The 60,948-nt window shown below is 34.5% G+C and overlaps 2 protein-coding genes and 1 long non-coding RNA gene across 3 annotated transcripts; all 3 read left to right on the plus strand.

Annotated features, from left to right (window-relative positions):
* The first annotated feature begins 6,618 nt into the window (after positions 1 to 6,618).
* Positions 6,619 to 7,017, plus strand: LOC130015231 (uncharacterized). Its single transcript, XR_008790313.1, has 3 exons — positions 6,619 to 6,709; positions 6,784 to 6,848; positions 6,926 to 7,017. It is a non-coding gene; the product is annotated as an uncharacterized LOC130015231 (long non-coding RNA).
* A 33,015-nt stretch (positions 7,018 to 40,032) lies between these two features.
* On the plus strand, positions 40,033 to 41,235 carry LOC126672363 (uncharacterized). Its single transcript, XM_050366313.1, has 2 exons — positions 40,033 to 40,792; positions 41,108 to 41,235. Exons 1-2 carry the CDS (start codon positions 40,033 to 40,035, stop codon positions 41,233 to 41,235), a joined length of 888 nt encoding a protein of 295 aa, XP_050222270.1.
* A 9,908-nt stretch (positions 41,236 to 51,143) lies between these two features.
* On the plus strand, positions 51,144 to 54,102 carry LOC126674897 (alkane hydroxylase MAH1-like). The gene is made up of 2 exons (XM_050369437.1): positions 51,144 to 52,012; positions 53,391 to 54,102. Exons 1-2 carry the CDS (start codon positions 51,159 to 51,161, stop codon positions 54,100 to 54,102), a joined length of 1,566 nt encoding a protein of 521 aa, XP_050225394.1. The 5' UTR covers positions 51,144 to 51,158.
* The last annotated feature ends 6,846 nt before the right edge of the window (positions 54,103 to 60,948 follow it).

Genomic DNA, 60,948 nt, shown 5'->3' on the forward strand with positions numbered 1-60,948 from the left:
ATTAAAATTATATTAAAAATATTAACGTAAAAAGGCATAATCCCCATAGTAGTTAATCTTTTTTTTTTGTTGAAATTCAAATAGATTTGATAGTCGAAATCTATCTATATATTATATAATTGAGATGACCAACAGAGGTTTCTTTGATTCTCACCAAAATACTTATTTTAATTTTAGTTTTTTACATAATTTAATTAATATAATTTTAATTCATATAGACTACTACATGTTTCCACCATTTTAAATTAAATGAGTTCCCCTTTTTAAAAACACTTAGTTTAATTTTATTTTTTCATATAATTTAATTAAAAGAATTTTAATCTATTTAAACTACTACAAGTTTCCACCATTTTAAATTGAATACTTATTTTAGTTAAAAGAATTGTAATCGATTTAGACTACTATTTTTTTAATTTTTTGATATAATAAATGAAAATAAAATGGATGTTAAAAACAATCAACAAGCATGTTATTAACAAACAAATTTCCTACTCAAGCCAACTTCCAGGATTAAGTTTACGGTGAGCATTTCATGCAAACTCCAAATTCACATTCCGTTGTTTCTCGGATACTGATAGAATGAGTTCAGATCAATAATTCAAAGTTTTTAAACCGACTTAGACTACTATAAGTTTCCATTTTTTCTAAAACTCATTTAAAATTAATTATTTTATTTTCAGGCTATTATGAACTATAAATTTATTTTTAATAGAACTTAAATAACTATCAACCTCTCTCCTCCATATTTCAATTCGTGTGACCTGCAATTCAGTTTCAGAACTATTCAAAGGAATATCAATATCATCATAATATTCATTCTTTAGAATTATTTTTTTTATTTTTTGCGTTCACTTTTCTATTTCATAACCAATTACAGCTTGTTATCTTTTTATTTTTTTATAGAGAAACTGTTCAGAGAAAGCAAATGAAAGGTAAGCTCAATTTTTTTACGGATTTATTGATGCTTTAATATGCTTTTGAATGATTTGATGAATTGTGATTAACTCTTGTATATTTTTGTTAACAAAGATATTTTTTTGTATTTATTTCTTGACCTGTCTTTGTTCAGATTTAGCTGTCGTATGCATATGTATTTCATATTTATTGTATGATAGCTTTATTATCTTAATCATCCATATTTAATAATAAGAGTTGTATTCGACATTTGTATTATTTTTGTCAATAAACTTTGCCTTAGTACAAGTATTCTATATGTTTCTATGCGAAAAGAAAATTAAAATTTTAGGTTAGCTTGATTGTTTGTGTGTTGCATTTAGTCATGCAAGTAGCTGATTTATGTTGAGAAAACCATAAAAATATTACTATTTAAATAAGAGTTTACAAAAATACACACCAAATTAAAAATTTAAAATACAGAGAAACTTTACATTTTCTACCCAACCACTATACAAGAGACACATGGCACACTCAAAACCAAAAAAGAGTCAAAAACATGTTAAAAATAGTAAAAAACGCGTTAGAACCGCGTCTGACGTGCATCAGTCACGCGTCTAACACGCGCGTCAGTCACGCGTCAGCATGTAAAAAAAATAAAAAAATGTATCATCTATGTATCTGATATGTATCTGCTATGTATCTGAAATGTGTCACTGATTCATTTTCTCATATTTTTAAAACAAAAATAAATAAATAATTTTATGTACTATTTATGTGTATCTGAAGTGTATGTATAATATATTTTAAATTCAAAGATATATGTATCACATGTTTTAAAAATACATAAATTACGTTACAAAAAAGTATATATATATTATATATTATGTATTAAAAATATATGTATCTATCATATATAATTATTAAAAAATGTGTCTTCCTACTAAATATTTGATGCTTGCTTCGTCCTTTTATTTTTCCATGTTGCACGAGATTTTGCTTTTTAGCTCAATTTATTGTTTATATTTATAATGTATTTATGATGTATCGGCCATGTATTTACAGTGTATTGTAAGATATAGATGATACACCGGTAATGTATTAAAATTTTATTATTAATTTTTCACCTCTATATTTTTGATGTACCGATGGTGTATTTATGATGTATCAATAATGTATCGACAAATTAAATTATTTTATTAATATAATCCAAAAAAATTAAACATGTATCATCTATGTATCTGCTATGTATCGGAAATGTATCACCTATGTATCACTAATACACACATGTATCGGTCATTTTGAAATTTATTTTGTTGAAAATAATCGTTCTGAATTGGAGATAGATTCTAAAAATTGTAATTAATGGTGTATCTACGAAATTCATTTTGTTGAAATAGTAGTAAAAAAGAACATGTATCTACAATGTATAATGGTGTATTTTCTGATGTGTCGACGATTTATCTACAATATATCAGTGGTGTATATATATGATGTATACATCATGAATGTATCTAATATGTATACTAATGTATACATAATAAATTAAACCAATAACTATATAATGCTTTCACTAAGTTTATCAGCAGTTTAAGTTAATCTCAAAAACAGTCTAGATATGTCTCAAAACAACAGTAGCCGACATGAAATATATTAAAAATTCAAAATATAGAAGAAAATTTACAATTTTTATTTTGCATAAAATCAGATTTTTAAAATTGTCCAATTACATCTCGAAAACATATCACATACATCTCTGATATATTTTTGATACATCTCTGAAACAGTTGAAACCTTGAATGTGCAAATCATGCATCAATGATCGGCAAAGACGGAACCTTCCAAGCTTAGCTGAAGCTTTACTAACGAGGAATCCATTAACTGAAGCTTTATTAAACAGGGATTCAAAAAGCACAAAGAAAGCAATAACTCTATAGACCAACAACCATATGGGGTGAATTTGATCAAGACATGATCTCCAAGCTCTTTGTTCATGCAAACAATGGTATGGAATTTCTTGCTAAGTTTTCCCTCTGCAAAATCTGAAATTATCCAAACTTTCATATTTCCAAAGAATGAATAAAGCTACAATCATAGGGGTCAATACCCAGATTGCACGTATATTTGTCTTAGGATTAAACAACATCTGCAACCTGATGAAAGAAAATGAGAATTAATAATTTGTTAATTATTGATCAATTATTCAATAAAGATTCTTGCTTTGAAGATTCTTTCAAAGCACTTGAACACAACCCATGTCATTAATTTTGCTAATTTACATTAAAAGAATGACAAAAGAGTACTTGCATAGGAAAATGGTCAAAAAATGCTTAATATGAACTGGAATGGAACTAAATATAGAAGTTATCATAATGATTTTCAAGAAGATGAAATGTAAGCTTATGTATCTGTTACTGGCGTTTTGCGTTTGTAACAACAAGCGTGTGAAATGCGGGCGTGCCATGAAGCGGATTCCAAAATGTAACTTAACTTCTTAAACGAGCGATTGGGGTTTGGTTAACCTTATAACAAGTACTCCAATCAAGTAATGCTAAAACAAAGAATCCAATTGTAAATGTGTTTACTAATTGAATGAAATGAAAATACAAGTGTTTGAGTAGAAATTGCAAAAGTTCAATCGTAAAATTCTTTGCTGATTGAAGAAAACTGAGAATGCTAAGTGTTGAGTGTTTTTGCCTTTAGGCTGGTTTTTGTTGGATTTGATCGGGGGTTGCAAATTGGCTGCTCTTCTCTTATTTATAGCTTCATCCTTTGAAAACTGCTGCTTCATGTACCAACTGCACATGTTCTTCCCCACCTTCAGGAACTGCCAATCGTGTCTTTACTTCTGCTGCACGTGCTTTTTAACTTCTTTTTTTCTGGAATGGACTTTTTGGGCTTATGGGCCATTTAAATTAATATTTAATGGCCATCTCAAATTTGGGCTTAATCTTCTGCAACTGGGCTTGGACTTTTTGAATTAGCTTCTGGAGTAGTCAACCTCTAGAAATCAACCTTTAAAAACCAACCTTTAGAAATCAACTTCTGTCAACATTAGTCAACCTCTAGAAATCAACCTTTAGAAACCAACCTTTAGAAATCAACTTCTGAAGTCAACATTAGTCAACCTCTAGAAATCAACCTTTAGAAACCAACCTTTAGAAATCAACTTCTGAAGTCAACATTAGTCAACCTCTAGAAATTAATTTCTTAGTCAAACAGTCAACTTTTAGAAATCACCCTCTGAAGTCAAAATTGGTCAACCTCTAAAAATTAATTTAAGCCAATCATTAATAATACCTCTTTTATCTTTTGAAAAGAATAGGGGCTTTATGGCTTTTTAGCCATATTTTTAATTTTGGTGTAAACAATGCCCCCTATATAATTGGCTTTAGAAATAAAGCCATTTATATATATTTCTTTTAGCCAAAATTTAAAATTTTAGCTTTCACAATGGTTAGGCCTAAGGTTTTATTTTCTGAAATTGATAAAGATTTATGGAAGGGTGAAAAACCTCTAGAAAACATGGTTTCAAATGTTTCAAAAGTATGCAAAAATCCAAAGAGTGAAAAGGTTTTAGAAGATCAAAAAATCTCAAATTCATCTTCTCCAAAAAATTTAAAACAAAACCCTAATTCAAAATTTAAACCCAATTCTTCTCCTAATCCAAAATTTGATAGACCCCAAAATATGTCAAATATTGAAGTTGATAAGGAGGAACCGCCGGCCACCACGCTGCCAGCAGTCGGCAGCTCCTCGCCCTCGCCGACCAGCTCCACAAGTCCAGCAGCTGGGGGTTCTCTTCACGCCGGCAACGGCGATGTCTTCTTCCAAGAGCAGCCGGCGATCACAGCTCCTGCTGTGATTCCTTCGCCGCCGCTCATCACGGCCATAGTCAGCGGCTCCGTGTCTTCTTTGTTTTCAACGGCAGCCGTTAACTCCCAATAGCTTGGTGGAGATCCGGCGGCTAGCAGCAGCGATGGTGTTTCTCGCCAACAGCAGCCGTCCGTCATTCCTTTCCAGCGGCAGCAGCAACCTTCGGTGGCAAGCTCCTCTCTCGCAGCAGTCATCAATTCGCCCATCACCGCACTGTCCAGCTCCTCGCTAGCGGTTACTCTCCCGCCGTCCAGCTTCTTGCCAGCAGTAGTCGGCAGCTCCGGTGCCTCCAACCAGCAGCAGTTCGGCGTCTCTTCCCTGCAGCAGTCCGGCAACGCTCAAGATCTAACGGCCAGCAACAGTGTTCCTAGCAGCTCGGCAGCTGCTTCCAGCGACCAGCAGCAGCAACTCGGCGGCTATGCTCCGGCAGCAGGTAAGTTTTTCTCTCCTTATTTTTATTTTTAATAAATTAATTATTTCAGACTTGATTAATTAATTGTTCAAGATTAATTAATTTACTAAAAGATAAACAAGAAAAAAGAAATCCTGTAATTTTGGGTGATTTTGAAAGAATTTAGAATTCATTAGGTAAAATGTATGAACTCCCTTTGAAATTTTTGTTTGTGTCAATATTGGAATTTACTTGTCAAAATTCTGTTTAATGTCAACATTTAAGTTTCCATTGTTCAAATTTGGTTCAACGTCAACATTTGAACTTTAAATGTTAAAGATTTTAGCATGCTGTGATTTTGACTTCTTTACTACTTCTGTAGATGGCGGTTTGCCAACCAGTTTGGTGGCGGAAATTGTAGCTACTACACCTGCCTTTTGCTCTAAAACACAAACTTCTGGCTTGGCGATTTCAAGGGCAACAAATTCTGGTTTTCCGCCGATCAATACCTCAGGTAAATTTCTTTTGAAATCAAACTCTTAGGATTTAGATACTGTGATGTGATGCTTGATCCCTTTTGGTTTACCTAAGATTGTGATTTTTGCTTGTGCACTTCAAACTTAAACAATTTAAATTTAATTGCTTAACATTGAATTTAATGCTAAAACAACTAAATTCAGTTATTCAAAATTTTAACTTATTGCCGAGAACCATTTAGATCAATTGCCTAATAGTGTTTGGCATCAATTTCAGACCTTGCTTCGGCTTCTAAAGAGCCGTTGGTCCTTTATCTAGCTGATGGTACTTTATTTACACCACCCTTCCAACCCAATGTAGTGACCAAAACTTTACAACAAACTGTAGCCCTATCAACGGGTAAGGATTGATCTTTAGGACTTTAGATGCATTTTGTCTTCTGAATGGTTGAATACATCTGTATCTTGATATTTGCAGGTTCTCCTAAGTTGGTAGCTACCACTTTTTCTGACTTCGCAGCTCAAAAGCCGGCCTCCAACCCCTTTGCTATACCATCCACCTCTCCTCCTCCAGGCAAAGGTAAACCACTGTATTAACTTTTGTGATTGGATTGGTTAGTGTGAATTTTAATGCAGATTTTATTTTAATGGTTTAGGATACCAATAATACTACTAGGAACTTGCAAATTCTTCAGGCCATTAGATAGAATATTCTAAGCCTTTAGAAGTCAAATTTCTAGGTGGTCAAGTTTAATGAACATTTAAAGCCCTACGACTTTTTATGCCTAAATTTTGATATTCTACTTGAACCATGTCTGTTTTGGCTTTACTTCAACCATTTAGAAACTCAAATTGGCTAAGTGATTGGTTTATGTTTATTTTATTTTGAGAATTTGCAAAAACCAATTTCTTTTTCTTCTGTTGTAGCCAATTTTGAAAATGTATATGAAAATTCAAATTTGCACTTACAGGTTTCGTGATACCTCCTACGGCACCCGTCAGTAGGACTGTGGGTGTCCCAATTTCTCCTCTCCTAGTGGGGATTCCTGGCCGAAAGGATGCTATTGAAAAGGTATGTCATGATGAACTCCTCTTTTCTTTTTGAGATTGGGTTTCATGTTGTGAGCAAATGCTTCTTTCCTTCAGGAGTTCTATAGACAAATTCTGGATCCATCAGCCATTGCTCCTTTTCCACCTTATGTCACCTTCCAGTAAGTTTTGTACTAGAGATTGTTTAACCAATTTCCATCTTAGTCTTGTTTATTCAAAACTATTGTTCTCTCTGCAGGGACACCTCTTTAACTCCCTTTTTGAAAAAGGGTCTCATCATCCAAGGCATTGGCAATAAAACTATTCCAGAAGCTCCTCCCTACCCTATGCATGCGAGCGACGTATTAGTATGGGATTTTGAAGTGACAGGGGCTTCTGATATTACTTCCGCCATTAAGTCATGGCCTCGTCAGCCTCCTAGATGGACGGATTGGGTGGCTCGTCTACGTCCTTACTTCCAGAGGGATTGGCGGAGATTGGGGTTACTCCAGCTGATAGAGATAAGCGACAGACATATTGAGCTGAATGCGGGTATGTGCAGATCTTTTCTTCGCTATTGGAGTAGTTCAGCCAATTCTTTTATTTTTCCTTTCGGCCCGATGTCAGTTACTTTAAAAGATGTCTTCATGCTCACCGGCCTTCCGGTTATTGGATTTGACGCCCCTTGTCTAGTTGAGGTAGAGACGAAAGACCTCTATTCCTACCCAATTTGTCCGAGTTACCCGGCGTGTGTTTCCAAGTGGAGTGTCTTAACAACACCTCCTTCTTTAGAAGAACATACCGAGTTTCTATGGGTCCTAATATGCAAGTTCATCATGTGCCCCTCCTCTGGCACTCCTACCAAGGAATATTGGAAACTTGCAAGTAATTTAGCCAACGGGACTTTTGTGGCTTTGGGGCCTGTGTTGTTAGGCGCCCTCTACTATGCTTTTGAGCAGTCTGTTACTACTCACCTCTTGGCCAAGTTAGATGGTCATGTGTGGTTGTTACAGTTGTGGATTTTTACCTACTTCCCAGAGCTAATGGGTGTAGGGGTAGGTACCTTGTGCACTCCTATTGTGGATCTTTTGGCAGTCAAGTGTTGTTTTGAGGAGACCGCCATCTTTGATTTTCTTTTTGAACGCACAGCTAGGGAAACCTCGGCTTTGTCCGTTTTTTTATCATCACTCATATATTCCTCAGTGGATGGACATTTTCTCAGGGAAGCCAGGTACACTCCTCCTTATCAAAAGAAAGCTCTTTTGTGCCTTTACTACCTCTAGGATGTTATTTTTGGGAGGGTCTCAAGCCTTCTCTACTCGTGCTTCTAGCCAACATTGTGTGCCAAAGTTGTACATGAGTAGCCTTTGGGGTAGGCAGTTTGGGCTTAACCTTTCTCAAATTCATCCTTACCTTGAACAACATGATGGTGAGTGGACAAGATCTACTGTAGAGCAGCTTGTCAAGGTATATGGTTATTATCGTTGTCCTGTGGTAGAGAATTTGATTCCATATGACTTTGCCTCTTGGTGGGACGAGCGGTTTCAACTCATTCTGTCCAAAAACGCAGGTAACAACTTCATCTTTTTAACTTGTCTTTTATTTGTTTTCTGCCTCTAATTCTTTACACCTTTGTAGGGAAAGAAGCAAGGCTGCTAGTTCAAACTCCTCAAAGGCCTACTCCAGTGAGCAAGCCTAAGAAACGGGCTAAGAAAAAGAATCGCAACACCTCTTCAGAGTCATCTTTTGAGAAGACGGAATTACCTAAGACACAAACTAAAAGGAAGAGTCGTGACACTTCTTCGGATTCGTCCTTTGAGAGGACAGAATTGCCTAAGACTAGGCAGTCAGGGAGACTCCTCAAAGTAGCCAAAAAACGACATGTTGGACCTCCTGAGACTGTGGTCTTGGAAGATGATTCAGAGGATGATCAACTTCCGGACCTACTTCACGGTAAATCTCTTTCACTTTGCTTCTTATGCTTAATATGTTTCATCCATTTAACAAATGCATTTTTTTTTACAGAAGCCGCTCATACAGAAGAAACAACGCTAGATGTTGATTCCGAGGCGGCCATGGATAGAGAGGATGATGGAGTCCTTGACACACAAGGTAACCATCTTTCTTGGTCTTTATTATCTATCATAATTACCTAGCTCATTTCATTGAAATCTTCTCAGGTATGGAGCATTCAGGGGAGCAATGCTCCAAGTCAGCCTCCGAGTCAACTTCTAAAGGCTCCAAGTCAGCCTCTGAGCCAACTTCTAAAGGCTCCAAGTCCGAGTCTGCTTCTAAAGGTTCTAGGTCAGCCTCTGAGCCAACTTCTAAAGGCTCCAAGTCAGCTTCTGAGTCTGTCTCCAAAGGCTCCAAGTCAGCCTCTGAAAAAGATTCGGCTACCTCCACTGAATCCGAGGTAAATCTCTAACTTTGTTAAGATAAGTTTTTATTATACTTTTGGTTGGATATTAACCTTCCTTCAAATTCTTCTTCAGGAACCTTTATCGCAAATTAAGAAACTTTCTTCGATAATAGCAGAAGACCAAGACCTGGTAGATTTAAGCTTCTTGGACGAGATGAGCACCCCGGAAGCTAGTGTTTCTTTTGTCCCTTTGCCGGCTGACGTCGAGAGAGCTGTTTCTTTAGTCAAGCATGTCCTCGGCCAGCACATTTCTATTGTTACAGATTCCCAGAAAGAAGATCTCATTTCCTCTCTCCATATTCTACGCCTTATTCCTGACTCCGTTGTCACTGATGAGGTAGAGAAAGATATTCTGGGTTCGCTCAACTTGTGGAGGTCTTGTGTTGAGATCGAGTCAAATGACCTCCCCAAGTTGAAATCTTCAAAAGCAGATAACGCCAGGTATTTATCTTTGGGATCTAAAAGGCAAGAAGTGGCTCAAAAACTACGAGACCTAGAAGCTAGTGGTGAGGCCTTTGAAAAGGAGATTGAACAACTGGAAACTGCTATTCTAGCTTTAAAGAGTAAGCAACTTGATCTTGTGGTGGAAGGCAAGCTTCTAGCCGAGGAATATCAAGGAATCAACTCCCAACTCCAGCCTCTTCATACTACCATTCAAGAGAAGAAAAATGACATGGTCTCATGGGTACAAAATTGTGCTAAGGCTCGTCAAGACAAAGTTGTTTGCCAATCGAAGTGGAGCAAGTTGCAAGGCCTTTTCTCATATTCTTCACCTACTCCAATGTTGGCTTCCTCTACCTCCACCAACACCACAGCTCCTTGATGATTTTCTTTTATTTTGTATATGAACTGTGTTATGTAGTTTAGCTTTAGAATTGGTGACTTTGTTGAACCAAAAGACTTTGCTTTTGGCTTTTGAATTTTCTTTTTATATAACAAGACACTTTTGCTTACACGGCCTTTTGGCCAGTACTTGCTTGGTGACACGTACACCTGCACCTATACACTTGTACATGCATTGCATTACAGAGACGCCATTCAGGTACTTTCTAAACTTCAAATGTCTTGGTGTGAAGATGGCTCTCCAGCCATTTGTTTGCTTGTTGTGTTCCACACCAAGATTCACTTACAGGTACAGCCATGCATTGCATTTTCACTATGTGTTTATGTTCCTGGTATGAAGATGGCTTTTGCCATATACTTGGGTAGTGATGTGATGTCCATACCAGGACTTGTTTCACGAACAAATCACATATGTCACTTACAGCCATGCATTGCATTACAGGGCCGTTTTTGTTTGCTGTTGAATGTTGTTGAATTTTCTTTTTATCCCTTTAGCTTAGTTAGCCAAAGTTTAAGAAGTCTTAGTAGAATAGAGACCTTATAAACATAGTAGGAGTTTGACTTTCCACCTTTGACAGTCAACTCTTGACATCAACTTCTAGAGGATTAACTGACCAGTCAACTTGAACTTCTAGGAATCAGCTTTTAGAAATCAACTCCTAGAACAAACTTCTGGAATTAATTTTTAGGAGTCCACTTTTAGAAGTCAGCTTCTAGAACTTCTAGGAATCAATTTTTAGGAGTCGACTTCTAGAACCAACTTCTGGAATTAATTTTCTATAGTCGATTAATTATAGCCTCACCAATTTAGCTAAAGTAGCCAAATTTAAAATTTTAATTATCAAAAATGGCTAAAAGCCATTACATTACATCTTGTGCCCAAAATCCATAAGTTAATGAAAAAAGTACAGGTTTAGCCAAAATAGCCAAACTCCTAAAAATCTGATAATGCACTCGGCTAAAAAGCCACAATGTTACGACTCATGTACTGATATTGCTAAAACAAGTTACATAATCTGCAGTACATGTATGGCTAAAAGCCATTAAGTCATTTCTAAGTTGTATTTCTCCCAGATGGTGGGAGTGTATTTCTTCAAATACTTTCCATTAATAAATTTTCTATGAGGCTCACCCTCTAGACTTGATAGCCAGTACGCATTCCCCTTCATCACCTTGTGGACTAAGAATGGCCCTTCCCAATTAGTAGACCATTTCCCATATTCTCTATCTTTAGTACCAGGGGGTAAGATCAACTTCCATACTAGCTCATCTTCTTGAAATGTCTTAGGTCTAACTTTCTTGTTGTAGCTTCTGGAGACTTTCTTCTTCTGTATAATCATATTGTTTAAAGCCTGAAGTCTCCCTTCTTCTAGATTTTCTAACTCCATCATCATGGTTTCATTGTAATCTTTTGGAGTCAAATGATTCTGCTTAGCTACTCTCAATGACCTCACCACCACCTCCATGGGTAACACTGCATCATGACCATAGGTTAGCATAAATGGACTTACTCCGGTAGCATTTCGCCTAGAGGTGCGATATGCCCAGAGTGCTTCTGATAAAATTCGATGCCAATCCTTTGGATTTTCTTCCAACATTTTTTGAACTATGTTGATGATAATTTTATTAGAAGATTCAGCTTGGCCATTGGCCTGAGCATAATAAGGTGTAGAGGTCAATAATTTTATTCCATAATCAGTGGCAAATTCTTGCATCTCCTTACCAGTGAACATTGTGCCCTGGTCAGTAGTTACTGATTGTGGAATTCCAAATTGATGAATAATTTCCTCTTTAATAAATTTAATAACATCTTTTTGCTCTGTTTTTACCAATGGCTTAGCGACTACCCATTTGGTAAAATAATCAGTAGCTACAATTATGAAATTGTGATTTTTAGAAGATGGAGGATATATTTTACCTATCAAATCTATGGCCCAACCTCTGAATGGCCATGGTTTGATGACAGACTTCAACTCAGCAGCTGAAAGTCTTTGTATGTTTCCATACCTTTGGCACGATTGACAACCCTTTGCAAAAGTCATGCAATCTTTTAGGATAGATGGCCAGAAGTAACCATGTCTTCGGATCAGCCATCTCATTTTCACTCCGGATTGATGTGCTCCACAAACTCCTTCATGAGTTTGTTTCATGACCTCTAGTGCCTCTGTAGTTCCAAGGCATCTTAGCAATAGGTTGTTGAATCCTCTTCTGTATAAAACATCTTCTATGAGCACGTAGTTAACAGCTCTCACTCTTACTTTATACATCATCTTCTTGCTAGGATTCTCCAGGTACTTTTTAATATCTCTCCTCCAATCCTGTACTAAGTTATCATCAATATTGAAAATATCTAGTTGTACTCCTCTTTTAAAAATTGAAGGGTGATTTTTTCTTTGTACCATTACTAGTCGGTGGGTTAACTCCTCCGACAGACGTAGGCTCGATGCTAGCTGTGATAATTCATCGGCCTACCAATTTTCCTCTCTAGGAACATGTACTAATTCAACCTCTTCAAAACTCTCTATTAACTGTATAGCAATAGCATAATAAGAAGTTAAAGAGTAACTCATACATTTATATTCGCCAGACACTTGTCTAATAACCAATTGAGAATCTCCAATTATTTTGACCTTTTTAGCCCCTAGATCTAGGAGAATTTCTAATCCAATAATCAAAGCCTCATACTCAGATTGATTATTTGTACATTCAAAGTCAAGATTAAAAGACAAGGAGGTCTTAGCTCCAGAAGGTGATACTATTATGATTCCAGCACCCGCAGACCTATCTGTACTAGACCCATCAAATTTAAGCATCCAAGGTCTATGTTCATTCATAAAAACCGGTAAGTCAAATTTACTTTCATCTCCTAGGTTTATACATGGGTGGTCGGCTAGGAAATCTGCTAGAGCCTGACCTTTGACCGACTTCTGGGGATGATAAATCAAATGAAAGTCTGCCAAACTTAATAACCACTTTCCAATATTTCCTGATAAAACAGGTTTGTTTAGCATATATTTCATCAAGTCGGTTTGAGACACCACATAGACTCTATTATTAAGCAGATAGTGTCTTAACTTAGTGCAGGCAAAAAACAAAGCCAGACACAATTTCATGATAGGAGTGTATCTAACCTCTGTAGATGTCATCGAACGGCTCAAATAATAAATAGCCTGTTCATGTCCATCTTGGTTGCTCTGGGCTAGCAGACACCCAATTGAACCTTCGGCTGCTGAAATGTACAACCTCAGAGGTATACCCTTTTTGGGAGGCATCAATATAGGAGGCTTCATTAGATAATCTTTAATTTCATCAAAAGCCTCTTGATGGATGGTTTCCCATCTGAAGACATCCTCCTTTTTTAATTTCAACAGTTCTGAGAACACTTTTGTTTTTCCTGCAAGATTAGATATAAATCTCCTTAAGTAATTAACCTGCCCAAGAAACCTCTGAAGTTCTGTTTTATTTCTAGGCGGTTTAGCTTCTCGAATAGCTATGGTTTTGTTTTGGTCCACTTCAATGCCTCTTTCATGGACCAAAAACCCCAAAAAATTTCCAGCTTTTACACCAAAGGCGCATTTCAGAGGATTGAGTTTTAAACAGTGAACTCTCATCCTCCTAAATGCTTCCTCTAGATTTTTCAAATGATCTTTCATTAATTTTGATTTTACAACAACATCATCAATATAAACCTCCATAGTTTTACCTAAGAGGTCATGGAAGATGGCATTCATAGCCCTCTGATATGTTGCACCAGCATTACGTAAACCAAACGGCATGACCACCCATTCAAATGTCCCAATGGATCCTGGACATCTAAATGCCGTTTTGGAGATGTCTTCTTTAGCCACCATAATCTGGTTATATCCAGCAAAACAATCCATAAAAGACAAAAGAGAATGATTAGCTGTAGCATCAATAAGAGTGTCAGCAATTGGCATAGCATAAATATCTTTAGGAGTTGCTTCACTTAAGTCCCTAAAGTCTATGCATATTCTAAGTTTTCCATTCTTTTTAACCACTGGAACAACATTTGCTAACCAATTACTATATTTAGCAGGCCTAATAAAACCTGCTTTACACAATTTTTCAATTTCCTCCTTTACCTTTAATTCAACTTCTTTTGACACTCTTCTTGGAGGTTGGCGGTATGGCTGAAACTCGGGCTTAATAGGAAGCCGATGTTCTACCAATGTCCTGCTTAACCCCGGCATATCAGAATATTGCCACGCAAAGCAATCTTTGTATTCCTGCAAGAGTACAGTTAATTTTGTTTTTAAACCAACCTCTAGGTTTTTACTAACAAAAGTTACCTGAGGTTCCTCAGAGGTTCCAAGATTCACTTCTTCTAATTCCTCTCTAACATGGATGGCTTCATCATCTATCCAAGGAGGTGCTTGTTCTAGCTCTTCCAAGCCAATCTCATGATCTTCAGAAACTTCTTCTTCTTCATAAACCACTTCAGCATCTAGAACCTCTGCCAAGTTGTTTTCCTCCATAATTCCTTCCATAATGTACTGCATACGTTCTTTTAAGATAGCAGATGCAGCTGCTGCAAACTCACTAGAGGTGAGCTTAATCATTAATTTCTTCAATGGTGATGGAGGAACACGGCTTGTTGTATGGAATAATAGCCGTTGATCCAAGTATCTCAGTTGCTTTTCTTTTGACCTCTTCATGCATTTCCAGAGGTTTGTCGGATTTCTCTTTCTTCTGCCCTTTTTTACTTTTCCCAGTAAATTGGATGGGGCCAACACATGAGTCATAATAACGGGCTTCTACCATGTTGGTGGCAGTGGTAAATGGCTTTGTGTCTGCCCATACCACCTCCACCTCATTTCCCTTCCAAAAGAGCAGAAACTAGTGTAAGGATGAAGGAACGCACCAATTGGCATGAATCCAATCTCGTCCTAAAAGAGCTTGGTAGCTGGCTGATGAATTTACAACAAAGAACGCCGATAGGGAAGTTTTGCTCCCTACAGTTACCTCTACTGGGAGAACACCAATAGTTTTTGTGAGCTCTCCAGTAAAGGCAGACACACTAACCTCTGTAGAGATGAGATCTTCTGTAGTTTTTCCTAGAGGTTGTAGCATGTTGAATGGCATAATATTCACAGCAGAACCATTATCAATCAAGACTCTGGAGGTTGGTCTGCCATTGAAGTGAGCCTTTATGTACAAAGGCTTAATATGTTTGGTCATTGCCTCTGCAGGTTTGTCAAAAATCACCCTCTTTGGTCCACCATTTGCAGCTTCTTGTATGGTGACCTGGCTGCGACACTCATCTTTTGGAGGTTTGGATACCTCCTCTCTCTGAATTTCTTCTACTTCCTCAGAGTTGTCAGGACCTTTGAAATCACTTGGAAGAATCAAGGAGAAAGCATTACAAGTGAGGGGAATCTCAATTTCACCCACTCTGATGGATCTCTTCTTATCACCCTCTGTGTCTGATTCTGAGTCGCCATTCTCTAGAGATCTCCTCTGAAATTTGCCGCTTTCCTTAACTGGTGGAGTGTCATCAGTATCCTCTTGCAAGAGGTCGTTTAGTCTCATGCCCTCCTTTGGGATTTCCTCATCCACGAGATCATCCAACTCCATGTCGTCTTCTAGGAGATCATCTAAGTTCATGCCATCTCCTGCAAATTCTCCTTCAAGAAAAGCTTCTAACTCCATATCTGAAATTTCCTTCTTCGAAGGCACGTGGGAAGTTTTATTTTTCACTTCCACTGCCTCTGAAGATTTTTGGCTTCCAGATTGCTCTTTCTCAATTAAGATCTTCTTTGACCCCTTTTCCTCATCAACTTTTCTAGGATCTTTCAAGTGCTTGGACTGCCACTCGTTTCTTGCAGCAGCCCTCAACCTCTGGCGCCTCCTCTTCTGAGTTCTTGTTAGTGGAGGCGGAAACTTCTTGTGATAATTGGTATGCCACCTTGGACTAGGAGAGACCAATGGTGGTACCACGAATCTTTGTTCTTTTCTTCGGTTTTCAAAGGTAGAAGGAACCTCTGACTGTTTTTCTTTAAGTGCCAAAGGAGCTTTTGGCTTTTCCTTCCTAGGTGCCAAAGGAGCTTTTGGCTGTTCCTCCCTCTTCCACACGAAGGATCGCCTCTCCGGGAAGACATGCCTTTCTGGCCTCCTTTGATAGTAAGAGGCCCTGTTTTGTTTTTTCAAAAGAGGGCGGTTAGTAGAAACAAAATTATTAGAGTTTCTAGATACCTGCCTTCTTTCTCCTCTGTAATCCCGCTTTACCTCTGCTCTCCTTTCCCGTTCGCATTGCTCTCCCCTGACTCTTTGGTCATTTTGCTCTCTGATTCTGAGCTTTCTTTTTATATCTAATAACAACCTCAAGTCAAGTTCCGAGAGATTACTGGCATTTACAGACGCCACAGCCGGAAAAGGATCTTCATCTATTACCAGTGCCTCCTTTTTTTCTGGGAATTTTAAAACTCCCTTGGCAATCCTATCCTGTATAATATTTTTGAACCCCCAACATGAATTGGTTGAGTGGTTCCAGGAGTTGTGGAACTTGCAATATTCTCTGCCTTTCAACTCATCTTTTGAAGGCATTTTATAATCCGGAGGCAAAGTAATGAACTTCTCTTTCAACAGAAAATCAAAAATTTCTTCTGTTTTTGAAACCTCAAAAGTATACAGAGGTTGGGCATTGGAATTCTGTTTCTTCCACCCATCAGGTGCTTTTTTAATCAACATAGGGCAGGTACATGAACCGGTGGCCGTGAGGTCGGCTACCGCGGTTTCATATGCTCCCACCTCCTGATAGTAAGTGCCCATTGCCACCTTCTTCTTGTGGCTTTCTTCTCTCAGGAGTTCTTCATATTCAGAGACTTTAGCAGCTAACTTATAGAAGTCCCTGAATTCCATCCCCTGGAACTTTTTCCGGAGCTCAATGTCCAAGCCCCTCTGAGCCATTTTTACATACTCAGTTTCTGGTAGAACAATTTTACACCTGCTCCTCATTCTTTTGAAGCGGTGTATATACATGTCGGCATCCTCTCCCGACCTTTGAGAAACTCTTGACAATTCTGCTATGCAAACCTCTGGCTCTGCACGGTAAAATTGAGTATGGAAAAGCCTCTCCATCTCCTGCCCTGTGAGCACTGAGTTCCTGGGCAAAGTAGCATACCAAGTAAAGGCAGTACCTGTTAAAGAATTTGGAAATAATCTCAGCTTGAAATTTGCAATGTTATCTAGGTTGGCTAAGACCCCACATTGAATTGTGAATTTCGCCACATGCTCAATGGTGGAGTGGCCATCCTCTCCAGAGAATAAAGAGAAGTTAGGAATTTTATAGCCTCTAGGGTAAGGATTCTCCCTGTCAATGACATCTGGATAAGGCTTGTGAAATTGCGGTCGGTCAATCTGCCTTAGACCTGGACCATACAACTCCTGAATTGCTTCTCTTACAGCCTCCATGTCAATTGGCCGTGCTGGAGGTTGGTGTGGTAGAGGTTGGTTCCTCTCCTGGGGAAAATAATTGCCCCCAGTGCCCAGAGGTTGAGTGTAATTTTGGTTAACCTCTGGATCCTCCATGGGCGGATGATTAGCACCTGCATTAAACGGCCTAGAATTCCGGCCAGTTTGATTATTAGTTTTAAATGAATTAAAATGAGCAGGTTCATCTCTTTTGTGAGGAGGTACATACCTTTCTTCAGAGGGCGAGTTTGAGATTGGCACATGACTAGTGCTCCCAATCTCCTGGATTCCTCCAGATGACTGCCCCCCGTGTCCGTTAGGATCTTGTTTGGCCGTATTAACAGCCTCGGGTACATCACCACCATGAGATGACACTTTGACAGCAACTATCAATTCTGCCAAATAGCGTTCCATTTCGAACTGCTTCTTATCCATCACCTCATGTTTCTTGGTCAACTCGGCTTGTGCTTGGTTAAAGCTAGCCTGAGTCTGTTTCATGTCTAACATGGCTTTTGACAGCATGTCTAAAGCCTCTACCAATCTTGGCTCAGAATTTCGCCGAGTTGGTGTCTGTTGCTCTCCAAAGCCAGGAGGCACATCATCACTCGCCTCTCCTAGAGGCAAATTTTCTTTTTCAATGCTTCTGACCATGTGAGCCACATAGTCTCCATGTCCTACATTTGTAGCAGTAGGATCATCCACTGTATCCTGGGATACAATAACATCTTTTCCTTTTTCACTTCGAGTTCTAGCCATAACTCTTAGTGTCCCACTGGGCGTGCCAAAAATTGTTACTGGCGTTTTGCGTTTGTAACAACAAGCGTGTGAAATGCGGGCGTGCCAGGAAGCGGATTCCAAAATGTAACTTAACTTCTTAAACGAGCGATTGGGGTTTGGTTAACCTTATAACAAGTACTCCAATCAAGTAATGCTAAAACAAAGAATCCAATTGTAAATGTGTTTACTAATTGAATGAAATGAAAATACAAGTGTTTGAGTAGAAATTGCAAAAGTTCAATCGTAAAGTTCTTTACTGATTGAAGAAAACTGAGAATGCTAAGTGTTGAGTGTTTTTGCCTTTAGGCTGGTTTTTGTTGGATTTGATCGGGGGTTGCAAATTGGCTGCTCTTCTCTTATTTATAGCTTCATCCTTTGAAAACTGCTGCTTCATGTACCAACTGCACACGTTCTTCCCCACCTTCAGGAACTGCCAATCGTGTCTTTACTTCTGCTGCACGTGCTTTTTAACTTCTTTTCTTCTGGAATGGACTTTTTGGGCTTATGGGCCATTTAAATTAATATTTAATGGCCATCTCAAATTTGGGCTTAATCTTCTGCAACTGGGCTTGGACTTTTTGAATTAGCTTCTGGAGTAGTCAACCTCTAGAAATCAACCTTTAAAAACCAACCTTTAGAAATCAACTTCTGTCAACATTAGTCAACCTCTAGAAATCAACCTTTAGAAACCAACCTTTAGAAATCAACTTCTGAAGTCAACATTAGTCAACCTCTAGAAATCAACCTTTAGAAACCAACCTTTAGAAATCAACTTCTGAAGTCAACATTAGTCAACCTCTAGAAATTAATTTCTTAGTCAAACAGTCAACTTTTAGAAATCACCCTCTGAAGTCAAAATTGGTCAACCTCTAAAAATTAATATAAGCCAATCATTAATAATACCTCTTTTATCTTTTGAAAAGAATAGGGGCTTTATGGCTTTTTAGCCATATTTTTAATTTTGGTGTAAACAGTATCATGATAAAGGGTTATGTTTTTTTTGGGATTGCGTATCCAAAGAATTAAGGAACTGAAAGCTGAGTTACAAGTAACCTACATCACAAAATTAAACACTTTTTCAATCGATTCATTCAAATTTTATAAAAGTTAAAAAATTAATTAAGCAATTGAATTAAGATTTGACCTCAGATAGAGCCAGATGAAGAGGAGCAAAGTGACCGGTGAAGCTCTCGGCGATATCCCCTAAGTCTCTATCGACAGCCTCGAGAGCTTTTAATCTCTTTCTGGCTGATATCAGATTTGATTCCATACGATCGAATTCTTCGAGATCCGGTGAGACGACATGGTACGTGGAGAAAGGTGGTGGTGGTAGATTGATCTCACGATAATCACTTTGAAGCTGATTTTTTTCTTCTTCTTGAGCTTCCATTTCAACGAGTTTAATTACTATCAGAGGTATTGGTGCTCATATGGAAAATGTAAGGAACAGGCTCAGAGACGACGTCGTTACCGTTAGTTCCATACAAATATGGGTATAAAATGTAATAAATAAGCCAACTCAGCTACTAAATGTAAAACACATTAGCTAGAGAAGAAAAGTCACACAAGTGTTTGTATTTGGGAAATAAAGTACCGCAATAGTAATTCTTCCGTAATTTTCTCATTTATGTTTGATAGTTATGGAAATAGATGATTTACTTTGCCGATTGAAAAAGTCACCAAAAACCTTCCCAATCTTTGAACTTCAACGTTAGAAAGGATCTCCCTTCATCCGCATACGAACCCGTCCTTTTAGTAGAGTTCGATTTATTTTGATCTTGAAATTCAAATATTTCAAGATACGGGAGTCAAAATCTCAATATCAAAGATAGCTATCAATTTCAAGATCAAAGATAACTACCAATTTTATTATTTTTAATGAGTTTTCACCTTATATAATCTCTGATGAGTTTTCACCTTATATAAAATCCAAACAAAAACAAATATATAGTAACTGATGGAGTCTGCCTTCTGATCCGGTGATATAATCTGCAAAACAGGGTAGAAGCTAACAGGACGGTTATTGTCCGATTAACTCTCCGATGCTAAAGTCAGTTTAGACTTTGAGCAGCGTTTTGAGTATATGAATGTAGTTGTGTGTTTATGCATACATCAAACTCCTTATATAGAAGATGATTGTATACCTTGTAGAGTTGGAATAGAAAGGTGAATCCTATTTAGTAGGGTTTAACCCTGATTAGGAGTATAATTCCTTATTCAGACATGAGTCCTATTTATGAACGTATTTCTAAATAGTCTCGTCTTCCTAAGTTAGAGGTTATCTTCCTAAGTTGGAATTTGTATCCAAATAGGAAAGATACTCGAGAATATTCGCAGATCTAGTAATCTGTCTGAATCTCAGGGTCGATGCGCTATGTCCGAGTCCTCAGGGAATTCGGTTTTATCCTTGTGGATGATATTGTCACGACCCAATTTCATGGATCGCGACCGGCGCTAGGGTATGGGTATGGTTGTACCAAAACCCGTAGCAAGTCTTGCGGAAAACAACCAATCATAAAAACCTGCAGAATATCCGATGCTCGGGGCTACCGAGACTCCAACTTAAACTAACAGTTTAAATATAATTACTTTCATTAAACAATGAATAACCAGAGTTAAACAATAATAATGCCAAAGCATAAAATAAAGCAAGTCAGACCAATTCGACAAACAAACTAGAATAATACGGACTTCTAGTTTACTACTGCGGTCTAAGAATAAAATTAGTTTGACAATTTATTAAAAGAAAATAAACCTCCGAGGAAAGATTCGGAGATCTGCTGACTCGCTCAAAATAATAAACCTGGAAAATTTGGGAAAACAACAGGATCAAATATACTGAGATGAGTACGCAATACTATTTACAATTATTAAGTTTAAAACCCTTAAATCAAAATCTTTTATACTAATAATAATATAATTATGGAATAACAGTATTGAAATGATCCCAGCGTAAGTATGACATAGCATACTGATAAATCCAGAGTGGACGGGAATAAATCCTCGTCATATACCAGCGTAAGCAAGACATTAGTCTGCCAATCCCAAAGTACTTACCGGTGCACACAGTCTCGATACAAGCCTATCCAGTAGCTCGTTTCAATCCAGATCCATAATCGCTTAAAACAGTTCAAAAGCATTTATAATACTAAAATAAATTGTGTTACTTAATAAAGATGTAAATAGCACTACAAACTCACTGCTTGCTAATCCACGTGAAAACCTGGCAAGCAACAAAACCTGAATCGACTCCAAAGCACGCACAGTCGACGAGTCTAAGAACAGAGTAAAACAAATATTAAAATCAACCCCTAACTCTAAAGAGTACTAGACACCACATAGGACTAGTACAATACCAAGTCAATCATAAACATAGCCAGAACAGAATAAACGATTAATTACATGATGACCCATGTCAACAACGAACCATATCGAGTAACACAATACTCAAATAAATAAATAAGTCAAGTCTATTGAGTTCCCGCTTTAAAATCCATTCCGGAAAATATTATTTAAATAATAACTTAAATACATTTCCTCAAATATCGGGTTAGCCGAGTTACCAATAACTACCAAGTTACCTCACATGTCGGGTGACCCAAATTTAACCCGACCCAAAATATTTTATCAAATATATAAACCAGAGTTTATAATTCCTAAAAATATCTTTGATAAAATAATATATTTATATTCAATTATAAACCATATTTTATAATTATAGAAATAACCTTGATAAAATAATAGTCGAATTTAAAACGGAACTCAATAACTTATAACTCAAGTAATTAATAGTTACAAATGATTTACTTTATTAAGTAAATAAGAAAACCGTTAACATCTTAAAACGTTCAATTGACATGTCAAGTTAAAAATTCCAAAATTAATAATTACCCGAGTAATTATCCGATTAAAAGATAAAATATAAATATCGTTTCAAAATATAATAATAAAAAGTAGATTAAATTATAATTTATACTAATTATTATTTTCTAAATTAAAATAAGAATAACAATTAGTAATTTGAAAGCCACGACGATAATCAAAGGTGTGGTTTTTAAATTGGGATATAAAAAAAATCAATACTTTTGATAAATAAGAAAAACACAACTAATGAGAAATTAAGAATCCAAATATTCAAATCCAAATAAAAAAAATTAATATTATATAACTAATGCCCAATAACCAAGTTATAGCCAATACCACCTTCAATAATCAAACTTCAAACCACGTGAACAGCATGCAAGAATCAACCAAACACAATTTACAAATTACCCTAATTCCACCAAAATCCAAACAATAAGAATTCAAGAGAATTGCAGTAGCCATAACCTTTCATTAACTGACAGTAACCAAAATTATTAATAGAAATCACTCTCCAAGAATGACATTCAAACCATAAGTAACGATAATGAATCACTTCCCTGATTTTATATAGCATACAAATCGAAGAAGATTAACACCCAACAAAATAGAATCACATTGGTAAATCAAGAATAATGGCAGCAATAGCGAAGAAGTTATGGCCTCCAATAAAATCACAAAAACAGTGGGAAACGAACAATAGAATTTATCACGATCAAAAGTGAATCAATTACAACAATGATCCATGAGATTTTGATCCCAAACATACAAGAATAACATCAGCAAAACAAAATCTCAAATCAACAGAAACAACCAAGTAAACCAGTTAATAAATCATTTAAAAACGGTAAAACGACGGCGTTTAGTGCAAAGAGATTAGCGTACCGCTTAACCATTTCGAAGTGTAGAATCAAAGAGGACTGAGTCTATAACGGCAACAAGCAAACGAACTTCGATTCGATGCTAGAAACGAAGAGAACGGCTTAGTGAATGGAAGTGTCGATTTAACCAAAAACTGAAAGTATGAATGATTGTTCTTACCGATTTTCACTAGAAATATGAGGATGATTTGCACAATGATTTTTAGAGGATTTCAGAGATGAGTGACGGCTAGGGTTTGTGAAAAAGATGGCAAGAAATTAGGGTTAGGAACGATAATAATTTAAAAGAAAAACGTTAAAAATTTTATAAGGAAAATATGCCAAATTGGCAGTAGTAGAGGTCTCCTTGTATAAATTGGTCTCCTTATATAAATAGCGTTAAAATAAATAATAATTTATCAAAAATTTATCCTATAAATTCTTTTACACTGAATTTTCATCTTCTAGTAGCTTTTAAGTATACAAATATACAGGTGGGAGCGGTGGGAACCAAAGAATTACAATTACCATATTTTTGCTCTTAATTTAAACATAATAAACCTATAGATGACCTGCTCAAAAATTGAAAAGGGTCACGTAAAAAAAAAACTTGGACATGAGAGGGGGTTGAACCCAATTGGTTCAACCATAATTTGGTTGAATCAGAGTTTGGTTCAACCACAACAAGGTTGAATCACAATCCAAAAATTGAATCAAACTTCAAATAAAAAACAACCGAACCAACAACCGAATTAACCCACGAGAACACGAGTCCGCAAACGACTCCAAAATATCACCGAAAACTCATTGAAAAAATAAAAAAAATACGGGGTATTACATTCTCCCCAACTTATTAAAAATTCGTCCTCAAATTTACCACAAACAGAAAATAAAATAAATAAAAAACAGTGCGCACGAAAACCACCCTAACACATAAAATTAAGAATTAACAAATTTCAAGTAGAACAGGAAAAGACAATTACACATAACAATTTTCGATTCTCAAAATTATTCCCAACAGAAACCAAGTAAAACAGTATAATCAACCTAAGCACCACACAGCCGCAATTTTAACGGATGTTTAGCGAATGATAACTTCCAGGACATTGCTCATTTTCTGCAAGCAACAACCACACTTGGTGATACAAACCTTTGCTGAACACAGCAAACAAGCAAAACAATAAGTCATCTTGATTAAATACGCTCTCATAAAAATCACAGCCGAAAGCTAACACCACAAGAATCGTCTCGGTTCGACCAACTAAGTTCTACTCGACAATACTATCAACTTCGCGAACCAAAACGGAAGAAAAACACATAACGCAATTCCAAGGGATACATAACGTAGACTTCTAACCACAATCCTCCGAATTGATAAACACAAAACTTCTAAGTTGACTTGCAATATATATATATAATTTCCATCATCCAACTGTAACCTTGAATCCTACAAAAGTTCATTTAGATTGAAACCACACTTATTGGGTTCATTGGTTATGCTCGAAACAATTTTTTTTTAAACGATTTTTCCGCAAACACCTAATATCATTTAATAATACCATCCGCCTTTAATTTAAAATTACTAGCATCTCAAGTTAAATTTCATTTTCAACCGAAAATAATTAACCAGTTGAAAAATCCTTTTGTTTGTAAACACATCAACAAATAAAACACTCTCATTTTTTTGAAATCATAATCGAACCTTACTTTCAAAATAATTTACGATTTTATAAAATCGTTCATTTAGAAAAATCTTAAAATACACTTTGAAATCATGCTGACAAAATTTCATCACTTTTTCCAAAAAATAAATTTTGCAAATAAGAACCACTTTGTTTACGAAATAATTTCCATACCTGTATCAAATTTTTTTAAATAGATGTAAAAACAAAATTTCTTTTTAATTTTTTTTTATTGTGAAAACACACGCAGAGCATAACCAATGTTCTTAAAACAAAACTCCTCAATTTAAATACTCTAAGTTGACACAATTCTTTAGTCCGAACTAAAAATTTTCCGCACTTACCACAACTAAACCTCGAATACAACCTTATAATCATAACCCTTTTTTTTATCAAATACAAATACTACAACAATATTAAAACAATTCCTTACCATGTCATTTCTCTTAAGTCATCACCGTCATCACAGAGTATTAGTCTAGACACCAACCAGATAAAAATTTCAAAACAGTTTGAAATTTAAAAACTTTTTAAACACCATTTTCACAATGTAACTCGCGAGTTTATAACAAACCATTTTTCTTGAAAAAAAAACCTTGCTGATAAAATTTATTTTACATAATTGTGTGCCAGGGTGATGACAGCTCTCATCCCCAAAGAGTTGCATTCAACCCTAATAATTTAATGTCGTGATGAATGTTCTAAATGCATGTATCAATTATTTATTTGTCTTTTAATTAGTGATCATACTCAATACTCAATGTAATTTCCTATTCGTGGCATTTCAAATGCATGTTAATGATATGTCTGGGCACAATTATGTGATAAAAAAACCTTTCAATTTCTTTATCAAATTAACATTTGAAATCAATTTTCCTTCGGAAGATTTTTCTAGACATTACGCTATGTGAGACGGGCACTCGTCCATCTTAACATATTTTCCCATCTCAATTATACTAGTGCACCAATTTGCATTGCCATTAATAAAATAACCTAAAATCAACAACGAAACTAAAATTTATCTAACAACAAATTTCCCCTCAAATCGAATTGAAAATTTTCCAAAGGCATCAAACAACACGAACGCCTTTACAGCTCCACTATCAGTTTTGGTATTTCAACGATCTTCCTAATAAAAGATGTCAGTGTATTACTACACTGATCAACCTCGAATACAGTTTCCATATTCTTTTCTAGAATGCCGAAAGCCGAAAGATTAAGATACACCAATTTATCACAAACGAGCCCGACGTAAAAACGCATAACGCTCGAAATTTCCACGCACGAGGCAAACACTCACGAGTAGAATTATTTTACCAGTGCTGAGTAATATAACTCAAATCGCATTCCTCTAACCAGGACAGATTCAGAACTGGAATATGAAAACAGATCTTGAGAATCGCTCCTCAAATTTCTTGATAACAAAATTAATCACTTCGAATTTTAGAGTCCAAACGTTCGATCCAACTAAACCAATTAGAACGTCTAAACTAATCGCAAGGTCAAAACAATATTCATTTTTATACATATAATCAGTACAATATAAGCTCAACAATATATTTATAGATAAATATAATTATCTAAATTATACGCAATCCAAGAGATTTCACATGTGCAAGAAATACATCTCTTGGAGATCAACTACTACTTCAATGCGTAGAAATATATTTTACTACCACTTCTCTTTAGGCAATTATGTCTCTGACGTAGTTATACTAGCTAAGTCTCCCATAAATAATACATATGTTTGGGTGAGTACATATCATAGCATACATTGGACTTTCTATAGCACTAGCAAATGGTATAGTGGACGTTTCTCTTTATTCTTGTAGATTCTTAGAGCATATTGTTGGACATAAAACTTCATATTTTAACACTGGAGTATCCACTGGCTTGCAAGTACTCATATTGGAGTATTCTAGAACCTTTTGGATATAACCCTCTTGTGAGAGAGCCAAAAGTTTCTTAAAACGATCTCTTTTCAGTTTAACTCTCAATATGAAGTCTGCCTCACCTATATCTTTCATATCAAAGTTTATGGATAACCATCTATGGTGTCATGACATACTCTTTGTCATTCCAGTAATCAAAATATCATTAGCATAAAGAGATAGAATCGCAAATTTATCATTCGATCCTTTTATGTGAAAACAGTGATCTTCATTGATCATCTTAAAATCACATATCAACATGGACTTAGGAAATTATAAGTTGCCACTGTGTGGATGCAATTCTAAATCTAAATTCGCCACAATAGCCAAAATAGATTTCATTTCTTCTTCTGTTGCAACTTTTCATTCTTTCTTTAGAAGACACTCAAAATGCCTCTTTCATTGTTTTGGATTTATTATCATTGGTGAGAGTACCAACTAGAGTTTTTGAATGCACACTCTAACGCAAGTGATAACAATCATCTTCACCAATTGAAATTGGTTTGGATTCCTCAACTCTCCCACTCAATTGAAATGTGTGAAGCAACCAATGTGTGCTCCCACTATCAAAAATAGGATTAGATACCCCACTTTTGAAGTTCAACAATTAGTTGATTTAGATCAACTTATCCTTCTTCTTGAATCTTATAACGATGATAATAACTATCCAAATTTCGCTTTGTAGGAAAATTATCTTCAATGAAAATGACATCTTTAGACTCAATTTCTGTTTTCCTTATATCATTATCCTTACCAATAAAAACATAACCTTTTGAGTTTTCAGAGTATCGAATATAGATACATTTCTTCCCTCTTGGTCATAATTTATCAAATTTGTGGGAAGAATCAAGAATGTATGTTGCAGATCTTCAAGGACGCAACTCACTCAAATTGGGTTTTCTTTTAGCCCATAACTCATAAGGTGTTGAGGATACTGATTTTAAAGATACACAATTAAGTATATAGGCTGCTATCAACAATGTATCACCTTAAAAATGAACTAGGAGATTAGCTTGAGCCATCATACACCTAACCATTTCAAGAAAAGTTCTGTTCCTACACTCGGCAACACCATTTTGTTGCGAAGTTCTGGGAGCTGTTAATTACCTCAATATACCTTTTTCTTCACACAATTCTTTAAATTGGCCCGATAGATACTATCTACCTCGATTAGTCCTTAAGAATTTCACTATTTTATCTAATTGATCCTCGGCCTCATTTGAATGCTTTTAAAACAATCTAATGTTTCAGATTTATGGGAGATCAAATAGACATGAACATATCGAGTGAAGTCATCTATAAAGGTAATGATGTACGAAACACCACGCTTTTGTTGAACATTCATTGATCCACAAATATCTGAATGTATAAGTTGCAAAAAGAAAATTCAACTCGTTTACCTTTTCAAAAGGTTATCTAGTTGTTATTTTTTGTAAGAATACAAGTGGGCGAAATGAATTTTGTGTTTGATCCTAAAAGATCATCACGTGTCAATCTATTCATTCTATCTTGCCCAATATGTTCTAATCTAGCATGTCATATCATGATTGTTAGATTGAGAAAATAATGAAAAACAAACATCGCTATTATTAAGATAACATTTAGTGTTTAACACTATAAAAACATCCACATAAAATCCACAACCATAATACAAAGTACCACTAAAACTCTTAACTTAAAACATCTTGAAAAATAAACCAAATTTTTATTTTAACAAAGCAATAACGGAGACCAAGTTTCGTCGAATATCCGGGGTATAAAGGACATCATGTAAACATAAAATCTAGCCTTCTTGCAAAATCAATTTGCATGTGCTAGTTCCTTTGACTTTAACTCTTGCAATGTTGCCTACATATATCCCTTTAGAACCACTTGTAATTTGACGAAATTCATTTATGTCTCTAGCTACTCGGTCTGTGGCTCTCGAATCTACACTCCACATAGGATGAGATTTAGTTAGCAAAAAAAGTACTAGAAACATAAAAATTTAGAAACAAAACTTCTCTTAAAAGAAGTAAGACAAGACTTTACCCTTTTAGGCTCAGTGCACTCACGAGCATAGTGACCCATGTTTCCAGAATTATAACAGGTTAACTTAGTCTTATCCATTTTTTCACCACGCTTTTGGTGCTTGTTTCCACCTTTTGGTCCCGGTCCAGCTCCATCCATCTTGCCTTTATTTTTCCAACTCTTTTTAGACCATTTACGCTTATGACCACCTTGTTTGAAATTAGATTCAGCAACATATGCTTGAATATCAAGTTTACCAGCCTCGAGGCGCTCATCCTCAAGTTTCAAGTGGCGCGCAATATAACTAAAAGTCTTAATATTCTCATTGTGAGTCATGTTCACTTTCATGTGCTCCCAATTATTAGGAAAAGATCGAATGACCGCTTGGACTTGCTGTTCATTTATGAGGTTATGTACAACTGATTTTAGCTCCATTATCATATTCGACATATCCCTCAAATGTTGTTTCATTGTCTTGTTAGGGACTTTCTTATAAGTGTCGAATTTGATAGTCAGCTGCCTAAGTCTAGAGACAGTAGTTCCTCCAAACTTCTCACGCAAAGCGACCCACATGACATTAGTAGTGGAATACTGCTGATACTCATACACTAAATCATCATTCATAGAACTGATAAGGATTCCTCTTGCAGTTGAATCCTTTTTCTTCCAAATAGTGTATGTAGACATGTCGCGCTTAAATTGCACATCATTGATCTTTTCCTCATCGATATTTTCCTCATCGGCTTTTGGTTCATCCATTACATTATTAACAGCATCAAGAGCTTCTTGCTCCTCAAGCACATAATGTATTTTCAGATGTCATATGTTATAGTTGTCGCCATTGAGTTTCTCACCCTTATTAAGTTCGACTATGATATTTTTCGAAGCCATTTCAATTCAATAATAACTACAAAGAGACATATTTAATGCAAAAATTAATCTATTATGTAATCATACACATCATCATCATATTAATCTAGTCGCAATTAAAAAAATAAGTTATAGAAAATTTTTCTTATGAACTAGAACCAAAAGTTCACTATGTTCCCAATCAAATTCATCATTCAAATGTTAAATTTTCTTTAACTAAATTTAAATTTGCGCTATTTAATTCTTTGATGAGAATAACAAAATTTTACCAATCATAGAATGCTCATCTCATAAAATATTTATTGGAATAATTTTAATAATCCATAATATTTTAATGATCATGAAATATTTATCAACATATATACACACCCTAACTCAAGAATAGTAACCAAAATAATAAAATAAAATATTTAATCGGGGTACAAATCAAGTTTAGAAATTAGATAAAATTATTAATAATTTTCTAACACTTGTATATAATTTCTATGAATTTTCCAATTGAAAATTATTTAACAATTGCATTTTAATCAATTAAATTATTCATAAAATTCAAAATAAATATGTAGAAAATTATTTTTCTCCCACTGAAATTCAACATTATTCAAAATATTTTCTCAAATATATTTAATATTTTTCTGTATTTAATTTCTGTCAAAAATTATTTATTTTGAATTTATAATAGTAATAAACTATAAATTAAATATTAAATAATCTGTTTTTCCAAAAAATACAAAAAATATATCAAAAATTCAGAAATAAAGATTACAATTTTTCGGTGCATTTTCGAAAATTTTTGAACACTCGGAGCAGTTGGCACGCTCCCCCACGCGCCACATATGCTCATGCGCACTAGTAGCGCGTGTAAACCACGCGCCGCCACATCGTCCTTTTTTAATTTTCGAAATTTTTTCTACCCCCCCTTTTGTGACTATTCTGAGTTCAACGGTGTAATCAAATTTAAATTCCGACATTGTTTGATGCAGGTGTGAATCTCAAACTCTATTAAAGAGAGTATAATATAAACATTCTCTTCAACCATCACACCCCTTCTTTTAAACCTTTTTCAGATTTTTCATTTTCATGTAGACATATTCAAAAATTCATAACTTTCATTACACAAATCGGCTTTTCATGATCTTTATATCATTTTAAAGATAACATTACGTAGTTTTCATATATGTAATTTATATAAAATTGTCTGTCATACACATGGTTCAACAATCATGCCAAAGTTTAAGAAAAATCATAAAAATTAAAATTTCCAGAATTTGATTTTTCAACTACCAAACTTTGAATAATCATAACTTTCTCTACACTAATTCAAATTTCGTGTTATTTATATCGTTTTAAAGATGACGTTACGAAGTTTGCATATGCGTAATTTTTATAGAATTATCAGTCATAAAAATGGTCGAAAAATTACGTCAAACTTTCTGGAAAAAACACAAAAATTTAAATTTTTCAGAATTGAGTTTTCAACACTCCAACTTTGAATAATCGTAACTTTCTCTACACTAATCCAAATTTCGTGTTCTTTATATCGTTTTAAAGCTTGAACAACATATTTTGTAAATATATAAATTATATATCATAAACCACAGAATTTGGATATTTTAATTTCATACAAAGTTGAGCAAATTATAAGGCATATAACATAGAAAATTCATTTTTCAAATATTATGAATTTTAATCAATCAAAGCATGGAAATCAACATTAAAGGCTCTGATACCAATGTTGGAGTATGCGGAAATTAAATTGGATCGTTCTAGACATGCCTCTTGTCGATTCCACAAGTTTGATTGATTATTATGCACTAAGTCTCAAGTATTTTCACAATGGAAAATACTTATGTTCACCACCTAATGTACCTATTAATTGTGCATATTTGATAGAGAATTGAGTTATGATTCATTAGTTAGTTATGTGGTATCACTACATGTATATATAAACATATAATGGGTGCCATGAATAGGTGTAACTTTCTATTAAGTTACTACCTTTCATGGAGTTGCAACTTTTCATTAAAGGTTTCAACCCTATTCCATGCAAACTCATGCAAACCCAAATATGTAATTGGATTTGGGTCAATCCGTCATGGGCGACCCGACTCAAATACCAACACACAATGTCCCCAAAATTTCAATGATAGATTAGCTTGAATTTTTAATGCTCTTGCAACATTCAATACATGTTGATGTTTCCTTTCGACAATGTTGTTCTATTCTGAAGAATAAACACAACTCTTTTGATGTAAAATACCATTAGCTTGATAAAAAGCAGGAAATCAAATTCTAGACCATTATTTGATTTGAAAACCTTTATTTTCTTGTCAAATCGAGTGCTAGCATAAGCAACAAAGGCTTGAATACAATTTCTAGCATCAGACTTATGCTTTAAAAGAAAAAGCCAGGTGTACCTAGAATGGTCATCCACTATGGTAAGAATATTGTATCCATGAACAGAAACATGTTCAGTTGGTCCCCAAATGTCAAGATGAACCAAATCAAAAACAATCTTTGTTCATTGAAGAACTAACAGGAGAGGACAATTTCTTTTGTTTGGAAAGATGGCAAACATCACACACATCTTTAGAAGGTGCAACTATTGAAGAATCAATGCTTTGAAGTAACTTCAACCTTTTATGAGATAAGTGACCAAATCTGAAATGCCAAAAATCAAAAACTGGTTTGATAGAGACTGCATTAGAAGATGCAGTGTAAGACACTATTCCATTCTGTAGCATTAGATGAAAAAAAAATCTTTCTCTCTAGCTAATCCAATCGTCCTCCATTTGCATATATCCTGAATAAAACAGGTATCATCATGTAGCAATAAAAAAATTGTTCTGTCAATGGTGAGTTTTCCAGCAGAAATCAGATTGAAACTGAATGATGGGACACACAAAACATCCTTGAGTATAGGCAGATTAGTCAAATGAATAGTGCCAATGTGAGTCACAGGTATATGTTCACCATTGGGAAGTTTAACAGTAACATTGTTAACAGGATGCGAATCATAAAATAAAGATAAATTGCATGATATGTGGTCAGTGGCACCAGTATCAAGAATCCAGGAGGAGCGATCGTTTTCTTTAAAGCTGATGCAGCAAGAATGTGAAATAGTACCTGCACTTTCATTCTCTGGTTGAAAAAGAGAAGTTAAAGAATTCACTTGTGGAGTGTTTGAATCTTCACGTCAAGATTGAATGAAGGAGAGAATTTGAGAGCATCGCTCAGGAGTAAAAGGAAAACTTGATCCAGTAGCTTGTTATGTAGAAGTTTTTGCTGCAAACTTATTCACTTCAGGAGCAAATGACTAATTATCATCATGATATGAAGAATAGCTTTCAACTTGTTAGCTTGACTAACATCAAGTCTGTATCTAGGCTGATATCCAAAAGGATAGCCATGCTTTTTATAGCAGGAATCCACAGTATGGGTATCATAACCACAGTGAGAGCAAGTAGGTTTTCTTCCTCAAGAAAAACCTCTTCCTCTGTAATTGCCTCAATAACCTCTCGAACCTCTTCCTCTAACATAAAACACACTTGGATCATAAGTATGCATATTTGTATTGAAATTTCCAGAAAAACTGCCTTGAGGAACATCATTTCCTTTAGCCATGAACACATTTGATTCATTTGTAATACTGGTTTAACTGTTAATCAATCTCTCATGTTGAATAACCAGTGAAAACACCTTATTGATCTGAGGAAGAGGATCAATCATCATAATTTGAGACCTAACAGTTCCAAAATTATCATTTAGACCTCTAAGAAACTTAACAGGTTGATCATTGGACCAATGCATTCTTGTAGTAGTCTGCATACCACAGCTACATTTAGGTTCACAATTACAGGAAGGTAATGGCCTTAGACTTAAAATCTCGTCCCATAGTCTTGAGGTGAGTATAATAGTCAGTAACTGAAATATTATTTTGATGAAATGCATTTACCTCTTCTTGCAAACCACCTAGTCTATAGGCATCACCTTGTGAAAATCTATCTTGTAGATCATTCCACACATCAATAGCAGTGTCAAGACTCGAAATGTTGTGAGCAATAGAAGGAGAAACAACTCTAGTGAGCCAAGAAATTACCATGTTATTACATCTTTCCCATGCTTCATAGGTCTGATCATTTCTGTTTGGAACAAGAATGCTTCCATTGATATATTTGAACTTGTTCTTTGAAAGTAAAGCTTTACGAATGAATCTGCACCATTGATGGTAATTATCTCCTGTTAAAAGGTTTGACACTAAAACTAGAGAAGGATTTTCTCAGGATGAAGAAAATATGGATTGAGTAAGTTTTCTTCAATTCTCAAGACTCTATCTACCATGGTGAGGAAGAAGACTAGAGATTGGATAATTTTTTGTTTGATGGAAATCAACAAAAATAACAACAGTCGATAGATCTTAGCAAGATGAATCAAGTGAACTAATTTTGATTGAAAAACTAGCAATATTAATCAAAGAAATAGACTGTTTGGATGCCTAGAAAATGCAAGAAGATAAAACAAGAGACAGAGGAAAAACTCTGCTCTTATACCATATCAAAATTATAACTGCTCTTAATATTTTCTCATTAAGAAACAAACAAGAATGGTGGAAGCATTATATATAGCTTCTACTTTAAGCAAGAAAGAAAAACATGCTTAACACGCAGGCTGAGTTGGCAAACTAATTCTGTTACAAGGGAATAAACATCCTACAACCAACACTAGACAGAACTAGGTGAGCTCACTTCAGGATGCACAGCAGTAGCTTGTTCAGCAAGAATTAGTGACTCTGTTATTAGCAGTTAATATGAGATTAACTTTTTTGCCTTAAAGTAAAGTGAGACATGTTATTATCTAACTTGGATCAATCTCTTATTTGAGTTTTTTTCTTTCTTCCACCATTCCTTTTCCATTTATTTATAATTATTGACATAAATTGTGTTTTTCTAAATATTTGTTAAAAAAATACATAAAAATATCAGTTTAACTATTAGAATGAAAAATATATACATCAACAATTCAAAATTCAAGAAACTATAAGATTTGCATATTTTTCCATAGTTTATGTGGAAGTGTGTATTAATAATTTAACTTAAATTTCAAAATAAGTGCCAACAATTTCCTCTGTTTTTTATATTTTTTTTAAAATATATTTTGAATTTTAAATAATAAAAAGATAAAATTAAATATTTTTATTACTTTTACATTTATAACCACATGTTAATTTTTATGTAATTTTGGTGCCCCGAACCTTCCTGCTTAAATAATAAAATGTCGAAATTTAGAATTAACCAAGACAAATGACATAAATCAAACAATAAAATAAATAATAGTGTCTAAAATTATAAAACTATTACTAGAATTTAAATTGAAAGAATCGATTAATAATAAAAAAACACATACTCATATATGGAGTCTGATTATCTGTAAATTATTTTATTCATTAAGCTTCAATCTAATTAGAACTAGACATAATTTCTAACATTTGTATTAAATTATGAATTAATGTACATGCACTTCTACATATATAAATAAGTAAATAAATTAATGTCCATTTTTTCATTAATTAATAATTTTAAACTAATACGTAAGTTATATAATTATTTTTAATAAGTTGTATTATGAATCGATTCCAAAACTTGCCAATCTACATAAATAAAATCCTACCACAAGAATATTATAAAATTATAATATTCCAAAAAAAAATTCATAATAGATATTCATTAAAAACAATCCATTATCAGAATTGTTAGAACAAATTTAATTAGTTTATAGATGCTTTTTTTGACATTGTTTAGTATTCAATTTAAAAATAAATTATAATTTAAATTTTAAATTAATTTGATTTCGCGCAAATACGCGGAATTACGACTAGTTATTAATAATAATATGAAGAATATTGGTCCTGGAGCGTGCAAGGAAGAGGAGCAAACTATAGTAAAAAGGTAAAAAGTTTCAGTTACTTATGGTGGTACACTGCTGTTATTAAATCCAAGCCATTCAGTCACTTTAGTTTTTAGTAAGTTAAATCTTTTGGACTTTTTTTCTCCCGTTCTCGTGGAGCTTTTCTCTCTATCTTAAGGTTTTCCTAAGGTTAGGGTTTTCTCTTCAATCTGAAGCCATCTATCGTTTTTTTATCCCGTTTACGTCTCTGGAACGTCCTTTTACGCTCGTATATTCTGGTATCTATCTCCAAGGGTAGGTATGGAAGAAGGGTTGGTCAAGGCCTGTTCTAAGTTACGTCTGACAGAACAAGCACATGTTATTATTAGGCTAGAAGATATTGCCGATGATGAAGCTGATAACAAAGCAGAGTTGAGCTTGGTTGGGAAACTCTTAACACAGAAACCTTATAATCTGAATCACCTGTAGAACGCCCTAGCTAGTGCGTGGAGACTTGCGAAGGATTTTGAGATTAGGGATATCGGGATGACTTATTCATATGTGAATTTTATTCGAAGATTGACAACAGCAGAATACTGCGTGAAGCACCATGGAATTTTGATAAACAACTCCTCCTCCTTGAACCCATGACCGGAAATTTACATTCTAATAATATGGTCCTGAATTACTGTCCAGTTTGGTTACGCATTTATAATCTTCCACTGAATTGTCGTGGAAAGGCTGCGCTAAGTAAAATTGGCTCTAAGGCTGGTCGTGTATTGGAAGTGGATGATGGTACGAGAAGTGGGTGGAATCGGTATGGTAGAGTTCGGGTTAGACTGGATGTTTCTCAGCCAATTACAAGGGGAACAAAGGTCATAAACCTTATGGGTGAACATAGTTTGATTACGTTAAAATAAGAACGTATCCAAAAATTTTGCTACTGGTGTGGGATGATGGATCATTTAGTGACTGAATGTGAGGATAAATCGGAGGAGACCGAGGTTTGTGACTGGCCTTACGGCCCTACTCATGGCTACTCCTCGCAAAAGTAGTATGATGGGGAATAGGCAACCTCATATCTCGAATAAGAAAGGAATGGATGGGCATAAAGAGGGGGAGACATCTGGGAATGCTTCTGAGAATATTCAAACTGCTAGAAGAGTTTGAAATCTTGATGAGATCCGAAGTGAGCGTGAGAATGTTGATGGAGACGGAATGCAAGATTATGAGGTTAATCCACAAGTGATTGGCGTAGATAAAAGTTTGCAGGGCATCGGGGCAAAGGAGATTTTTAGTAAGGAAGGGGACGGGCTTATTGATATCTGTATTCAGCAGTCTCATGTATTAAACAACAAAGGTAAGACGAAGCAAGTTGGTATTTTAACAGAGAAGCATAATCTGGGTAAAAAGGATGGGAAAGCTAGGACTTGGTCTCGTAGTAAAAGTCTGAAAATAGGGGATCCCAGTATTGTGGAGAAGCCTAGCAAGAAAACTACTACTACGAGAGTGCGTAGCGAAGTGGAGGGTGGTGGTTCGTTAGATATTTTCTCGAAGAAACTTAAAGATGGATTGATGCATCAGTTTGAAAATATTGAGATATCGGCGAAGACTGAATTACAATCTCGTCGGACCCAATGAAAATACTTAGTTGGAACCTCCAAGGATTGAGGAATCCTTGGACAGTACGTGCACTCAAATTATTTGTTAAAAATAATTCCCCAAATTTCTTTTTCTTAATGGAAACTAAGCTAGCGGTAGATGAATTCAGTATTATTAGTAGTAGTTTTAATTTGTTTATTTTTTTCGTTGTTGATCAGGAAGCTAGAAGAGGTGGGTTAGCTCTTTTCTGGAGTAAATCCATTGATGTTTGGATAGGAAACTCTTCAACCAACTTTATTGAGTTTACTGTTCATGATGATATGAATATCAACTGGATAGGAGTTGGTATTTATGGGTGGCCTCAGTCCCATAATAAGGCTCGGACATGTGAATTTATTGCACAGATGCAGAGCTTGGATGACAATCCTCTAGTGCTGTTTGGTGACTTCAACCTCCATATATTTCACTCTGAGAAAAAAGGTGGTAGAAGTAGTGACCCACGAGAGCTGGATGGGTTCAAGGCAGCTTTCGAGTTGTGCGGTGTTGATGACTTGGGTTATTTGGGAGGTATGTTCACGTGGTCTATTTGGAGGAGGAACAAAAACCATATTCAGATTAGATTAGACCGCTTCTTGGCTAATGACTTATAGAAGGAGGCATTTTCGGGTTGGCACGTTTCTCTTCGTACTCGGTTTAAATCAGACCATTGTTCATTTCTTCTTAATTCCATAGCTCCTACTCCTTTTCAGGTTAGTGCAAGAATGGATCGTATTTATCGTTTTGAGCAAATGTGGATGGCTCATGAGGAATGCGATGAAACTATCTTAGCTGCAAGGGGTAATAGTGTGGGAGGTTCTCATGATTTTATGTCGAGCTTAAAAGCCTATGGAGCTAGTTTAAAGGGCTGGGCTAACTCAAATTTTGGTAATCTGAGTAAGCAAATCAAGAAGAAGATGACAAAATTGACTGCATTCCAACAGTGGCGATATTAATGCGAACATTAGAAGGATTAGTTCAGTTTCAGCTGAGTTGGATGATCTTCTTGCAAAAGAAGAAATAATGTGGAAACAACGTTCCCGAGCTAATTGGCTTAAGGAGGGCGATCGAAACACGAAGTTTTTCCATAATAAAGCATCAAACCGCAGGAAGAATAACACTATTAACCGGATTCGTGACGAGAATGGTAATTGGAGGAATGGTTCTGAGGTCCACACGGTTATTGAGGAGTATTATCGAAATCTCTTCTCCACATCAGATCCGTCTAATCAAGATGCAGTAATTGAGTGTATTGATTCAGCCCTCTCTGCTCGTCAAGTCGCCAACATCCAGAAATCATTTACAACTGAAGATATTAAAGTAGCTCTAAAACAAATAGTACCGCTGAAGGCGCTGGGTCATGACGGCACGCCTGTCCTATTTTACATCTTGTATTGACATTTGGTGGGCTGTGATGTGACAAAGTGCGTTCTTGATTTTCTAGCAACAGCAGTTTCGCCGAGTAGAGTTAACCAACCTTCCTGACTCCAATTCCGAAGATTTCAGCCTCGGATACTATGAAGGATTTTCGTCCGATAAGTTTGTGTAATGTGATCTACGAATTGATCGCGAAGGTTTTAGAGAATAGACTTAAAGGACTGCTCTCAGATGTTATCGACGAATCTCAAAGTGCGTTTGTACCGGTGCAGTAGATTACTGATAACGTAATGATAGCCTTCGAGATGTTCCATTCTATGGAAACGATCTCAAGGAAAAGCGGATACAGTGGCACTGAATATGGACATGAGAAAGGCTTAAGACAGGGTTGAGTGGAGCTTTCTTGAGGCGGTAATGATGAAGATGGGGTTCGCTGCAAACTTTGTTGGTTTAATTTTATGTTGCATTTCGACGGTTTCCTTCTCCTTCCTAATTAATGGAAAGCCGTTTGGCCTTATTCATCCGCAGCGGGGGCTCCGACAAGGTGATCCTCTTTCCCCGTATCTGTTTCTGCTGTGTTCAGAGGGTTTCTTAGCTCTGCTCAGGCAAGGGGTTCGGGATAAGGTTATCTCTGGAGGTAGAGTTTGTAGAGGAGGTCCGCATATTAACCATCTTTTTTTCGCAGACGACAATGTTCTGTTCATTAAAGCTTTGGTTAAGGAAGGGCAAGCGCTAAAAAACATCATTGCTTCTTATGAAAAAGCGTCTGGCCAGGTTATCAACGTCGATAAATCTGAGATGTTATTTAGCAAAGGGGTCACTCAAGAGGGTAGAGACGCCCTATTCGAAGTGTTGGAGTTTCATGTTGTGGGACAGTTTAAGAAGTACCTCGGTATGCCAACTATGGTAGGCAGGTCTAAGAAGCCGATTTTTGATTTTCTTCGGGACATGCTCCATAAAAGAGTATTGGGTTGGAAGGAAAAATTTCTCTCCAAAGCTGGCCGAGAAGTTTAAATAAAGTCTGTAGCCCAATCCATTCCAACGTACATCATGAGTTGTTTTTCCCTTCCTGTCTCTTTTTGTGATGACATGCGAAGTATAATCTCTAAGTTTAGGTGGAGCAGTTCAGAAGATAAGAAGAAAATCGCTTGGGTAAGTTGGCTGTCGATTTTTCAATCGAAAAAATAAAGGGGCCTTCGATTTCGAAACTTACGAGCTTTTAATCTAGCAATGTTTGCTAAACAAGCTTGGAAGCTTACTCAAAATCCAAATTCTCTTTGTGCGAAAGTGTTTAAGGCAAAGTACCACGCTATTGCTCATGTTAGAATTAGTCGAGGTTCGAGCTACGTTTGGCAGAGTGTTATGGAGAGAAAGAGGGTCATCGATTCTGGGTTGGCATGGCGGATTGGTAACGGTCAGAATGTGAAGGTTTTGAGCGATGTGTGGATCAACTCGGGTTGCTATTTGAAACCATTAGGGACTGTGGATGTCTCAGCAGACTGCTTGGTAAGTCATTTCATTAATGAACGGGGCCATTCAGATGTTGCAAAGGTCACAACTTGTTTCCAACCTAACAATGTGGTAAATATTCTGAAAATTCCTATCAGTAGACGTCTAGTGCCAGACAAACAATTCTGGTTCCTCGATAGAAATGGTATGTATACTATTAAATCGGGGTATTACGAAGCTTGTATACTGCTAGAAAGGAACCATACGTCTCCTTATCGCAAAACACAAATAATGGATTATGGCAGAAGGTGTGGAGATGTCCAATCCAACCAAAAATGCGTCATCTTCTATGGCGTATTCTTCACGAGTCCATTCCTAGCAATGTTAAGCTAGCCACTAGGATTCCTGAATTCCCAAAGACGTGCCCGAGATGTGGATTGGAGGATGAAAGCCGACTTCATGCTTTGAAGGACTATAATGTGGTTAGGGGTTTGTGGTTAACTTCTCCTCTTAATCTTCGGGTTGACAGTTTCCCATGCAGGAATACTACAGAGTGGTTATCGCAGGTCTTTAGCGTCTTCAAGCAGGAGGAGCTTCAAATTTTTTTACAGTGTCTGTGGCTTATTTGGACGGATCGTAATAACCTGGTGTTTGGAAATACAAGAATGCCTTTTCAGACGCTCTTTCGTCAGGTTAATACAGTGGGGAATAACAATTCATCTTCGGATAGAACTTCGAAAGCTCTTCGTCATGCTGCGCCTTCTTCCTGGCAACGGCTTCCAGCTGATTCCACCAAGCTCTACACGGATGCAGCGCTCTCGATCAGAAATTTATTATCAGTCGCAAACGCAGTTTGCAGAGACCACAATGGTAAGGTGGTTAGATGGGGAGTATCGGTTTTGCATGGGATTACAGACGTTGAGTTGGCTGAAGTAAAAGTCTTTCTGTTTGGCATTCAAATTGCTGCTTCTATTTCAAGGGCCTCTTTGTTCTGTGAGTCGGATGCTTTATATGTAATCAATAGGGTTCTTAATCCTACAAATGCGATTGATCCAATCAAGCTCATTATGGATGATTGTTTGGTAGCAACGAAAGGTCAGTCGGTTCGGTTTCAGCACGTCGGAAAGCTTTGTAACCAAGTCGCCCATGCGTTAGCTAAATTGGGTATTTTCTTTGGCAAAGATTGTATCGTTGACGGTGAAGTCCCTTTCCCGGTTAATGAACTTGTTAATTATCATTCTTAATTAATAAAGTCCAAGCCATTCAAACATAATAAATGTTAGTAGTCTATTTAAACAAATAATTTATCTTCGTCAATTAGTATAGGAGTATCAATAATGCTTTACTTTAGTTATTATTCTAAATTAATCATGTATTTTAGTTGTATAAGAAAAAGTACAATGTAACCAGGGGCGGATCTACCCACAGGCTCGGATAGGCTCAAGCCCGTGGTGTCGCCGGAGGTTTGGAGGAACGATTCTGATTTTTTGAAAGTCAGCCATGGCTGTCGGAGTGAAGAAAAACTAAAGAAGGGTTGAACTGCTGTCGAAGAAGAAGAAGCAGTGCCCTTCTTCGTTCATTTTTTTTATTATTTTAAGGTCGTTTTGGCCTCTTTTTAATGAAATAATAAGGGGCTATGAATTAATAGCCGTTTTGGTTTCATCTGTTTTGTTTTATCAAAACAAATGAAACGGGACTGATGCATCAGTCCCACTCCCATCCAATAACCATGAATTAATAGCCCTTTCAATTATATACTTCAGTTTCTCTTTTATTTATTCTTCATCAAATCCCTCATTAATTCCATCTATTACTTTTTAAAATTCTCAATCAAATTCTCTAGCCTAATATTTAAAATTTACAATCTAATTTCTAAAAGTTTTAACCTAATTTCTAACCTAATTTCTCCAATTTCAAATTCTTCTCCAAAATCAACTTTCAAATTTCAATTTTGGGTAAGTCTTTTTTTTATATTTTATTTTTATATATTAATTTGGTTGATTTATTTATTTTATTGTGCAATAACTCTATTCAATTCTAATTTTTTAGGTTATTTGCTAGATTTAATTTTTTAGGTTATTTGCGAGACAATCATTTTCTAGATTTGATGCTGTGAAATTGCGCCGTCTAGCTAAATTTTATCCAGAAGATTTTTCTGCATTTGATTTGACGATGTTAAGCAATCAATTGGATATATACATATATGATGTGAGGTAAAGGGCTGATTTGTTGAACTTGTGGAAATCGGACAACTTGCAAAAAAGCTGGTGAAAACAGAGAAGTTATTGATTTATCCTCTTATTTATCGATTGATAGAAGGCTTAATGGCAAAAAAACCCAAATCTTTACGACTTGTTGCAATTTTATCCAAACCTTTAATTTTTGCAATAATATCCAAATTATATTATTTTGTTGCAATAATATCCAAATTATATTATTTTGTTGCAATAATATCCAAATTGCACTTTTTATGTGAATTTTTTTTGAGTTTTTTTTCCATTTCTTGGGACTTTTACTATATGATCATACATCAAAAAATAATAATAGCCTAATATCTTAATTGAAAACAACACGTTTAGCCATCAATTTGATTATTATTGTTACAAAAAAATGCAATTTGGATATTATTGCAATAAAAAAATGCAATTTGAATATTATTGCAAAAATTAAAAGATTAAGATATAATTGCAACAAGTCGTAAAGGTTTTGGTTTTTTTTACTATTAGGTCTTGATAGAATTAGCATTGGTTTTACACGTTGCAACTGCTTCAGTTGAAAGGGAATTTTCAGCAATAAATATTATTAAGACCAATTTCATAGCAAAATGGGGGATGAGTTCTTAAGCGACAGTTTATCATGTTATATTTAAAAAGAAATTTTTTTGAAGATTGATAATGAGCCCATTCTACAGCACTTTCAAGCTATGCAGTACCGGAGAATGCAATTGCCTCGTATTGATCGAAATTAATGTAAGTAATATTTATTGTTTGTTTTTTTATTACATTATTTTATGCAAATGAATTTATTTATTACGTGTTATTTATCCCGGGCTGAAATGAATTCCTAGATCCGCCACTGAATGTAAGTATTCTAAAAGTACTCTATTTCAATTTATATCAGAAGTAGTTTGATTCAATTAGGATTCTTAATTTAATAATTATATTAATATTAAATAATAATTTAAATAGTATTTTATTAGCTATTTTTAAATTTATAATAATTAATCTATATTATAGCGGCAATTACACCAAAAATCACCAACTTTCGCGTATTTTTTGTATTTAACGCAATTTTTTTTTCTTGACATATTTAACTATAACTTTCATTTTTTGACATATTTATCCATGGTTGTGTTTTCTTTGAAAAATTGTGTTGGTTTGGATGCAAAACGACACCATTTTGTCATTTAAAACGACGCCGTTTTATATTCAAAACGGTGCCATTTTTATCCAAAACGGTCACGTGGACATATATGCCAAAAATGAAAGTTGATGTTAAATATGTAAAAAAAAATATTATGTTAAATACTAAAAACACGCGAAAGTTGGTGATTTTTTTGCAATTAAACCTTTATTTTATTATATTTTGATAATTGAATATTTATTGTTTTAAAAGCGGGAGGTTATCTGATTATTCATGTAAAATTTTACCTATATGGCCAACAAATTATCAATTGTCGCGCCGCCAACGGATTTTCATATAGGTAAAATTTAGCCTAAATTTATTGGATAACTTTTTGTTAGTTGAAAAATGAATTTTGAAGTTATTAAAATACAACAAATTTAATAGAAAAAATTACTCTAATGCCCCTTACATTTGTCAGAATTCACAGTTTGGTATTCCTTATTTAAAATTAAACGATTTATACCTCAGTTTGATTTTTTAAACTATAAGGGTTTTCTGTTAGTTCCGTTAATAATTTAATATTTGCTTTCAAACGATTTGGTACCTCAGTTTCAATTATGTAAACGATTTGATACCTCGTTTTTAATTATTTTAACGATTTGGTACTTCATTTTAAACGATTTCCAAATGATTTGGTACCTCACATTTCATTCTGTTAATAATTTGGTACCTATATTTAACAGAAGGGTCTTATAGTTTATAAAATTAAAACTGAGATACCAAATCGTTTAATTTTTAAACAAGAAGTACCAAATTATAAATTATAACAAACGTGGGGACTATTAAAATAATTTGCTCGATTTAATATCAACAACCATTATAAAAAATAGTATATTTGAATAACCGTTATTTTTAACCCGCAACCTAACATTCCCAACCCTATTATGTTTCAATTATTACTTGGTAGATTAGACAAAAAAGACACCATCAACGAAAATCAAATTGGGTACTTTCAATTTCACCAATAGAAACTCTATGTAATATAGACATACTACGCATCATGTGCACAAACTAGATAATATACTCTTTTTCTTAACAATGGACAACAATGCAAGTAATACCCCAAACTGAGTAATATACGCCTAAAGAGAAAGGTGGCGAATGTATATATGCATACTATCTTTATCAGAAAAATAAAATTAACAAAAATCAATATCATTATTAATTTTCATTGCACCTTACGTAGTTGTTATTCATATGAGGACTAATCACTCAAATAATCCATCTTTTTTTTATTTAATAGTTCAACTTTTAAATACGTCAATTTTCATTTAATTTCGATAAATATATGTTAGCGCAAAAAAAAATAAACAAAAAAAAGAGAAAAGAACAATCACATAAGGTTTTACGTGATTCAATCATTGTGATCCACTCCACGGGCATAGAGAGAATTTTATTCTATATGTTTATAGTGACTTTACAATAGGGTCATCAGTTGTATTTATAGTGTTACGAGCTGTACGCGCAGGTTCAAAACTGGATTTCGCATCCAATTTCCTAGTAAACGAGCCAAGAACTCATAACGGTACTTCTGAGAACCCTCAATAATCTCTTGTCACTTTTATGCCATGTTTATCATAATTACTCAATGTCACAACCCGAAATTTGGAGCCGAGACCGGCGCTGGAGAATGAGAGTGCTAGCTCCGAAACACGTAGTAAGCCTAAAAACGAGTAGAATTTTTCGAAAACAATCATTAAAGGTTTTCAAAAAACCTCTTTATACGATACAATCATACATATCAAAATATCATATATACTTTCTAAAAATTGGAGCGAAACAATTTTAGAAACCAGGGTCTTATAAAAGAGATATCTCATATCTAGCAATGCCCTGTTTCAATCATACAGTTTCATAGCAATGGCCAATTCAACTCATGGATAATTGGTAAGGAAATCAAACATGTAAAACAAAGTTTTACAAACCTTTTCCATATATATATATATATATATATATATACTAGTTTCGCATTACGTGCTACGCACGTGGCTCGTAACGTGACTCGTCAATTTATATATTAATTAAACTCATTATAATTTGGCTTAATGTCTTAAAAAACTCTGACCTTTCCTCCCCTTTTCAATCCTACCATGTCGTTGTAAATCTGTACCCTAAAGCATAAAATTGTACCCTAAAGCATAAAATTGTACCCTAAAGCATAAAACTCTGACCTTTCCTCCCTTTTTTTTTTCATTTCAATTGTACCCTAAAGCATAAAATTGATCTTTTTTTATTTGGCAAAAATTCTCTAAATTCTCTAAATTGACCATTTTTGCATTACATTAACTTTTTATATTAAATTGACCATTTTTTAAAAAAAAATTTGAACTTTTATCAAATTAAAATAAGGTCAATTTTATGCTTCAGGGTACAATTAAAATGAAAAAAATGCAAACTGGGATAAAATTGACAATTTTTCAACGTCAGGGTAGGATTGAAAAGGAGATGAAAGGTCGAGATTTTTTAAGGCATTAAGCCTTATAATTATACTAATTATTTATTTATAATTAATAATAAATTAGTGAGAGTTTTTGTTAGAAACTATCATTTTACATGCTATATTTGTGGCTCGTAACATGACTCGTCAGTTACTCATTTATTTTAAAAATAAAGTCACATTAAAATATATAAGAATAAATAAAAACAATCATTGTTAAATAGTAATTTTTGTTTTTAATAATTTTAAATTAGTGAGAATTTTTGTTAATAACTATTATTGTTTGTGCACTAATTTTGAATTTCAAAAGGTATATGAAATGGTTGGCATTGGATCCATTTATGTAGTTATTGCAACTCGATGGAGATCCTTTCTTGGGACCCATATTAGATGAGTAACTCGGTGGAGGCTAACTCTCGGGACTCCGATTTGTGGTTTAAGTGCGGTCGGTGGTAACTCGGATGGAGCTCCGCTCTCGGGACCAAGAACCTTTAGATTAATAATTGATTTGAGCAATATATATATATACTGTAAATGTTCAGATTGTGGTTTAGGGTTCCATTTATAATCTATAACCGTAAACTGATTATAAAATATTTTAAATGGTTTTAACTTATTAATTGTTTATAATAATATAAACTCACTCAATTTTAACTAACTTTGTTGTTTTTCGAACTTTATGGTTTTATCGTTGTGAGCGCTATGTCATTTTTGAATCTTTTTTCTCGGAGGATTTTTTTATGAAAATGTATGTGTATAAATGTTTAAAACTCTATACTGCAGTAGTAATAGTTGTATCCTGTATGTTTGTAATACCCCGTTAAATTTTACATTTAATTTTCGATAATTTTCGACGATTTTTCGGTCGTTTTGAAGTAGCTTCGATGTTAGCGGTTTGATTCGATGTGGTTCGGATTGGGGTTGATTTTATTGGTTCAATCATTTATTTTTTTTAATTAAAAAGAAAAAAAAATTAGTGGATTGCCGTTCGAGAATTATAATTCTCGAACGAGAATCATCATTTTCAGGCCTGGTCTCGTACGAGACCTTGGGTTCTCGAACGAGAACCAAGCCCAAATGGGCTGTTCTCGTTTGAGAACATAGCAGCCCCCATGAACCTTGCGTCCAGCCCACTTTGTACTCATTTTCGACCCATCTCCTCTCGATATTTAAAGTCGACTTCTAAACAGAAAACCTTCATCACGCTGCAAACAAACCCTAACCGTTTTCCTCTTGTCCATTCGCTGAGTATCGAAGCTGTTATCGTCCTCCAAAGGTCGCTGTTCAGTAAGTTTTCTGGTTTCGTTAAATTTCAGTTTTCATTTTGAAACGCCTTTCGGTTTTCTGATTCGTTCTTGCTCGTTTCTAGATCGAAATCAAAACCGTTTGATCTCAGAGGTTCTAGACTCATATACCTTCGATTCCCCATCTCGTTTTCATTGAACGGTACGTGATCGACCTCGTTTCCATTCGCCGTACGGTTTCCGTTTTAGAAATGCTATAAACTGTTCTTGAGATTATGGTTTCTGCCGAACCATTTCTTTTCATTTGGCTTGATCTTGTTGTGTTTCATTGTGCTAAATCTTTAGGGATGTGATGGCTCATAAACGATTTGATAGTGTGGTGTTAAATCTATCCGTTGTCACGCCATGATCCTGCCATTTCTTTTTTTTTTTGTATGAATTGCTACGGTTTTGTTAGTGGTGTTGAAGTTTGATTTTGGTTTTAATTGATAGATTAAGTTTCAGATTGTTCTTGATAAAGCTTGATGTGTTAGCTTTATAATTGAATGAATTATGGTTTAGAAATCATGTTCAGTTATGGAATTGTAGGTGATGGCGGGGATTGCTTTTGTTTAAAAGGAAAGAGAAAACGATCAAAATAAATTAATCCTTTAAATTTAACTTTACCTAATAACTTGAACTTTATTTTGATTTACTAATTAAATATCGAAAACAATAATCAATTATAAATCGAGTTAATATAAATACTCGGGAATTTATATTTAACTTTGAATTTCGATTTGGTATAAATTGGCTAAATTACAATTTGACCCCTAAACGTTTTAAAACTTATTTAACTTAAGTTTTTGGTTAGTAACTTCATATTTTATTTGAATTATAAACAAAAGCAATTAAATTGATTTTGGATACCAAATTGGCTAAAGTATAATTTAGTCCCTAATTGGAAAAAGTACAGTTTAGTCCCTAATTGGCTAAAGTGCAATTTAGTCCCTAAACTTTTATAAACTTAAAATGGTTAGATTTTTGGGGTGTAACTTGGGTTACTTGAAATTGAAGTTATTGAGTTCCGCTTTTAAAATGGTTTATTATTTTATGGAATTATTCTATAAATATAGACTCGGGTTTATATTTGATAAACATTTTGAGTCGGGTTAGACTTGGGTCACCCGACAAGTGAGGTTAGCTTGGTAGTTAATGATAACTCGGCTAACCCACTATTTGGAAAATTATTTATTATTTAAAGATTATTAAATAATATTTATAAATTGGATTTTAAGCGAGAACTCAATAGACTTGTGTTAATTGAATGTTTACTACCTATTGGGTATTTTTGTGTGTTCTACCTTGTTTTATTCCGATGTGTTAATTTGTGCTAGTCCTATGTGGTGTCTAGTACTCTCTAGAGTTAGGGTCTATTTTTAATAATCATTTTTATTTATCTAGACCCGTCTATTGTTCATGCTCCAGAGGCGAACCAGGATTAGTTGCTTGCCGGTATTCACGTGGATTAGCAAGCTGTGAGTTTGTACTTACTATTTACCGCTTTATTAAGTAAATTGTTATTTTAATATTAAATATATATACTGTACGTATATTTCGAACTGTTTTTATATTATGGCTTCTAGTTGGAACATGCTACCTAATGGGCATCATTAGGACTGCGTGCGCACCGGTAATGATATGGGAAAGGTAATTATGATAATGTGGTAACTCGGTGTGAGCATAGCTCTCGGGACCAAGTAGAGTAACTCGGTGTAGCTCAGCTCTCGGGACTCTGGTATAAGTGTGGTCAGTGGTAACTCGGTGCAGCTCAGCTCTCGGGACCAGACCTGTTGGATTATGTTTATTATTTAGAATTGTGGATTAGGGTTCCAACTATTATTCGTAATATCATTATTAAATGATTTAAATGGTTTTAAAGGTTTTCCACTTAATAAATGTAGATAGTGGTATAAACTCATCTCAGTATATCTGACCCCGTTGTTTTTCCCAATTTTCCCCACGGTTATGATCTGAGAGAGTCTGGTGATCTCCGCATTTACTTTTTCTCGGAGGTTCCTTTTATTTTTAATAAACTGTAAAACTGTTTTATTCTTAAACAACAGTAGTAACTAGACGTCTTTATTATTATTATATATTTTGTCGGATTGGTTCGACTGGTTATATTGTTTTGACATGTTATATTATTTATATTGGTTTATGATAAATCTATTTTAGACTCGGAATTGGATAAGCATGTTACATTAACTGTTGTATATTCTAACTGCTAGATTTAGGCTGAAGTCTCGGTTGCCCCCGAGCATTGGTTTTCTGCAGGTTTATGTGTTTATATGTTAATTGAAAGGCTAACTACGGGTTTTGGTACTACATTACCCATACCCTAGCGTCGGTCGCGATTCATGAAAATGGGTCGTGATAATGTTTACTCAGGTTGTCTGATGTATGTCGTGCATTGTATGATATCTTGTATGGGAAGAATCGTCTTATGTATGGATAATTATGCTTGTGTTGGAGTCTGAGTTGTCCCGAATATTAATTATATTAATTATGTCACATGATGAATGTATGGATTGTATTATGTATGTTTAGTCTTGCTATGGGTTTCAGAGCCAATACTTTCATTCCCTGGCGCCGGTCACGGTCCCCAGATTTGGATCGTGACATGACTAAATTCTATAAAGGACATAAATAATCTGAAAAATTAGTATACTTATGGAGAAGCTAATCATAGATACCAGATCCTTACGTCCAAACCTTATCATGAGTAGTAAAGCAACATTTCTTATAGGAACTAATAAAAAGCTAAACTTTATAGGTTTTTCTATTAATAATGAAAAGCTAAATCTTTATAGGTTTTTCTATTAAAGAAGAACCCTTTAGGATGACAAATTATAACACAACTGTTGTCCCATATAATTTGTGACCAATAATGCATTAGCTATGTTGAATATTTAATTAAAGAAAAAAATAATAATTATGAAATTCAATATTACAAGTGCTCATTGTCTTGTTATAAATATGACATGACACAACAGTTTTGTTAGATAAACTCTCCTTTAGGATTCACCATGAACATTCTCTGAATCACCAACATAATATGGTAAATAACTTACCTTGTTCAAACACAGACTCCTTGTATGCATAAAACTCATATGTCCATCTAAAAGATTTTGTTATCTTCTAGATGATGACGAGATACTCCTATTAAACGACATCTTCTACGAAACAGGAATCCTAATCTTATTTGAACTCTAGTAGGTATGCCATATACTCACCATTATATAATGGGCACCAAGTATGCCTACATTGTCATTATTTACCCGACATGCTCGTAACCTATTTGTAAGCCTAAACTGTCTTTATCATTGGAGTGTTCATCAGACAATCAACGTGTAATTAGCATTTCTAACCCTTTTTTGCTCATCGGAATCTTGTTTTAAAAATTTGTGCACAAAGTAAATTTTTGTAATTAGTTGTTTTTGGGGATAATGTTATAAAAATTCAGTAACTTTACAAATTTTTTTTTTTATTTTAATCACGCCGGTTGAAAATCATCATTTTCCTACACCAACTATCAATTTTTTTTTTCAAATTCATACACCGTTCAAAAATCCGGCGAAAATTCTTACACGTCACTATCCGGTTCGTTATGAGATGTCACTATCTAATTGCCAACTCAACAATTTTTTTTGGATTTTTGAACGATGTATGGTTTAAAAAAATTGATAGTCCGTGTATGAAAATGACATTTTTTAAACGGCGTGATTAAAATGAGTGTAAAATTAGTGAAATTTAATAACATTAATTCTGTTTTTTTCTCTTAGAATAATTATGTAAAAATCTCAAAGACAATTTATTATCCAGCAGCACAAATGATCCATCACTGTTGTAGAGGTATACCATCTCCGGACATTAAACTCCCTGGATCACTCAAGTCTCAGGAAATTTCAAAAAGATCACAAAGTCAATTTTCTTACAAAGTTGTCACTGAACTATACCTTTTATTACAAAAATATTTCTATTAATACGAAAAGAACACTAAACTTTTTGTGAACTACGAAAAAATCATTGGGTTATTCCTTTTATTACAAAAAGGTCACTGAACTATGTTTCTTTTTGTAATTTTGGCTTGCCATGTAAGCAAAAATGTTAGGTTTTTACGTCGTTTTATATAGGTGAACCCTTTTATAATAAAATGTATAGTTCAGTGACCATTTTATAAGAAAATTGACTTTAGTAATTTTTTTGAAATCTGAGACTTGAGTGACACAGAGAGTTTAATATCCCACCATCTCAAATGGCTCTATAAAAATGAGTCACCACCAAGCTTTAAACTTACAAATTCAAAAACAGAGTTGAGTATTACACCACAAAAATGGCCATACTTGCGGACATAGGTTTTCCGATTGTTCTAATTTCACTCGCCTTTCTTTGGTTTTGGTGGTGCAATAGAAAATCATTACACATAGATTGGCCTGTTTTCGGAATGTTCCCAGGGCTCCTCCGAAGCTTACATCGTGCCCACTCTTCCATCACATACATTCTTCAGCAAAGTGGCGGCACATTTCTGTTTAAAGGGCCCTGGTTCAGCCGCATGGACTATCTGGTCACGAGCGATCCAGCGATCGTTCACTACACTCTGAGCAAAAACTTCGCCAACTACCAAAAAGGAGCCAATATGAAGCAGATTTTCGAGGCTCTCGGTGATGGGATTTTCAACGTCGACTCGGATGAATGGAAGTTACAAAGAAAACAGATTCACTCTGTAATTCAACATAGGAGCTTCGATGGAGCCGTAAAAAGAGTTCTGGAGGAGAAGATCTTGAATGGGCTGTTCACAGTTTTGGACAATGCTTCGGAGCAAGAATGTTCGATTGATATTCAAGATGTGTTTCAGCGGTTTAGTTTTGATTGTATTTGTATGTTGGTTCTCAACTATGATCCCAAGTGTGTGTCTGTTGATTTTCCTCAAGTTCCGTTCGAAAAAGCTTTCGATACGATTGAGAAGGTTATATTTAATCGTCACGTCGTGCCGATGAGCGTGTGGAAGTTGCAGAGATGGTTTCAGATTGGTGAAGAGAAGAAGATGAGGAAAGCTTGGGAGACCTTTGATCATTTTGTGGAGCAATGCATTTCAAGAAAACAAGATGAGTTAATAAACAATGCTCAAATGGAAACAGAGAATTTCGATTTGCTAACATATTTTTTGACAGAGTCCACCACAACCAGGTTTGATCATAGCGTACTCAAAAACTTTCTTTATATGGAAACATATTTTTTTATTTTTATTGTTTGTTATTTTCATTAATAAAAAGAAAAATTATTGCACACAACCGTTGCGCCATGTCATTTGTGTAACAAACCAATTGTGCGTTAGCCATGTGGAAAATTGAATGATAAAAAAAATAAGTAATAATTAAAAAATTCCCTATCGCAAATGCTCATTAGCTTGATGTAAAAATGACGTGGCGCAACGGTTGCATGGGATAAACACTCTAATAAAAAATAAGAAAACCTTTTAAAGAAATTATACCATTATATCATTAAAAGACAAACGTTCTCGACTTCGTTAGAAATTATAAAAAATAAAAAATTTGCAAATCTATCAAATTTGACAATTTTGTTGGACATTCTTTTAATTTTCCATAATCAATTAACTCCTTAATTAACAACCTACTAACTTCATTTTCAAAGTTGCAAAATCCAATTTTATTTTTTTATATATCTCAGTGGTTGAAAGGAAAAATGAAGCATGTTTGGAACTCAAAAAATGAGTCTTGTATTGCGGTAAAATATCGGCTCAATTAAACTAATTATGAAAAATTGGCTAAATTTTTAATGAATTTGTAAAATTGGAATAGATTTGTAAATTTTAAAAGTTTCAGATAAATTTATAAAAAAAAAAATCGGCTTTTCAAACCATTAAGCCATGGTAATTGAGATGTCAGGTAGTTGAGATAAATTGTAATTTTATGTTTTTTTTCTCTAATTTGGAATGCCATGTAAGGATAATTAAATTGATTTTATAAAATACGATAGATTTACAATAAATTTTAAACTGAGGTAAATATTAAAAATTTAAATGCTAAAAATTTGCAAAAAAAAGAAAAAGAAAAAAAAAATTTGACTTTTTGACATCCATGGTCCATCTTTTTCTTTGATATAAGGTTCATGAGATTTTTTGAAAGGTTTCAACATGAGACGTTATTTTTAAAATTTTCACATTTAGAAAAATCCTCACTCGAGCCGTGTAGGTCGTTTGCGGGAGGTAAACTCTGACTCCAAATTTTAAACGAATGCATATATGAGTACGGTTTGAATCCGCGCGAACTCACATAAGAGAAAAAATGCCTTAGCAATTCATATGCGCCTTTCTTTCATAAATAAACCGTAAATCTTACTGACATTTCAAACTATGGTCCTGGATGTTTTGATATGGTAGATGGCAATTGGCTTATAAAAATATTAAATAGAAAATAACAGCAAATTTTAGGTTTCTTTTTTTGAGAGGAAAATTGTTGGTATCAAATGGGCTAATAATAACTAAAGCTTGTTAACATTTGAAATTTATAAAAGAACAATTATTTACCATTACTATTCTATATAGGTCTGTTAATGTGCGCCATCCTGAGGAGGAAGATGATAAACATAGAGAAAGAGCGAAATCAAAAAAATATTTGAGGGACATGACATGTAATCTATTGCTAGCAGGAAGAGACACAGTGGGAGCTGGACTTGTGTGGCTGATTTGGCTAATTGCAACACACCCTCATGTAGAGAACAAGATTTTAGACGAAATCAAACCATGTTTAAAAGGAGCTAACCGTAGTAGTGTCTTGGTCAGTTTCGAAAAGCTCAACAAACTAGTGTATCTTCATGCGGCCATATGCGAAACATTGCGGTTATATCCCCCGATTCCTTTCGAGGTCAAAGTACCAATCGACGAAGATATTCTCCCGGGGGGTCACCGTGTTTCTAGCAATATCAAGATTCTTTATTCGCTATACTCGATGGGAAGGATGGAAGAAATATGGGGCAAAGATTGCTTGGAATTTAAGCCGGAAAGGTGGATTTCTGAAAGAGGAGAAATCAAGCATGTGCCTTCTTATAAATTCTTGGCTTTCAATGCAGGGCCGAGGAGTTGCTTAGGTAAGGATTTAGGGTTGATGGAAATGAAATTAGTTGCTTCTTCTATTTTATGGAATTATTGTATTCAAGTTGTTGAGAATCATCCGGTTAATCCCAGTTTGTCGATGGTACTTTATATGAAGAATGGTCTCAAGGTTAGGGTTTCTAAAAGACATGCTCCTTCGGATTGAACACTCAACAATCTGTAGCAGAAGTTGTGTATTAACTTGGTTTATGTAAAAATTACATTTTCATCTCCAAGTTTTATGTTCTTTTCTTTTTATTTTAATAAGAAAATATTAGTTTATGAAGTAATAAAAAAAAATTCGGTTGTTTGTATAGTCCTACGCCACTATAAATGTATTTTCATATTCTCTTCGTCTCAAATTCATAGATGTAATTTCACATTTCTTTTATCTAATAAATAATGACTTATGATTAAATGTCAATATATAATATTATAAACTGAACAAAGATTCATTTCACCCCCTTAATTTGGCACGAAACATCAAAAAAGCCCGACTTCGCGTAAGTGGATCACTTTTTCCCAGTATTTGGCAAAAACATATCAAATTCCCCCTCGCCCACTATCAACCTCGAGAGTGAACACACTTTTCGGTTTTTAATGATAAAAGTTTAAAACAATCCCTTTGTTTTATTTTATTTTATTTTTCAAATTGACATAAGATTATTTAAAATTTAAAAAATATCCCTTATATTTTTAAACTTCAAAAATCAAAATAGTTTGTAAATGAAAATTGAAGGATCTATTTATAATCTTTTCATTATCTTCTGCTTAAATTTAAAAAAACCCTACAAATCTTTTTATTATCATCGTCGGTCTCTACCTCATCGAAACGGCAGAGAGAACGGAAGCAATAGCAGCATGAGCGTTCTCTTTGTAGCGGTGGTTATCTTCACGATCATCTTTTCTCCTTTCCAACTGTGAGTGGAGCAGGGCTTGGGGCTACTCGCCCAGACTTATGGTTGATTTCTTGATATGGAAATGGTTTGAAAAATGGAGTCACCACCTAATTCAACTAGAAATACATTTTCTACCGACTAGATAACCTTACTCACCTCTCGTAAGATTATCGTGCATCAGACCAAAAGACCGAATTTGTGGACCTCCCCGAGACTCATGTGCTTGGCTTATCTGTTACCAACTTTATTTACTGGACATATTTGTTTTATTCTCATCTCAACATTCGATAACAAATCATATGCTATAGTGCTGGAAATAAATAAGTCTGATGTAAATAAATAGACTCGCATATGACTAGATCTGGACTGGTCATGCAAAGCAAGTTGGAGGTACTCCTAAGCATACATCTAAACTAGGCGGTTTCTAGCAAATACCATAAGTCTGGCTGGTCTGGATTGATTACATGCATAAAGCCTAAAACCGGATGTCTAAGTTTGATTGATTTTATGAGGTGATCTTGAATGTCCTATACAACTGTTACTTTTTTTTTTGTAATAGTTCTGAGATGTCTAAGTGACTGACTGGATTTGATTTGATTAGCTAATTTAACGTGGTTAGTACTTTAGCCTATTAATAATCATTTTGGCATGTTTTTTGAAAGCAGTAAATAGTGTCGACTGGCCCATGTACAGTTGGTATAAATACAAGGTTAGAGATACCTTTAAACCTTATTGACGTTTTGAGTGTCTTGCACTCAAGCGGGTTTGACCGTCGGTGTGGTCAGAACTGGCTCTCGGTTAGGACACGGAATTTGTTTGTCTCGTCGATACGGTTATGTTAGTTTGAACGTCAGCTGATTTTGAGTTCTGGTGAACCCGGAATCTTCTCTGAAAGTTGTTGGATTTGTGGGCATCGGGCTCGTAGTCGCGGTTTATATTTTATGGTACATCGGTGGACTTCGGGGTCTGTTATACATCTAGTCTGACCCGTTACAGTGCAGATAATTAAAGTACATTAAAATCCATATTTTTGGGTCTAAATTGAGCCTAATTTTGAGCCCGAATGAGCGCGGAAACGCGTCTGGAAGTGTGCATCTAGTATACAAGGATCTTGGAGTATGGTTCTGGGTATCTGGGTGCGACGAACCCGGCGCCGGTGTGACTGCCAACGCCGCCACTTTGTTCTGGCGGCCGCCGCTTACAAGAACGGCGACGATGGCTCGGGTAGCAGGTTTAGCAGGTTGTTTTTTGCTTCGTTCTCACTCGTTTCAGCTTCATTTTTCATGCAAAAGTAGGTAAAACCGCATAAAAAATCCAAGGAATGCAATTATAGTAATTACAGAGTTTTTAAAGCTGATTTAAACCTTAAAATAGCAAATTACAACAGCTTTAAAATAGCTTGTTCATGGCAAACAAGCTTAAAAACACATTAAACATGCATCTAAAGAGCTCTAATTAATTGGGTTTTTGGATTCAAGTAAGCTTAACACATAAATTTAGTCATTAACATGATATTTTATCAATTTCATGGAAATTCATTTAAAACATCTACCTTGGAAATTATGGCAGTTTTAATGATTGAAGATGTTGGTCCTGAGAACTTTTATCGTGTACTAGTGATATACAGGTCCCGAGGTAATTCTACCGGGTTACCTCGTATCTCGAAACTTATTATTGAATTTTCTATAATGCGGTTTACTTGTTATGTATATAGATCGATTCAATACTTAATGTTTAGTTCTTTTGATCCTTATTTGGACCATGACAAACACATTTGAATTGAGAACAAACATTTATTACATACGCACATATAGACTATTCATTATCATTAATAGGAATGTATTATACTTCTTTATTCCTATATTGGTTGATATTCAATTATGTATTATGTTTATTTTATCTTTCCCCATACTTTTTATACTTGAATTGTCTATCATTTACTTAAGTTATTCTTAAAACAACATTTGACGATAAAAACTCATTTTCAAAACATACATGGTAGAATACTTTTCTAACGTACAAACTAATATACGATCCAAACATAAAGTATATTCATATAAACTTTAGTATATAAAAAATACTTGGCGTTATGAATATCAACGAGTAATATAGTGTTCTCATCACTTGCTATCCAATAATCTACCGAATGAACACGTCGATCGATTTCCCCCGGATAGACTAACCTCGTCGATCTTGTAACTCGTCGATATGTCTGTTACATATTCAAGTCAAAGTACATTTAATCCATAAACGTCAACTCGAATACAAAACCCTAAGTCACAAACTTAAATCGATGCAATCTTGTTCTTTCGGTACTTAAACATCTTTCTTTATTATGCTAAACTTCTAATCGTATTCTATACATAGCCGATATAGCTTGTCGTATTCATCTTGTCGATTATCAAATACTTATTAAGTTAATTTTGTAACCCTAATCTTCAATGTCAAGTTCTATGTCGAAATTTTGTGGTTTCGGAGTCTGAGACTTGCTATCGAGTTAGGGTACGTCATATCGGGCCTCGGCACATCGTACCCATGTCCAAAATGGCTGGGCACGATATGCCATGCCCTATTACGACGTGAGAGACGCTCTCTAAAAGCACCTTAAACCGTTCCGCCGTGACTCCGACCCCTGAAAAAACACCCAAAACCATTTTGTCATGCTACCACATCATTTTACCTCAAAATCCAATCTTATACTCATCAAAAACGTCAAAACCGACGTGGTTTCAACTATTTTGATTCAAACGCATAACTGTTAACTTAAAACAGCCCCAAAACATCAAAACCCTAAGTCAAAGCCTAAGTTCTTACATGGATATGCAGTTTCGGGAAATAGAGGAGGGACTTCTTGAGGTAATGGAACGAAAACCTCTTGTTAGTGATATGCACTAGGTCAATCATGTTTGACCATGTTTTGACTTTATCATTTTGTTATTTATTGATTGGCAGTTTTTATCATTTTATATTAATGATTAAAATACTTGAATGGTTAATTCTTTCTAAGGTCATCAAGTATGTGACTTGATAGTAGAACCCTTAGGTTTAATAAAAGAATTATATACCATCTATCCCTAGTCTTAATACAATATTGAGACTAGTATGATGTTGACTGATGATTATGTTTTACTAATCATGTATATGAGATATTAAGTCAAATCATAGGTGCTATTTGAGAAATAAGGCACTGGATGACCCACTGTGAGAATACTACATAGATCACTGTCATAAGTAATTCTCATTACAGTTCTATTAGTATAATCCTTTGACCTTGAAATCATCATGGATTTCTACATAGCTATTTCATATTTTGATATAGTCTTACATTATCTATAACAGGATAATGGAATAGATTGTCATTGGATATGAAAGTAACTATGTGAGAAATGTGAGTGACTGAGAAGGAATTTGTCCCTCATTTATTTGAGTAAGATATCTATGGGGCCCTTGAAGAAGATAGACTGAAGGAAATGCATGGCCATGTTAATTGATAAGGAGTTATCATTTTCAGTCTACTTAGAGTCAAGAAACTAATGATTGAATATTATAAGGATGACAGGACTATGCCTTATATTCAATATGGATATCGAGTGACAAAGGGATTAAAATATTATTATAAATGGTTAAATCGGATTATCGATATTCGTATAACTTAGGTAGTCATAAAGTCTTGCTAGAGGCCACTTATAACTTGTGGGCTGAAATAGGGATTTTGAGCCTACTGCCAACGTTATATGAACCTACAGGGTCGCACACTAAGAACAGACCCAAAACAGTTATGGGTTGTACAAGCCAAATGTGATTAAGTGATTAATTATATATATATATATATATATATATATATATATATATATATATATATATATATATATATATATATATATATATATAATTCGTAATATATATATATATATATATATATATATTAATAAATATATATATTAATTCGAAATTTAAGGATAAGTGTTTTCCTTAATTTATTATTTTTGGAAGATAATAAATATAGTAATTAATATATATGGATGATTATCAAAAAAGGAGTTTTTGATAAATTTAAACTTTTAGAATTGCAATGAGATTGAAATTCGAATTTGTCTCAAACCCTAGTGTTGTTTATCACTATAAATACACATTAAGCAATTGGTTTAAGAATCACGAAATTCATTATTCACTAAATTAAAAAAATTCGAAATTGCTTGTGAAGCAATAGTGCTAGCACACAAGCACTAGTTTTGGCTAAAGTCTGTTCGTGTGGATACTCGTAGAGGACGCGTTCTTTTGGAGGCGTTTCTGATCCGAGGCCAGGTATCACCAAAGTGAACCACCTCCTTCCTTCCTACATTGCTGTTGAATTCGACATACAAGTAAGTAATTATTCTGTTAATTCGAATTACATGGATCTTGGTTTGGGTTTTTAGATAAATTTTTGAAATTCCGCTGCGTTATGAACCTATAAAACCCAACAATGGTATCAGAGCTGCTTTTAATTTGATTAATTAGATTCTGAGTATATATGTGATATATGCTTATTGTATGTTCTATTTTGAAAAGGGGGTTGTTTTTCGAAATTCTTTTGAAGGAATTATAATTTGTTGTAATTATACATAAAACGTTTATGTGATTAATTGTATGAAAAACAGTATGAAGAATTAATTTGATTAATCGTTTAATGTGATTAAAACTTCGAATATACTATTATAAATTAATATTACATTTTAATTTGATTAGAGGTTTCATAGTATTAATGTTCATACGAATTGATAAGAAAAGGGGAAACAGAATAATAAAACTGTTTTTGAATAAGGATTAGTAAACTGTTTATGAAACTGTTTTAATTCTATTAGGAAAACTGTTTTTGAATAGGATTAGTAAACTGTTTGTGAAACTGATTGTAATTCTATTAGTAATTCTGTTTTGAATAGGATTAGTAAACTGTTTGTGAAACTGTTTTGATTCTATTAGTAATTCTGTTTTAAATAGGATTAGTAAACTGTTTGTGAAACTGTTTTAATTCTATTGATAAAACTGTGTTTAATTATGTTATGAACATAATTTATAAAACTGTATTTAATTCTGTTATGAGCCGAATTAATGAAACTGTTGTTATTTAAGTGTTAAATAAATTGTTTCTGAACAGTTTTTAAGATGCAGTAATTAGGGTTTTGGGGTTATCCTTTTAAGCCGGCGTGTTTTTATCATGTATTTTATTTTAATACTTTAATGATAAATTTTAAATATGATTTAAATTATCATGAATAACATATTTATATGATTGTTGTTAAATATAATTTAAAATAGTGAAATAATATGTTTTTAATGTTTATCTTATTGGTTATATGCTTTGCATGATTATTTTATATGTGATAAGATAGGATAACTAAATAGGATAAATAACAAACCCTTATTTAATATTAAGTCTTCAATATACCTCCCATTGCAATAACACTTATCAAGACTTAGATTGCTATGTATAGGCTATGTCAAAGCATGATGTATAAAGTCATCTAAGTAAGATAAGTTGGATAAAAGTGATATCCATATGTTTGATTTGGTTAGACTTAACTAGGTTATCAAAATAGTTTTGAACCTAGGGTATAAGATAGAATATCAAGATTACATGTGATGTTAATATTCTATGTTCAAGAATTGCATGAGATGTAATTGGTAAAGTGTTACCTACCTAAATAAACCACACTTAAAGTGATAAGCCAAAGCTTACTTGAAGTAGGGTGAAATATGGATCTTGTCCCACTATTATTTTTCAATTGTTGAAATTAACATTAAGGGTTTTTATATGAATTATGGATATATGTTGTGGGAATTTTATTGTGCCTTTTAGTAAATGCTACTTGTATATTTATTGTTGTAGAGATGGCTACAAACACTACACATACTTTATCAGTGCGATCAATCCTTGAGAAGGATAAGCTCAATGGCACTAACTTTCTGGACTGGTACAGAAATCTAAGAATTGTTCTTAGGCAAGAAAGAAAGGAATATATCCTTGATCAACCCCTCCCTGAGGAACCAGCTCCTGCTGCTACTAGAGCTCAAAGGGATGCTTATACGAAGCATCTCAATGACTCTACTAATGTCACTTGCATTATGCTTGG

Source organism: Mercurialis annua, linkage group LG3 (assembly GCF_937616625.2).
Source record: "Mercurialis annua linkage group LG3, ddMerAnnu1.2, whole genome shotgun sequence".
NCBI lineage: Eukaryota > Viridiplantae > Streptophyta > Magnoliopsida > Malpighiales > Euphorbiaceae > Mercurialis > Mercurialis annua.

Excerpts from the sequence above, each read along its gene's own strand:
- LOC126672363 (XM_050366313.1), top strand. The coding sequence starts at position 40,033 with ATGCGTCATCTTCTATGGCGTATTCTTCACGAGTCCATTCCTAGCAAT. Across the intron at positions 40,793-41,107 it reads TTGTTTGGTAGCAACGAAAG|GGGCGGATCTACCCACAGGC; the intron begins GTCAGTCGGTTC and ends CAATGTAACCAG.
- LOC126674897 (XM_050369437.1), top strand. The coding sequence starts at position 51,159 with ATGGCCATACTTGCGGACATAGGTTTTCCGATTGTTCTAATTTCACTC. Across the intron at positions 52,013-53,390 it reads ACAGAGTCCACCACAACCAG|GTCTGTTAATGTGCGCCATC; the intron begins GTTTGATCATAG and ends TATTCTATATAG.